We start from the raw sequence: 66403 nt of genomic DNA on the forward strand, positions 1-66403 counted from the left end.
ATTTTTTGTATTTTTAGTAGAGACGGGGTTTCACTGTGTTAGCCAGGATGGTCTTGATCTCCTGACCTCGTGATCCGCCCGCCTCGGCCTCCCAAAGTGCTGGGATTACAGGCGTGAGCCACGGCGCCCGGCCACTTTCCTCCTTCTTACCTCTTCCCCTTGGCTACTAGGGCTCCAGGTGGGGTCCTCTGGCCTAGATGGAAGAAAAGGCTTAGGGTTTGGGAGTTGGAGCTGAAGACTATTCCCTCCCTCTCTCTACCCAGCCTCTCTAGGTGTACCTAGGAGCCCATGTCCTCCAAAGCTCAGGCTGTGGTAGGGTGCCGAGCACAAGCTCCCTGTAGTAACTCCAAGAGGGGGACAGGTCTCTGGGGATGTCCTTCACAGGGCAGGCAAGAGCCCTGGCTGGCCACCCACAGCCGGGACCCCAGGAGATCCAGCAGGTACTGTAGCTGGAATACAGCAGTTCCCATAGATGGTCTCTCCTCAAACCCAATCACAGACAGCTCCAACCTGAAGCAGCCTAGAGTCTCAGCAGGACACACAGTAGGGACAAAGTGACCTGGTATCTATGGGTAAGGGCATGAGTCCAAGTCCCCACTCCCAAGGTTTCTTATCTGTGGCCTGGAACAAACCCCTTCAGTTCTCTGGGCCTCAGTTTCCTCATTTGTAAATAGGGCTCTGGATAATGCCAACCTTAAGGCCTGACACTATCCCATGCTGTACTTATGTACAAGTTAGAAAAATACACTCAGCTGGGCACAGTGGCTCATGCCTGTAATCCCAGCTCTTTGAGAGGCCAAGGCAGGAGGATCACTTGAGCCCAGGTGTCCAAGACCAGCCTGGGCAACATAGTGACACCCCATATCTACAAAAAAAAAAAGGTCGGGCCCAGTGGCTCACGCCTGTAATCCCAGCACTTTGGGAGGTTGAGGCAGGTGGATCACGAGGTCAAGAGATCGAGAACATCCTGACCAACATGGTGAAACCCTGTCTCTACTAAAAATACAAAAATTAGCTGGGCATGGTGGCACATGCCTGTAGTCCCAGCTACTCAGGAGGCTGAGGCAGAAGAATTGCTTGAACCCAGGTCGCGGAGGTTGCAGTGAGCAGAGATCGCGCCACTGCACTCCAGCTGGCGACAGAGCAACACTCTATCTCAAAAAAAAAAAAAAAAAAAAAAAATTAGCCATTAGCTATTTGTGGTGTCACGTGCATGTGGTCCCAGCTACTCTGGAGGCTGAGGTGGGAGGACTGCTTGAGCCTAAAAGGTCGAGACTGCAGTGAGCTGTGATTGTGCCACTGCACTCCAGCGTGGGGGACAGAGCAAGATCCTGTCTCAAAAAAAGAATATAAAAAGACCTTCCTTAAGTTCCTTCTACCTTCTGTCTTGATTTTATTAGAACAAGATACTTTACTGCCATCTGCCGGAAGTTGGCAAATATGCAAATCTACAATGTCCAGCCTGTGAATACAGTAGTCTTTGTAGATGTGGGATCCTTGTGCAGTGTACAACGTTCACATCCATACATGGCGGTCCTATCTATCTTTTAGGATTGGTGTAAAGAATAAATAAGCTAACATACTTAAAGCATTTAAACCAATACCTGGCACAGAGTAAGGACTATTTACACGTAGCTGTAGTCATCATCATTTGTCACTATATGCCTTCCTATTCTAGGTGTTGGAGACAGCAGTGAGCAAAATATATCTGTCAAGGCTAGGGGCTGGGTCAGGAGACAGTCCCACTACCTGCTCCCCGCAACATATTCATATGGTCACACAGCAACCCTCACACATGGAGACCACTGAATTCTCTCAAAACCTGCAACTGCAGAAAGAAGCGAATGCAAGACTCACTGCGAGATCATCTAGGGTGTAGAGGGTGTCATCATTTTTGTTTTCCTACAGTTCAGGGGTAAGGAGGAGAATCAGATCTTGGAGGGAAAGAGGCTGACCCTTCCTCAAACACACCCCCTACCACGCCCCATCAATTGGCCCACCGTGTCTGCTGGCTCTGCTCCCCACTCACTAGTATCTTCAGAGGGCCGCAAGGAAGTAAAAAGCCTCCCTCCAGCAGAGGGGCGTTCCTAGGCCCTCCCAGGGCTGTACAAGCAGGAGGATGATCCACAGAAGCAACATGGGCACCTTGCTCACTCCCAGGCCTTCTCTGGTGCTTGGCCTGGGGTTCTGGAAGAGAGAGGTATAGGAAGGGGGAGCAGAGTGGAAGGCTGAAGTGGGTGAGGGGAACTCCCCCTCCACCCCCCATCCCATCCCCTGCTTGCTCCACTCAAGCCACAGATAATTCAGGGAGTGTGCCCATAGAGGCTGGGGAAAGATGGTGACCCCAAAGTCGGGAGGGCTTAGGTCAGAGCACTCCCTGACTCCCAAGCTCAGGGACGATAGATACGAGACTTAGCAAATGTGTGAAGATCAATCTGGAGAGACTAGAGAACCTGAACTCCCCTGCCCAACAGGCCCTTAAGACAGTGCAGGCTAGGCCGTGGCTCACACATGTAATCCCAGAACCTTCGGAGGCCGAGGTGGGCGGATGACTTGAGGTAAGGAATTCAAGACCAGCCCGGCCAACACGATGAAACCCTGTCTCTACTAAAAAATACAAAAATTTGTGGCCAGACACAGTGGCTCACACTTGTAATCCCAGCACTTTCGGAGGCCGAGGCAAGTGGATCACTTGAGGTCAGGAGTTCAAGACTAGTCTGCCCAGCATAGTGAAACCCTGTCTCTACTAAAAAATACAGAAATTAGCTGGGCATGGTGGTGCATGCCTTTAATCCCAGCTACTCGGGAGGCTGACGCAGGAGAATTGCTTGAACCCAGGAAGCTGACGTTGCAGTGAGCTAAGATCAAGCCACTGCCCTCCAGTCTGGGCGACAGAGTGAGACTCCATCTCAAAAAACAAAAAAGAAAAATTATTAGTCAAGTGTAGTGGTGGAGGCCGTAATCTGGGCTACTTAGGAGTCTGAAGCAGGAGAATCTGTAATCTCAGCTACTCCAGAGTCTGAGGCAGGAGAATCGCTTGAACTGGGGAGGCGGAGGTTGCACTGAGCTCAGATTGCATCACTGCATTCCAGCCTGGGTGACACAGAGAGACTCTATCTCGATTAAAAAAAAAAAGACAGTACAGGTAGAATGTGTGCATCCTCTCATCTGCCTGCGTCTTCATTGGAAAACACCTGTGCTAGCCTTTATCTGTGTCTGCAAGTTAATATTTGAGGTCTCTGCTCTCCTATTTATTTTATTTTATTTATTTATTTATTTATTTATTTTTGAGACAGAGTTTATTTATTTATTTATTTATTTATTTTTGAGACAGAATCTTGCTCTGTCGCCCAGCCTGGGGTGCACTGGCGCCATTTCAGCTCATTGCAACCTCTGCCTCTCGGGTTCAAGCAGTTCTCCTGCCTCAGCCTCCCTTGTAGCTGGGATACAGGCACCTGCCACCATTCCCCGATGATTTTTATATTTTTAGTAGAGGCGGGGTTTCACCATGTTGGCCAGGCTGGTCTTGAATCCTGGGCTCAAGTGATCCTCCTGCCTTGGCCTCCCAAAGTGCTGGGATTATAGGTGTGAGCCACTGCACCTGGCCTCTGTCTCAAGTATTTTGGAAACATCATGCCTGCCTTTATCTTTTTTGTCCGAGGGTTGACCTCTCTGCCTCTAAATCTGTCACTGGGCTTGTTTTGAGGGTCCAACTCTTGACTGTCCTGGTTTCTCCCTTTTCTCCTCCTCTTCTCCCTTGGCCTTTCATCTTTCTCTCCTTCTCCACTTGTGCCTACGTTTCTTTGGGCTGTCTGTGTCCCTCCGGGTCAGCCTCTGGGTACTTCCTTCCTCCCTCCCCACAGCCCCTCTCCTCCACTCACCCTTTTAGAGCTGGACTCCGGGCTGGATTTTCCCTCTGGCCCCAGACCTGCCCTCCAGTGTCTCCCTGTCTCCACCCTCTTTGGCAAGGTGGGCCACCACGCCCTTTTGAACCTTGGATCCCAGACCCTGTACTGCCAGAGAAACTGAGGCAACTGTGGGCTCCCTCTAGCTCTGAGAGAGGAACCTCTTCGCTGGGGAGACTCTTGATGGGGTGAGAGGCAGGGACATCTGCCGGGGAACCAGAGGACAACTCAGTCCTGGGGTTCCTCAGGTGGGGTTGTGGGGCTGGGGATGGAGAATTCTGTGGGGAGGAGGCCTAAGTGGAGGGTGATTTGGGGGAGAGGAAAAAGATGACTGGGAGAATCTAGAGAAAGAGATTCTAGGGGCCAGGCATGGTGGCTCACGCCTGTAATCCCAGCACTTTGGGAGGCTGAGATGAGTGGATCATTTGAGGTCAGGAGTTCGAGACCAGTCTGGCCAATATGGTGAAACCCCGTCTCTACTAAAAATACAAAAATTAGCCGGGCGTGGTGGTGCATGCCTGTAATCTCAGCTACTCAAGAGGCTGAGGCAGAAGAATCGCTTTAACCCAGGAGGCAGAGGTTGCAGTGAGCAGAGATCACACCACTGCACTCCAGCCTGGTCAACAGAGCAGGACTCTGTCTCAAAAAAAGAAAAGAAAAAAAAAAAGAGAGATTCGGCCGGGCGCGGTGGCTCACGCCTGTAATCCCAGGATTCTGGGAGGCCGAGGCAGACCACATCACCTGAGCTTAGGAGTTCAAGACGAGCCTGGCCAAAATGGTGAAACCCCATTCTACTAAAAATACAAAAAATGACCAGGGCGTGGTGGTGGACGCCTGTAATTCCAGCTACTCCGGAGCCTAAGGCAGGAGAATCTCTTGAACCCGGGAGGCGGAGGTTGCAGTGAGACGAGATTGCGCCACTGCACTCCAGCCTGGGCAAGAAGAGGGAAACTCCGTCTCAAAAAAAAAAAAAAAAAAAAAAAAAGAGAGATTCTAGGGTGGGGACGCAGAAGAGGTGAATTCTTGGGGGAGGGTCTCTTAGGAGAGGGGGATTCCAAGGGAAGGAAAACTCCAGGGAAGACGCAGTTGCTGGGAAGAGGAGTCTCGGAAGGGAAATAAATTAGGAGAAAGGTAGATTTTGAGGGACGGGTCTCTGAGAGAGAAGTGTTTGTGGATTTGCGGGGCGGGGTGTTCTGGGAAAGGGGGATTTGCCGGGAAAGGGAGATTCTGGAGGAGGGAGATTCCAGGGGTAATGGGTCCTGACAAGAGAAAGATTCTGGGAAGGGTGACTGAGGGGACGAGGACCGAATGGAGGGAGATTCAGGGAAAAGGGGAGTCTAAGTTGAGCACTCTTAAGAGGGACATTCGGGGATGGCCTTCTGAGAGAAGGATGGGAAACATTCTGGAAACAGGAGACTGAAAGGAAGGACATTCTGGTGAAAGGGAGACTCTGAAGGGAGGGGGCTTTGAGGGGAAAAGGATTCCAAGGAGGGGGATTCTAGGGAGGATAGGATTCTGGAAGTACTGGATCTGAGAATCCAGCCGGATTTCTTGCAGTAGATTCCAAAGGGAAGATTCTGATGCGGGGGATTCGGGGAGGGAGTCCAGAGGGGAGAAAGATTACAGGTGGTGGGAGGGTGGGAACTAATTTAAAGAAAGGGCGAAGGGAGATTATTAAAGAGCCAGAATGCAAAGAAGAGCTCGGCAATCGACGACTACGGGGGACGCGACACACATTCCCGCAGCGTTCCCCTCGGTCCGCACATGACACTCCCAGGCCCCGCCCCTTCCGCCCACAGAGCCCGCCACTTCCGCCTCACAGGGCCCGCCCGCTCTGAGCTCCTAAGGGCCTTCCCGCCGCTGACCAGACGCCCCGCCCGTTAGCCGCAACAGAAGCCGTAAAGCTCTCTGCCGTCGCGACGCAGCGCTCAAGGCGCCTGCGCAGACCCTGAAAAGCGGCCAGGGTGGCCCCTAGCTTTCCTTTTCCGGTTGCGGCGCCGCGCGGTGAGGTTCTCTAGTGCGCGCTCGCAGCCATGCCGTCCAAGGGACCGCTGCAGTCGGTGCAGGTCTTCGGACGCAAGGTGAGCCAGACGCCGGATGGGAAGGAGAGGGGAAAGAGAAGGCCAGGGTCTGGGAGAGGCCGGTGGGCAGGAATCTAGAGGGCGGGCAACATGGGAGCTGGAGCCGGAGCTCACGGGGCCCCTGTTTCTCTTGTATCTTACAGAAGACAGCCACAGCTGTGGCGCACTGCAAACGCGGCAATGGTCTCATCAAGGTGAACGGGCGGCCCCTGGAGATGATTGAGCCGCGCACGCTACAGTACAAGGTGCTGGGATCGGGCACCGGCGTTGAGTGGATGGAGGACTCTTGGAGACAGAGATGTTGTAGCTCTTGAAAGCTGAGGGGGCTGATATCAGCATCGGGATGTTTAGAAGTTGTGTTGGGTATAGAAAAGTGGGGTATTTGGCAATAGAGCTGGGCTTGGGGTTCAGAAGATGTAAAAGCTGAGATGCGGGTGTTGAAGATTAAGGGGTTGCTTTGAAAACTGGGACGTTAGGAAGGTCACCTAACTGGGGCGGGGGGACCCAAAGGGTGAAGGGACACCGGCTTCATAGCTTTATTTTCACAGGGATCAATGTTTTGATCCTGATAAACCCCAAGCGTCTAAAGCAGCGTTTAGACATTGTAAGTGCTCAGTAAGTATTAAAATAGCTTGAATTTGAGTCTGTTTATTTTTTATTTTATTTATTTGTTTTGAGAGGGAGTCTCGCTCTGTCGCCCAGGCTGGGGTGCAGTGGCGCGATCTCGGGTCACTGCAACCTCCGCCCTCCGGGTTCAAGCAGTTCTCCTGCTTCAGCCTCCTGGGTGGCTGGGACTACAGGCGCACGCCACCACGCCTGGCTAATTTTTGTATTTTCAGCAGAGACGGGGTTTCACCGTGTTGGCCAAGCTGGTCTAGAACTCATTACCTCAGGTGATCCACCAGCCTCAGCCTCCCAAAGTGCTGGGATTACAGGAGTCAGCTGCCGTGTGCGGTCGAATTTGAGTCTGTTTAAATGGCTTGCGTGTAAAAGGCGTTCCTCTGTTCCCTTTTTGGACTCTCAATTTCTTTGGCTCAGAATGGAAAGAAACCAGTCTGATTTCTCCCCCTTCTGAACTCCACTACTTTTGAAAGAAATAATATCTATATTGCAGAATCAGTTAAAAAAATTTTTTTTGAGTTATAAGGTTCTTTTTTAAGAACAGTATCTTGCTGTCACCTACCCTGGAGTGCAGTAGCACAATCCTAATGAACTGCAGCCTTAAACTCCTGAGTTGGAGATCCTCCCACCTCACCCTTTTGGTTGCCAAGACTACAGGCACATCACCACGCCTGGCTCATTTGAGAAATATTTTTTTGTAGACATGGGGTCTCACTTTGTTGCCCAGGCTGGTCCTTGGTCTCAAGTGATCCTTCTGCCTGGACTGGGATTACAGGTGTGGTCACCATGCCTGGCCTAGAATTAATAAAAATTCTGAGGTTTCTTTTGTATAGCAGATGTTAAATGTTAACCGTTATTGGCTGTCACTGTATTTGAAAGATTTGTATGTATACCCTCTGTTGAGTTTTGGGGACATAGCAGTGATCCAAATGAGTTCAGGTCTTGCCTTCATGGACCTGCCAGCCTAATTGGGGAGAAGGACTGGGCCCAATACCAGAAGCTGATCCAAAGTGGTCAGAACTGGGGAAGGAGACCTGTGAGCTGAAAGCAGGTAGAGGAAGTATCCAGACAGAGGCACTGGTGAAAGACCTAGAGCTGGGAAGGGTCTAGGGACCAGGGACAGGTTGTATTGTAATTCTGGAAATCTGTGAGGCTCAAAGAAAGGGGAGAGAGCTCAGGTGGGAAATAGAAAAGGCACGTGAACAGTCCAGGGATGGCTTTCGACTGCTTGAAACAGCCTTGGGAGTTTCAGAAGCCATTGGAATGCTCCAGCTTTCTAAGAACCAGTCTTAAGAGATAGGGTGTCTGAGGTCCAGTGAAGGACACAAGTAGGAGGGAGCCCAGATCTTGTTCCCTTTACCTTGCCTCTATTTCTTACCACTTCAGCAGTCTCATATCTGGTTTTTTTGGCTTTCCTCTTCTCTGGGTCTGTAGAGGGGCTTGGAGTGACACCCTGACCCCCATCCACTAGTACTTGGAGGCCAGTGGTGGCAGAAGCCACAGAAACAAGGAGAAGCCCAGTGAGATGGCTAAGCTGCTCAGCATGTAACTTAAATCCCTGTTCATTCCCCATTCCTTTAGCTGCTGGAGCCAGTTCTGCTTCTCGGCAAGGAGCGATTTGCTGGTGTAGACATCCGTGTCCGTGTGAAGGGTGGTGGTCACGTGGCCCAGATTTATGGTGAGCCCCAGGAACTGGGCGCATGAGGGAGGTGGCTCTGGGAGGGAGGCCTTCACAGCGCTCCTTTATCCTTTAATCGTGTGTCTTCCTCACAGCTATCCGTCAGTCCATCTCCAAAGCCCTGGTGGCCTATTACCAGAAATGTGAGTGAGCATGGGTCCTTCCCATGAGGTAGGTGGGTGTGTGAGGATTGAGTCAAGGACTCTGTGTGATTATCTAAATCCTTGTCCCTACTCTTCTTGCCAGACGTGGATGAGGCTTCCAAGAAGGAGATCAAAGACATCCTCATCCAGTATGACCGGACCCTGCTAGTAGCTGATCCTCGTCGCTGCGAGTCCAAAAAGTTTGGAGGCCCCGGTGCCCGGGCTCGCTACCAGAAATCCTACCGATAAGCCCATCATGACTCAAAATTCACCTGTATAATAAACAGTTTTGAGGGATTTTAAAGTTTCAAGAACTGTGTGTGGCCTTATGTGTTGGTATTGGATGTTTAACCAGACAAATCAGTAAACATCCTGGACCTATTGCCAGTCTGGATTTTGACCGTCCCTGGGAGTGGTTGTGCTGGGCTTGGTGTGGGTGGGTGTAGGTAGAAGACCGGGGGGGGGGGGGTCTCTGTTTCTACACCTCCAGTAGAGTCCAGTGTGCAGGCAAAGCTGAGATGGCAGTCGTTTGGGGCCATTAGTGGCTGTTGCAGACCTTGGTGGATATATGGCTCATCCTTGTGGGTGTCCATTTTTTTCAATCCCAGCCTCCCAAATAGCTTGGATTACAGGTGCCCCCCACCGCGCCTGGCTAATTTTGTATTTTTAGTAGAGACGGGGTTTCACTTTGTTGGTCAGGCTGGTCTCAAACTCCTGACCTCAAGTGATCCACCTTCCTGGGCCTCCCAAAGTGCTGGGATTACAGGCGAGAGCCACCACCCCCAGCTGAATTTTTGTTTTTGTAGAGACAGTTCTCACTATGTTGCCCAGGCATGGTCTCTTGACCTCAGGCAATCCTCCTGCCTCAGCTTCCCAATGTGTCCAGGCTACAGGTGTGAGCTACCATGCCTAGCCAATAACCTTTAATACAAAGAAAACAAGGAGTGCCGGGCGCGGTGGCTCACAACTGTAATCCCATCACTCTGAGAGGCCAAGGCTGGTGGATTACAAGGTCAGGCGTTAAAGACCATCCTGGCCAAGATGGTGAAACCTTATCTCTATTAAAAATACAAAAATTAGGCATGGTGGCAGGCTCCTGTAATCCAGCTACTCGGGAGGCTGAGGGAGAGAATTGCTTGAACAGGCGCCTGCCACCATACCCAGGTAATTTTTTTTTTTTTTTTTTAAGTAGAGACAGGGTTTCACCATGTTGGCAACGTTGGTCTTGAACTCCTGACTTCAGGTATCACCCGCCTCGGCCTCCTAAAGTGCTGGGATTATAGGCGTGAGCTACCGCGCCCAGCCTAATTTTTGTATTTTTAGTAGAGATGGGGTTTCACCATGTTGGCAAGACTGGTCTTGAACTCCTAACCTCAAGTGATCCTCCTGCCACAGCCTCCCAAAGTGCTGGGATTACAAGCATGAGCCACCATGCTGGGCCCAAAGTGGCATTTTGGATAGGCAACTGGGCTGTGGAAGAGCCCAGGTTCTTTTTTTTTCTTTATTTTTATTTATTTTTCTTTTTTTTTGAGATGGAGTTTTGCCCTTGTAGCTGGAGTGCAATGGTGTGATCTCGGTTCACTGCAACCTCCGCCTCCCGGGTTCAAGCAATTCTGTCTCAGCCTCCCGAGTAGCTGGGATTACAGGCGCCTGCCACCTCACCCAGCTAATTTTTCTATTTTTAATAGAGACAGGGTTTCACCACGTTGGCCAGGCTGGTTTGGAACTCCTGACCTCAGGTAATCTACCCGCCTTGGCCTCCCAAAGTGCTGGGATTACAAGCGTGAGCCACCGTGCCTGGCTTTTTTTTTTTTTAGACAGTGTCGGTCTGTCACCCAAGCTGGAGTGTAGCTGCACGATCTCAGCTCACTGCAACCTCCGCCTTCCGGGTTCAAGCAATTCTGCCTCAGCCTCCTGAGTAGCCGGGACTACAGGCAGGTGCCACCACACCTGACTGATTTTTGTATTTTTAGTAGAGACATGGGTTTCACTATGTTGCCTAGGCTGATCTTGCACTCCTGACCTCAGGTGATCCCCCTGCCTTGGCCTCTCAAAGTGCTGGGATTAACAGGCGTGAGCCACCGCGCCCGACCTAGAGCCCAGGTTCTTGACTACTAGTTTAGGTTGTCGAAGATCTGCTCAAGAGGCCCCATCTCTACCCTGTGGCCCCTCAATATGAGGAGCCAAGGAGTCAGGGTGGCCGCTTGTTGGAAAAGCACAGGAGGCTGTGGGACTCAAGCGGTGCCTGATAGCCTGGAGGAGTCAGGTGGACTCCTTGGGGGAGAGGACATGGGAACCAGGGTCTGCTGGCCTGTAGGAAGATTAGCCAGGGAGACCACGTCTGTGATGAGTTGTTTTCGGGTGTCTATGGCCTCAACTTGCTCATTTGCTTCCCTTGAACACCTGTGCGGGGCCATGTGCTCGTCATAGGGCACTGAGTGACCACAGCCCTCTTCCCCCTCCCAAGGAGTCACAAATGATGCAGGGGTTGCTGCCGGTGCTGGAAGAGGAGTTGGGCTACAAAGCACAGTGCATCCTCAGCGTCTTGTATAGGTGCTTGGAAACGGACTTAACCAAAACAAGCAGATCCTGTAATAACAGTCCTTTAAACAAACTGGTTTCCTTATACGTCGTTTCGCTTAAGGTCACGGTTTCCCAGAACATATTGATGACGTTAAGTGAGGACTTGGTTGAGTGGCTAATGACTCATAGGAAGCGAGTGAACTTCATTGTTTGGGGAGCGCAGAGATCTCTACTTCCTAGTTCCAGCCTCTGCAGCCAATAGGGAAGTCCCGCACCTAAATTGCTCGGGGGAATGTTTTACAATTTGAGATTTTCTGTCCACTTGCCCATTTTCTATGTATCTGCCCTAGTCAATACAGTAGCCAGTGCTCAGAAGCCATGTATGGCTACCAGGCGGAGCTGCACAGATTAGAACATTTCCGTCATCAAGGAAGGTTATATGGGACAGCACTGACACAGGATAGATGTACGAGTGGGGGGCTGGGCCCCGTGGCTCACGCCTGTAATCCCAGCACTTTGGGAGGCCAAGGCAGGTGGATGGCTTGAGGTCAGGAGTTCGAGATCAGCCTTGCCAACATGGCGAACCCTGGTCTCTACTAAAAATACAAAAAAAAAAAAAAAAAGCCGGGTGTGGTGGCGGGTGCCTGTAGTCCCAGCTGTTTGGGAGGCTGAGGCAGGAGAATGGCTTGAACCCGAGAGGCGGAGGTTGCAGTGAGCTGAGATTGCACCACTGCACTCTGGCCTGGACAAGTGAGACTCCGCCTAAAAAAAAAAAAAAAAGCTGGGCATGGTGGCTCATGTCTGTAATTGCAGCACTTTGGGAGGTCGAGGTGGGTGGATCACCTGAGGTCAGGAGTTGGAGACCAGCCTGACCAATATGGTGAAACCCCATCTTTGGCCGGGCGCGGTGGCTCACGCTTGTAATCCCAGCACTTTGGGAGGCCGAGGCGGGCGGATCACGAGGTCAGGAGATCGAGACCACAGTGAAACCCCGTCTCTACTAAAAATACAAAAAAATTAGCCGGGCGTGGTGGCGGGCGCCTGTAGTCCCAGCTACTCGGAGAGGCTGAGGCAGGAGAATGGCGTGAACCCAGGAGGCAGAGCTTGCAGTGAGCCGAGATCGCGCCACTGCACTCCAGCCTGGGCGACAGAGTGAGACTCCGCCTCAAAAAAAATCATCCTGTAACCACACTTTAGGATCCGAGGCGGGGGATCATGAGGTAATTGAGACCACCTGGCCAAATGATGAAACCGTGTTTTTAGCTGGGCATGGTGGCGCTCACCCGCAATCCCAGCTACTTGGGAGGCTGAGGCAGGAGAATCGCTTGAACCCCAGAGGCAGAGGTTGTAGTGAGCCAAGGTCGCGCCACTGCACTCCAGCCTGGGCAACAGAGAGAGACTCCATCTCAAATAAATAAATAAATAAAATAAAAAGTAAAGGAGTCGGGGGGCTGGGCGCAGCGACTCATTCTTGTAATCCCAGCACTTTGGGAGGCAGAGGCAGGCAGATCACTTGAGGTCAGGAGTTTGAGACCAGCCTGGCCAACATGGTGAAACCCCGTCTCTACTAAAAGTACAAAATTAGCTGAACATGGTGGCATGTGCCTGTAGTCCCAGCTACTCTGGAGGCTGAGGCAGGAGAATCACTTGAACCCATGAGGTAGAGGTTGCAGTGAGCCGACATTGCGCCACTGCACTCCAGCTCTGGGTGACAGAGCAAGACTCCTCCTCAAAAAAAAAAAAAAAAAGAAAAAGAAAAGAAAAGTAAAGGAGTGGGGTTCATGGTGCATCAGGTAGGTGGTTGTTGGAGGTATCCACATCCCTGTTAGGTTGGTGACACAGGATGAGAAAACTACCCTAGTGGCAAAATGTTTTGCAGCTCGCCAAGTTTTGCATTGCAACCAGAGTTAACTTGGGTTAATTGGTTTAGCTGGCATTAACCTAAATGTCCCGGAGAGGAGAGCGGGCACCATCCTTATCCTTTCGGAGCATGGTTTAGCTGTATCTCTGAGGAGGACTGGGCTCAGAACCAAGGTAGGCCAGCAGGAAAGGTATAACTGAGGAGGCGACGGAGCTGGGGCTGGGAAGCAGCAGTAGGAGTTGGGCGGGAGGGAGGAATGGAATTCACAGACGCCAGGAGGAGGGGTGGAGGCAAGCCTGGTGCGCATGGTTTTCCCAGGGGGTCCAGAGACCTCCTTATTGAGGCTCCTGGCTCTTCCCAGAGGCACAGCTGGGACACATCTGGACTGGAAAGGGGCTTGCCTCTTCTTCCCAGCTCCAGGCCTTGGAGCTCCAGGCCCCTTCTCCCTCCCTGCCTCCTTGAATACCGGGAATTCCGACGCCGCTGGGAGCCCAGGCAGGCTGAGAACTTTCCTTCAGCCGGGAATGTGCAGCTGGGGCGGAGGAGGGGAGCGTCGGCCGCGGTCCTGACCTTGGAGAGGCTGCAGTGGAGTGGATCACTCCAGGCTGAGGAGTTCATCTCCGTCGCCACGGGGCCCCCGGGACACAGCCTCGGCCCTGGTGTCCAGTAGCCAGTCAATAAACAGTAAGTGAGCAGAAGCCAGCAGCTAATATTTATTGAGCCAGGCCCTGTGCTGGCAACTGTACTCAGCTAATTATCAGAATCCCCTGAGCTGTGCACAGCACCAGGCCACAAGCCTCATGTGGGCAAGGCAGTGTTCTCTCACGTATCCCCACTGGCAAGAACAGCACCTGGCACAGGACAGGCACATTTATTTATGTATTTTATTTTATTTTTTTGAGACGGAGTTTTGCTCATCTCCCAGGCTGGAGTCTAGTGGCGCAATCTCGGTTCACCGCAACCTCCACCTCCCAGGTTCAAGTGATTCCCCTGCCTCAGCCTCCTGAGTAGCTGGGATTACAGGCGCCCATCACCATGCCCGGCTAATTTTTTGTATTTTTAGTAGAGACGGGATTTCACCATGTTGGCCAGGTTGGTGTGGTCTCGAACTCCTCACCTCAAGTGATCCACCTGCCTCGGCCTCACAAAGTGTTGGGATTACAGGCGTGAGCCACTGCACCTGGCCAGGACAGGCAAATTTAATGGTAGACTTAAGCCAAGCTGTGTGGATTCGAGTCTCAGTGCTGCACCTTCCTAGCTGTGTGACTAGGCAAATCCCTTAGCCTCTCTGTGCCTGCCTCAGTTTCCTCACCTCTAGACTGAGGATTAAAAAACATGTTCACTTGTATATTAGGAATGTTATAAGGACAGTGAACGAGCTTATATAAAGTGGCTGTAATGTTCATAGGATGTGCTTAGTACCCAGTAAATCTCATCTTATTTGCTGTTAACTGATTGCTAAAAATTCAGATTCCTGGGCAGAGTATTGTAGCTCACGCCTGTAATCCCAACACTTTGGGAGGCTGAGGTGGGCAGATCACCTGAGATCAGGAATTTAAGACCACTATGGCCTGGCCAATATGGTGAAATCCCGTCTCTACTACAAAATACAAAAATTATCTGGGCGTGGTCGTGGGCGCCTGTAATCCCAGCTAGAGGCAGGACAATCACTTGAACCTGGGAGGCAGAGGTTGCAGTGAGCCGAGATCGCGCTATTGCACTCCAGCCTAGGCAAAAAGAGCGAAATTCCGTCTAAAAAAAAAAAAAATTCAGATTCCCAGCCAGGCATGATGGCTTACGCCTGTAATGCCAGCACTTTGGGAGGCCGAGGCGGGCGGATCACAAGGTCAGGAGATCGAGACCATCTTGGCTAACACAGTGAAACCCTGTCTCTACTAAAAATACCAAAAAAATTAGCCAGGTGTGGTGGCGGGTGCCTGTAGTCCCAGCTACTCGGGAGGCTGAGGCAGGAGAATGGCGTGAACCCGGGAGGCGGAGCTTGCAGTGGGCCAAGATCGCGCCACTGCACTCCAGCCTGGGCGACAGGGCGAGACTCCGCCTCAGAAACAAAACAAACAAACAAACAACAACAACAAAAAATTAGCCAGGCATGGTGGTGCACGCCTGTAATCCCAGCTATGTCGGGAGGCTGAGGCATGAGAATTGCTTGAACCCAGGAGGTGGAGGTTGCAATGAGCCAAGATTGCGCCACTGCACTCCAGCCTGGGTGACAGAGTGAGGCTTTATTTAAAAAAAAAAAAAAAAAAAAATCAGATTCCCAAGCTCCTCCTGCCCTGGGGGTCCTGATTCAATAGGTCGGGACTAGATCCTGTGGGATCTGTGATTTGAATGATGCTCCTAAGCAAGTCAGAGGTTCAAACATGTTTGGGAAGTGGAAGGATATGCTCCCTAAATCCTTCAGTGACCCCAGGAGGGAAGTACTGTTGTCTTCATTTTGTAGATGAGAAAACTGGCTCAGAGGGAGGACCCACATCAAATAAGTAAAGATGGGACTTGAATTCATAGCCAGGACACCAGAGTGCTTCAGAGAATCCCAGGGGAGCTTACATAAATAATGTGCTAAAGCACAAGAGGCTAAGTATTTGATGAAAGCAGCTAATAATCATCACCAAAGAAACTGCTTAAATTGTGCCTCTCACTGGGCATACCACTGCTGGAACAAGGGGGCAGACAGAACCTAAAATAAAAGCCTTTTGTCTCCACGACCTGAATTATTTTGCTGGGGGAGGGAGCATGTGGATGAATTGTAGAGGCTGCAAACTGCGGGGAGGAGTGAAGGGATCTGAGGTATGTGAGTGGGCACAAGAACTGGGATATTCATGAGGAACTGGCGGGAAGGATGCCAAGGGAAATAAGACAGATGTGGGACAGACTTATCCCAGAGCCCCAAAATTGATCTCCCCTGTATCAGCATGGAACTGTCTCTGAAGTATCATAGTACTAACACCCCGAAGAGTCCAGTGAGGGAGGGATGGGGTATGTTGATGGATTGGGAGATGGCTGGGTATGTGTGGATGGCAAAATGAGTGGATGAATGGACACAGATGGAAATATGGAGGGAGAGATGGACGGATGAATGGAGTGCTGGATGGAGAAGATGGGTAAGTGGGATGATGGATAAATGGATGGAAGGATGGAATGCCAGATGGGGGTAGAATGATAAAGGGACGGGTGGGTGAATAGGGCAGACAGTTGGATAAGCAAGGCAGATACGTGAGATGATGTATTGGACGATGGGCAGATGGAGAGGGAAAGCTAGATGGAGCAATAGCCGGATGGATAGGTGGAGAGATGGCAGGGTAGGTGAGATGAACGGATGGTGGGAGACGTGAATTGTATAAATTGCCAAGGGAATGGATTTCTAGGGTCTACTTGAAGCAAAGATTCTTAACTTGGCTTTCCTGGATGGGCATCAAGCAGTCCACAGACCTGCTGAAATCACACGCCAAGGTATAGTGGGTCCATTTTCCAATATTTCTCAAAGGAGTCTGAGATTCCCCAAGCGTTCAGAACCACTGATTTGTTCTGTGTCAGACCTTCCCGTTCATTGTCTTGTTCTCCCACAGCCTCCAGAATGGGAAAATACACATCATCGCATTAAAGAATCAGTATTAATTGACAAAACATTAATGACATTCCCTTCCCCATCCCTGTGATCAAGGCAAGAAGGGCCATTCGCCGATGCAGATACCAGGAGTTGGAAAGCCGCAGCAGTTTTGAGGCCCGTGTTCAGTGTCTGGACTTCCGGGTCAAGTTCTGAGGGTCTATAGCATCTGGCTGAAGTCCTTGCTTTGGGGAAGCTTCACGTCCTGGCTCACATGTGGAAGGGGGCATCAGGAGCCCCCTGGGCCCTGCGAAGGCCCACAAATTCCTGTGTGGAGGCCAAGAGAGCAGGGTGGTTCAACCGGACCTGGGCCTTGGCTGGCCGCAGCCGCCCACCCCCGCCCACGTGGATGTTAACCGTCGTGGCATAGCTGAGCCGCCTGGCTGGGGGAGGTGGTGGCTGGGGCTGGGGGGGCGGCGAAGATGCCCGTGACGTGGGAGCAGAGGACCAGGAGCCCCGGGAGGCTGCGGGGGCCCCTCCCCCAGGCCCCTGCCGCCGAGCCAGGCTCTGGCTGATATATGAGGCTGCCAGGTATCTGGAGAGGGCAGCTGCATTGGGGCCCAGGAGCTGACGGCTGGAAGGTGGGGGACTATGAGGTGGGGTCAAGTCTGAAGACTCCAACCTGGCAATATGAGAGGCTAAGGAGCCTCCTGGTTTGGACAAAACCATGGTGGTCTGAACTGGGGTGGGTAAGAGGCCCTGAATGTCTAGAGAGCCTCCTCTCTCAGGTAAAGGTGTGGCAGCTGGAACATGGGCATCTGTGAGGCTCTTCTGCTCCAACAAAGGTGTGAGTTTTTGGACCTGTGTATCTGTAAGGCTTGGCTCCGGAAGTGGAGGTGCAGCCGCTGGACCCTGGATGTCTGGGAGGCTTCCCTGCCTGGGTGAAGTTGGGAGGGCTTGGACCCAGATGTCTGTGAGGACTTGTGGCAGGGGCAAAGGTGTGGTAGCTGGAACCTGAGTGTCTGGGAGGCCCTGGGACAAAGACAGTGGGGCGTTGGCTGGGATCCGATGGTCCAGGTGGCTTCCATGTGCAGGCACAGGTGAGCTACCAGGAATCTGAAGGTCTGGGAGGTGACACGGCAACGGCGGTAGGGTGTCGCCTGGACTCTGGGGATCCAGGCTGCTTCCATGCAAAGACAAAGGCTGGATGGGTTGACTGCAGACAGGGTCTGGGCCCTGAACATCCCTGGAACCTCCTTGCTTTGTCAGTGGGATATTGGTTGGGCTCTCACTGTCTAGGTGACCTTCTTGCTTGGGCACAGGGGTGGTGACTGAAACTGTGAAATCAGAACAAATCTCCTTGGGCAAAGCTGGAGTGGTGGGAACGTGGATGTCCCCACAGTGTCCCTGCTCAGGACAAAAGGTGGTAGATGGAGCCGGTTTAGCCATGTGACTTCTATACTCAGGCAAAGGAGTGGTGGCTGGAACTTGGATTTCCGGGTGGCCTTGATCAGGGAGACTTGTAAGAGCCGGGACCTGGAGGTGTAGGGGGCCTTCCTGCTTGGGCAAAGGTGTGGCTGCTGGAGCCTGGACATGCCGGGAACCTCCTTGCTCAGGCAAAAGGGTAGCAGCTGAAACGTGGATGCCCGGATGGTCTTGCTTAGGCAAATTTGAAACATGTAGACCCTGGCCATCCGGGCTGCCTCCCTGCTTCGACAAAGGTATGGCAGCTTGAACCCAGGCAGCAGGACCCAGGGGGACAGACTCCTGGGCACATGTCAGTGGGAAGGCCAGCTCACATACCAGCACGTGTCCAAAGGCAGGCAGGAGCCCTGAATGCGAAAAGAGGATCGAGTCAGGACCACTACCCCAGCGGGGACAACCTCTGCCCACCCACGTACCCGGACCTCACCTGGCTCTGCCTGCTCCTGGGGCAGACAGGGGGATGGCTGGGGTTGGGCCAGAACCCGAGGCCGGCGGCGCGGGGCGTTGGCCGATGCCCGAGTCTCTGCCCGCTGCATCTGCTGGATCCGCTCGCTGTAAAGCCGGGCCAGCTCTCGCACTCGGGACGCTGTCCTTTCCGAACTTGGGGCTCCTGCCTTCCTGCTCCCGCTGTCTCCACCCAGATCCGAATCCTCCAGGATTAGCAGTGGCTCTGGGAAGCCTGGCCGGGCCAGCTGTCCCTGCTCCAATGCCTGCCAGGCGCTCCGGATTTCTGAGCAGGAGCGGAATGCCAGCTCATCTGGGAATCCCTGATGTTGGGTGACATCCTGGAGCTGGAAGTCTGCGAATGATACCCCTTCTTCATCCTCCTCTGGCCCTGCCTTGCCTCCTGAAGGCGGCTCTCCCAGTTTCCCAGGATTGCTTTCAGAGAACAGTTCTCTCCTGGTGGCCGGAGCCTCAGCTGGTTCCTGCAGAGGCCCTTGGAGCCAGGAGTCACAGGAGAGGGCGGGAGTGCTAGAAAGACTGGGGGTGTCGGGGACACTAGGTATGGCTGGAAGGCAGGGCATCTCAAAAACATCGGAAATGTCAGGGAGACTAGGAAGGCGGGAACCTTCGGGAATTTCACAGCGGCTGGGAATTTCAGGAAGGTTGGGCACGTCAGGAATTTTGGTAAGGCAGGGAATGCTGGGCATTTCAGCTGCAATGGAACTTTCGAGCCCTTCCAGGACGTGGAGTGGGGAAGGCCCCCGTTCATCCATCTCCAGCCCTTCCTCTTCCTCCTCCTCCTCTTCTGAAGAGTCCCGGCTGGGCAGGGCTTGGAATGTGAGGGTTTCGCTGTCTCGAGGCACCTGGGAGTCTCCGGGGAACTTGGGAATGTCATGGGTGGACGGCTATAGTGGGCACAGGAGAAGAAGCCAAAGATATCAGCATGGTGGCTGGGTGTGGTGGCTCACGCCTGTCATCCCAGCACTTAGGGAGGCTGAGGTGGGCAGGTCACTTGAGGTTAGGAGTTCGAGACCAGCCTGGCCAACATGGTGAAACCCTGTCTCTACTAAAAATACAACAACAACAACAAAAATTAGCCGGGTGTGGTGGCGGGTGCCTGTAGTCCCAGCTACTCAGGAGGCTGAGGCAGGAGAATCGCTTGAACCTGGGAGGCAGAGCTTGCAGTGAGCCAAGATGGCACCACTGCACTCCAGCCTGGGCAACAGAGCAAGACTCCATCTCAAATACAAAAAAAATAAAGGTATCAGCATGGGCTGGCCTACCTGGTCCCTGGTCTATGTGCCCACACCCAGAGGCCCAAGGACACCATGATGGGACAGCCACCTCACCCCTGGATCTCGAAGGCCTCGCTGATTCAGCAGTTCCAGGATTTCTTCAGTGATTGAGGGCCCAGAGGGGTCCAGTGTTGGGGGTCCAGCATCCTCCAGGTCCTCAGGGGGTCCAGAGCCTGAAACTGGTGGCTGAGATTCTGGGGGGTAGAGTTCCCCTTTGCTGCCAGCATGCTGTGAGGAGGGAAAGCAATGGAAGTCAAGAGCCAAGACTCCTCCCTCACATAGAGGACCCTAAGCCCCAATCCCCTTCTTTTGTGTTTGTTTGTTCTGAGATGGAGTCTTGCTCTGTCGCCCAGTGTGCAGTGCAACGGCGCTATCTCTGATCACTGCAATCTCCGTCTCCCGGGTTCAAGCAATTCTCCTGCCTCAGCCTCCTGAGTAGCTGATATTACAGGCACCTGCCACAATGTCTAGCTAATTTTTTTTTTTTTTTTTTTGAGACGGAGTCTTGCTCTATCCCCCAGGCTGGAGTGCAGTGGCGCGATCTCGGCTCACTGCACGCTCCGCCTCCCGGGTTCACGCCATTCTCCTGCCTCAGCCTCCCGAGTAGCTGGGACTACAGGCGCCTGCCAACACGCCCGGCTAATTTTTTGTATTTTTAGTAGAGACGGGGTTTCACCATGTTAGCCAGGATGGTCTCGATCTCCTGACCTCGTGATCCGCCTGCCTCGGCCTCCCAAAGTGCTGGGATTACAGGTGTGAGCCACCGTGCCTGGCTCAATTTTAAAATTTTTTTATTTTTCTTTTAAAATTTTTATTTATTTATTTGAGACAGGGTCTCACTGTCACCCAGGCTGGAGTGCAGTGGCGCGATCCCAGCTCATTTTGCAACCTCTGCCTCCCAGGCTCAAGCAATCCTCCCACCTTGGTCTCCTGAGTAGCTGGAACTATGGGCATGCACTAGTGTGCCCAGCTAATTTTTTTGTACTTTTTGTAGAGATGGGGTTTTGCCATGTTGCCCAGGCTGGTCTCAAACTCCTGGGCTCAAGCAATCCTCCTGCCTTGACCTCCCAAAGTATTAAGATTATAGGCATGAGCTACTCTGTCTGGCCCCAATCCCCTTCTCACTCAGACCCAGGATTTTGGAACTCAAGCTCCCTTCTCCATCAGACCCAGAAGTCAAGGTGCCCAGACCCTATCTCGAGATATCTCTTACCTTGAATCCAGGCTTAGCTAAGGATGGAGAGATGAGAGAGAGAAAAACATTAGTGAGATGTAAGGGGAAAAGAGTGATCCCCCACAACTGATGAGCTGAGGCGACCACCCCTCCCCAACCCGCCCCAGACATCCCACCGGGCGACAGACAGGGATGGACCAGGCTGAGCCGGGGCAGTCACTGACCGTTCTGTGGGAACATGACATAAGGGTCCTTCACCGGCTCTGCGGGGAGGACACAGCGATGTCAGGAGCCCAGTTCCCACCCCGATGCCTGGATCACCCTTAGGGGTGAGTGCTCACCAGACTGCCTGCGGCCTCGGCGGATCACAGAGGGCCCAGGAGATGGAGCTGTGGGAGGGAGGGCCAGAACCCTGTGTGAGCCCAGCTCCTGGGTCCTAGGGAAGTGGGGGCTGAGGTCCGGGACTCAGGGATCCACCGCCTTTACCTGTGTTCCTTCGCCCAGGGGTAAAACTTCTAGCATCTCGAGGTCGAGGAGACCCAAGTGGGGGTGTCAGGGGCTCTGGGACAGGCTTACTTTTGGGGGCACCTGTGGGGAGAGTTTTGGGACTAACAGCCAACTTTTTCTTGGAAGTAATTCCTCTACTTCCACACCCTCCCAGCCCAAGGCCCCAACTCACAATGCAGGCTGTTTTCAAGGAGAACTTGCTTTGCCTGAAAGACAGGAGGATGAGGGTTGAGGTGGGTCGATCTTGGAGTACCACAGGGAGGATGCTTTCAGCACCGCAGTCATGCCCATTAATGGATGCTGTTTTTGTTTTTAGATTTTGCTGTATCCACCAGGTTGGAGTACGGTGGTGCAATCACAGCTCACTCCAGCCTCTACTTCCTGGGATCAAGCGATCTTCCTACCTCACCCTCCTGAGTAGCTGGGATTTCATATGTGCACCATCACATCCAGCTAATTTTTTTTTTTTTTTTTTTTGAGACGGAGTTTTTGCTCTTGTTGCTGAGGTTGGAGTGCAAAGGCGCGATCTCGGCTCACTGCAACCTCTGCCTCCTGGGTTCAAGCGATTCTCAGCCTCTTGAGTTGCTGGGATTACAGGTGCCCGCTACCACGCCCTGTAATTTTTGTGTTTTTAGTAGAGACGGGGTTTCACCTTGTTGGCCAGGCTGGTCTCGAACTCCTAACCTCAAGTGATCCACCCGCCTTGGCCTCCCGAAGTGCTGGGATTACAGGCGTGAACCACCACGCCCAGCCCAGCTATTTTATTTTTATTTTTATTTTTTTGAGACAGAGTTTCGCTCTTCTTGCCCAGGCTGGAGTGCAATGGCATGATCTCGGCTCACCGCAACTTCCGCCTCCCAGGTACGAGTGATTCTCCTGCTTCAGCCTCCCTAGTAGCTGGGATTACAGGCATGCGCCACCATGCCTGGCTAATTTCTTTTTTCTTTTTTTTTTTTTTTTTTTGAGACAGAGTCTCACTCTGTCGCCCAGTCTGCAGAGTGCAGTGGCGCAACCTAGGCTCACTGCAAGCTCCGCCTCCCGGGTTCACGCCATTCTCCTGCCTTAGCCTCCCGAGTAGCTGGGACTACAGGCACCTGCCACCACGCCTGGCTAATTTTTTTTATTTTTGGTAGAGATGGGGTTTCAGCATGTTAGCCAGGATGGTCTCGATCTCCTGACCTCGCGATCCGCCCGCCTCAGCCTCCCAAAGGGCTGGGATTACAGGTGTGAGCCACCGCGCCCAGCCTAATTTTGTATTTTTTAGTAGAGATGGGGTTTCTCCATGTTGGTCAGGCTGGTCTTGAACTCCTGACTTCGGGTGATCCGCCCGCCTCGGCCTCCCAAAGTGTTGGGATTACAGGCGTGAGCCACCGTACCTGGCCAGCCCCAGCTAATTAAAAAATGTTTTTTAGAGACAGGGTCTCACTATGTTGCCCAAGCTGGTATCGAACTCCTGGGCTTAAATGATCCTCTCACATCACCCCCTCGAACTGCTGGGATTATAGGCATGAGCCACCACAGCCAGCTGATGGGTGCTTCTATTGGTCAAGCCCATGACGTGGCTGGTGACCATTAATCATCACCACAACCCTAGGATGAAGGTGCTATCATTCCTCTAGGTGAGGAAGTTAAGGCTCAGAGAGGTTAAGTTACTTGCCCAAGGTCACAAAGCAGGGACATGGTAGAGCTAAGATTCAAACCCAAGTAGTGGAATTCTGCACTTTTTTTTTTGAGACGGAGTCTCGCTCTGTCGCCCAGGCTGGAGTGCAGCAGCGTGATCTTCGCTCACTGCAAGCTCTGCCTCCTGGGTTCACGCCATTCTCCTGCCTCAGCCTCCTGAGTAGCTGGGACTACAGGCGCCCGCCACCACACCTGGTTAATTTTTTATATTTTTAGTAGAGACGGGGTTTCACCATGTTAGCCAGGATGGTCTCGATCTCCTGACCTCGTGATCCGCCCGCCTCGGCCTCCCAAAGTGCTGGGATGACAGGAGTGAGCCACCGTGCCCGGCTGGAATTCTGCACTTTTAGCAATCACATTATAACAGACTGCTCTAGCATTGGGCAGGGGCGTCTGTTAGTACTATTGGGGGAGGGTGTCTCCAGCACTCAGAGGGCCCCCGGCTGCGGCAGGAGCTGTACCTTGGCAGGGATGGAGGCGGGGTGGTTCTCAAAGAAGAGGCGCTGGAGACAGTGAATCCACAGCCTCTTCTCTTCTTGGTTCTTGGCCTAGGAGTGGATTGGAGTAGAGTCAGGGAGCCAGGTGTGAGGTTTCGAGGCTGGGGGATCCCTGCCAGCCTGATCCCACTACGTGCTCACCTGGAGCAGGTGTCTGTGCTTGGGAATGGTCAGATCAGACACCTTGAACCCTAGAGGGTCTCGGGGACTCTCACTCACGCTCAGGTTGCAGCACTGGAAGGAAAGAGAGGGGCAGCAAGCTCAGAGTCCTTGGGCTCAGTGATGCCCCTTGTACGGAGACACCCTTGGAGGTGTATCTTGGTCCTCCTCCCTAGGAAGGTGTTTCCCATAAGGCTGTATGGTGGGTTTCCTCTCCCCCCCCTTTTTTTTTTGAAATGGAGTCTTGCTCTGTTGCCCAGGCTGGAGTGCAGTGGCGCCATCTTGGCTCACTGCAACCTCCATCTCCTGGGTTCATGTGATTCTCCTGCCTCAGCCTCCCGAGTAGCTGGGATTACGGTCACACGCCACCATACTCGGCTAATTTTCATATTTTTAGTAGAGACGGAGTTTCACCATGTTGGTCAGGCTGGTCTTGAACTCCTGATCTCATGATCCACCCGCCTTGGCCTCCTAAAGTGCTGGGATTACAGGCGTGAGCCACTACGCCCAGCCTCCTCTCCCCCCCCCCTTTTTTTTTTGAGACAGAGTCTCGCTCTGTCACCCAGGCTGGAGTGCAGCGGCACAATCTTGGCTCATTGCAACCTCCGCCTCCTGGGTTCAAGTAATTCTCCTGCCTCAGCCTCCCCAGTAGCTGGGATTACAGGCACTCGCCACCACATCCAGCTAATTTTTGTATTTTTAGTAGAGACGGGGTTTCACCATGTTGGCTAGGCTGGTCTCGAACTCCTGACCTCAAGTGATCCACCCACCTTGACCTCCCAAAGTGCTCGGATTACAGGAATGAGCCACCACGCCCAGCCTTATCCCTTTTTTTCTTAAGTGGGGCAGCTCTCATTCTGTACACTAGAAAGAAAGCTTCCCTTGGCCTCCATTCTCTAACTCAAGAAAATGTGGCAGGGTCCCGTGGCCCACACTGTTGGGCACACAGATACAGGTATATGGGATATACTTTGTAGGTAGTATTCTAGCCCCACCCCATCCCCAAACTCACGAAGATGTGACCTTTGTAGGTATACTCCAGCCCCCTGCGCTTGGCCACCAGCAGCATCCGAGAGAACAGGAAGAGCAGCCGCTCACCCCCTCGTAGCCGGGGGCCACCCCCTCCACCTCCTCGGAACGCGCCCTCCAGCACCAGCTCCCCAAAAGCACTGAGCTCCGGTCCGGTCCAGCCACCCAGCCGCCGCTGCACTTCCTGCCAGGACCCCGCCAGGTGCGCCGGGCACAGAGACAAGCATAGGTAGGTGGCACACACATACACACCAAAACGGGGGTTAGCAACAGGGCCATGCTGTCCCAGCCAACCCTCCAAGGCTACCTCTGAGGCACTGATTTGCCCCCACCCGCCCCCAAGGCCCCCTCGCTCACTCCCTCATCCAGCAAGCCCCAGCCCACCCTGGGGCCACCTGGAGGCGCGCCGCATGCTCCTGCTTGCGCTTCATGTCATTGATGTACCAGGCAACTGCTGTCATGGACACAATAGCTTCCTCCACCATCTCGCGGCCCCCAGTGCCTGGGCCCTCTGCCCAGTGCTTCCCTAGTTCCTGTCAGGCAGCCACCAGGCGCGCAGAGATGGAGAGAGAAACAGAGAAGAAGAAAGAGAACAACAGGAGATGGAAAAATATAAAGATAGGGGCAGAGGCCAGGCGCAGTGGCTCACGTCTGTAATCCCAGCACTCTGGAGGCTAAAGTGGGCAAATCACCTGAGGCCAGGAGTTCGAGGCTAGCCTGGCCAACATAGGGAAACCCCATCCCTATTAAAAATACAAAAAGTAGCTGGGCATGGTGGTGTGCGCCTGTAATCCTAGCTACTCAGGAGGCTGAGCCAGGAAAAACACTTGAACCCAGGAGGTGGAGGTTGCAGTGAGCCAAGATGGCACCACTGCACTCCAGCCTGGTCCACAAGAGTGAAACTCCATCTCAAAGGGGAAAAAAAAAAGTAGGGCTGTGCGCGGTGGCTCACGCCTGTAATCCCAGCACTTTGGGAGGCCTCACCCAACTTGTGGGGAGTCCACCCTCCAGATGCACCAACAGGTGGTCAAGGGACAGGACCTCCCCTCCCCAGCCTGGCTCCAGGGGCCCCAGCTGACCTGCAGCAGCAGATGGTACTTGAGGATGCGCTGGACAGGTTTCAGCAGGAAGCTCTGCAGGGGCAGCGAGTGGTGAAGCTGGGCCTGGCGCTCCTGCAGCCACAGGGCTGCTGGCGGAGACAATGACAGCTCCCGGAGCAGGGCCAGGGAGCTGGGGGCACAGCACAGGTCAGTGGGGATTGTCAGTTCCAGTGGGCGGGGTCAAGAGGGGTTAGGGAGGGGCCAGGGTTTGGGAAGGGTCAGGGTCTGACAGGGGGCAGGGCAGTGAGGGAGAGGTCAGTTACTGTCACAGCTTGGCAGGGGTCGGTACTGGATGGGTCGGGGGTAGAGGGAGGGTGACGGGTGACTGGCACATCAGCTCGTGGGCACGGCCTGAGGCCCGGCAGGGGCTCCTGCCCCTCACCTCGGGTAGTTCATGCAGTACAATGTGTAGATGTCAAAATCCTCGCTCTGCGGGTGACATGGGAGTCAGGGAGACCCCAGGTCCTGGCTTCCCACGACCCCCCTTCCAGCCTAGCCCAAACCTGCTCTCCCCCCTCTACAAAGGTCCCATCCAGGATCGAGAGCCCCCCACCCCTCCACTCACCCTCTGCACGAAGCACTCGGCAATACCCCCGGCGCTGCTGCTGTTCTCCAAGTCCTCCAGGAGCTCGCTACGGGGGAGAGGGGAGGGTGAGGAACTGCCTGCCTCCACGAACCCCTCCATGGGAGGCCTCCAGGAGGCTGAGGCCCCAATGGTCTGCTGGGGCTGGGGGCTTGCTGACTGCCAGTATCTCCTAAGGGGATGCCACGTCCGGAGGAAGGGTCCTCTGAGGGCTACACGGGGCATGGTAACCTGCTTAGACTTTGTCCCTGCACAGCGTCTCATTCCTCAGCTTGAACTTGTGTCACTGCTGGCATGAGCCTAGGGGTGTCATGTCACGACCCAAAGAGCTAGGATGATCTTAAGTTCCTGCTGTAATCCCGAGACCTTGTCAAGGTACTTGGAAATGTCATGATCCTTGGACCCCAGAGTCCTCCTTACCACAGTGACCAACCATCCTTGTTTGTCTGGGACTGAGCCGTTTCCTAGGACGAGGGCTTTCAGTGCTAAAACTGGAAAAGTCCCAGGCAAATCAGGCTTAGGGGGTCACTCGCATGCTCACGCTGTCTCGGCCTTCAGGCCCCATGTGACTCTTGGATTCATTGTGAGCCCAGACCTGACACGGCCCCAAGGACTCGTCCTGATGCCGGGACCCTGTCCCAGTGTTTGGCCTTCATCCAGGTCCTCTGACTCCCATCCCCTATGCCCCTCCCTCACTCTGGGTTCTCACTCCCAGTTGTGATCCCTGATCCTTGCCCAATGTCACAACCCCACGTACCAGCCTGGACAGGACACTACGCAGCTCCGAGGTTTGGATTAGGAAATAGACCCTCCAACCAATCAATGCCCCCTGCCTGTCCCCCCTGCCCCTAACCTGCTGAACTCGTAGATGTCCTCAATGTTGGCAAACAGCGTGCCCACCTGCTCCACGCTCAGCCCCAGGACCCCGCCGTCCAGCAGAGGGCCCAGGTAGTCCTGTTGGGATGACTGGGGTTATGGGGGCAAGGGGCTGGCCTGGGTGCCCACTGCCCTCGGGTGTCTGCCCGCCTCACCTCCACGATGCTGCGGAGGTCCCTGACATAGGCCCGTTCTGTCTCCACGATCTCCCGGGCTACACGCTCCAGCCTTGAGGGTTTGGCTGAACCTGGGATCCCCACCGGAGAGAGATGTAGGCGGATGGGGGGCCCTGGCAGGGGCTCTGGCCTGGAGGCTGAGCAGGCTGGAGTGGGCCCGGGGGCTGGATCCCCCTCAGAGCCCACTGTGCTCAGGGATGTGGAGCTCCCAGAACCTCGGGGGGAGGCCATGGTGGGGGCTGCAGGAGCTGCTGGGGTGTGGAACAGAAGGTCAGAGAAATCTCCCCATGCACCGACTTCCACAGCCTTTCATGCGTTCAACCCACACCCTCACCCACACCTGTCCAACAGCTTTTCCACAGGCTCCTTTCTCGTCTCCCCACTGCCCTGTCTTGGTCCAGTCCCATCCTCTCCCATCAGGGTCCTCTCTGGACTTCTGGCCTCCATTTCTCTAATCCACCTCCATGAATCAGCTAGGTAGACTTTTATTAATTTGTCCATCTGACTGTGTTACTCCTGTGAGTATAACCCCTTCATGCCCCTGGGGATAAAGTCCAAACTCCTCAGATCCACAGGGCACTGGACAATGTGGTCGACACAGATCCCTCCAGCCAGTTTTCTTCCCACGGCCACCCCTCTTCTTACACTCTGGATGCCAGTGACACTCAACTTCTTTCAGTCACATGCAGCCTTTTCTCACCGCTGGGCCTTTGCACATGCTGTTCCTTGCATGTAGAATACTCTTCCTTGTCTTTGCCCAACTCCTTCCCCCAATCTTCAGCTTCCCAGTTGAGATGTTCCCATCTTCAGGAACCTTCCCCTGACCTTCCGAGCTCGGAGGATCCACGATCACAGCCCTGACCACTCTGCCCAGCGCTGCCCCCTCTGGCCTGTCATTGCCTGGGGATGGGCCCGCCTTCCCCACCAGACTCGGAGCTTTGTGCGAGTTGGCCTGGGGTTGTCTCCATCACCCTGCCTTGCCAGCAATGCCAAGGAATAAAAGCCCCACAGGCTCCGCCCCTGCCTCTGGGCTCACCTGTCCGAGTCTCACACACGGTGCCACAGTCACACACTTCACCTCTTCGGCCACACCCGAGGCTCAGGCTAGGTTTGGAGAGGCTCAGTCCTTGGGCTCCCTCAGGCATGGCTGAGCGGCCCAGCAGAATCCTGCAGAAAGAGCCCCTTCTTGGATATCAGGACCCCATGGGCCTCTCCACCGCCGACTCACAGATGGGGGCTGGGAATTAGGAGCTCGGTGTAAATCCAGGGAGGGGCCCCTAGGAGAAACTAATGGGGGAGGCACAAAGTGACAGAAAGAAGGGGACAAGGAGAGAGAACCTGGGGAAAAAGATGGAAAGGCTGAGACAAAGAAGAGTGAGCGGAGCAGGAGGCGCAGAAGCTGCGAGTCCCGTTTGTCTGGGGCCAGAGGCTTAGGGATCCTGGGAACGTTTGGGCTCCGGCTGGAACGGAGGGCGAGGGGCAGGGCTGGGAAAAGCCGTGGGCGGGAGGCCGCGGGGTCCCAGGGGAGGGCGGAGGCTGGGGGACCGGATGCCAGGGTCCTGCAGACGGCTCCCTCCCCCGCCGAGGGCTGCGCGCTGGGGCGCTGGCCCCGAGCCCTCGAACCCCCTCCGGCCGGTCTCTCCGAACCCGATCGCTGTCCCTACAGCCGCAGCCTCCCCAGCGCCTTCCCACACCCCTCCAGCCCCCAACTCCCGCCGGCGCCGCGGCTCGCCCCCCGCCGGCACGCCCCCTCATTGTTCAGCAGTGGCGCCGCCCCCTCCCCCAGTCCGCCTGGGCCCCTCGCCTCCCCCATCACCTCCCCGGGAGCCTCCAGCCTCGGCCCGAGGCAGCCTGGCTCCTGCGCGACCCCGACGCGGTCCCCGGGGAGGTGCGGAGCCCAGACTCAGGGGCGTGAACTTCGGGCTGTCAGGCTCCAGGAATAGAATCTGGGGTCTCTCGGAGATTGGGGTCCCGCAGTCGGGATTTCTCAGTGTTCTACGTAGGGGATGCTAGGAGCCTCGACTCTGGAGTCTCAGATGGCGGCGCTGGGGACCCACATTCCTAAGTCTTCTAGGTAGGGCCGTGGGGTGGGGGATGGATTTCTGAGTTCCCCTAATTCTAGGGGCAGGAATGAAACTCCCTCCAGGTGGGAGCACAGGGGGGTCCCAAAGTCCTGGGTCCCCTTGAAGTGATGGCCGCTGCAGCCCGAAACTGGTTGGGGCGCTTAGAAGTCCAGATCTCAAGTTCCTCCAACGCGGGGTCTTGGGATCGGAGCCCTGGAGGGAGTCTGCGGTCCTGGATCCTGAGTTCTTGAAACGGGGATACGGGGCGCTCGGCTTCCAGGGTCCCGCGGGGTGACGTCCGGGCTCCCGGCTGCTCCAAGAGGGGGCGCTGCGCTCCTGGATGGCTTAAGTCCTCCAGCCTGGGCGCCGGGGCCTGGACCTCGGTGTCTCTCAGGATGCGGTGCAGAAATTCCGGACGCCCGGGTCCGAGCCTCTGGACCCCTCGGGCTCCCAGCTGGGTGTCACGGGGCTCGTGTGACGGCGGCGGCGCCACATCTGGGGCGGGAGAGTCCGGTCCCAGCTGTGAGGCGGGGGGCGGTCGCTCGGGGCTTCCCCTCCCCCGCTGTCGCCGGGGCTCACATCCTGTTCCCGCCTGCGGGGGGGGAGGGGCTGCCTTCCGGCCGGCCCGCCAGCGAAGGGTTAAGATCCCACCCCTTGTTTTGAATATTCATGAGGAGGCGTGTCCTTCTGGTAGGCGACACTCCTACATTCCAAACGCCTCGCGGACTTTTCCCTTTTACAGCAAGGGCCGCGAGGCGTGAGAATCCGGAACTGGCAATGCACTGTTTCCTATTGGTCAATCCAAAATTTTTAATTTGCATATGCAATACAAGGCGGGGTCCTCTGGTGAAGTCACGTGGCTATGAACCACTGAAGAATTCCCCGGCGCAGGGGTGCGGCCGAAGCTCCAGTGGCGCAATCGGTTAGCGCGCGGTACTTATATGACAGTGCGGGCGGAGCAATGCCGAGGTTGTGAGTTCGATCCTCACCTGGAGCACTCCTTTTTTTTTCTTATCAGTTTTTATAAACTTATACATCTTATAAGCCAACCAAAACATCTACATCACTTAGATGAATGAACATTTCTATCTTTTGAATTATTGGGCTCAAAAGACTCCTAGGGCTTTGGCGACGGTCCTTTGGGTGTTCTGTATTGTAGGAAGGTGCCGTTTCCGTCCCAGCCACCAGGTGGGGGTATCGTCTCTTATTAGATGCTCTGGGCATGGAATTGAGTGCAAATAGTTTGACTTCTGTAGAGATGTGGGTCCTCCGCAAACTGTATATGACTCTGCCTCCTCCGTATTTCTCTGTCTTTTTAATGCCTCCTTTTACAGATGAACATATTTATCTGTCTTGGAGTTTTCAACCTCTGCTGAAAAGGAAAACTATGTTTTTGAGTCGACTTGTTTTTTCAACAAGTATTGAACATTCACTATGTGCCTGGCTTCCTTTAGCTGTGTGTAATACAGCAGTGAACAAGTAGTCCCTGCCCCTGAGGACGCGACATTCTAGCGGGGAGGCAGATTGCTGTCAACATAAGAATTAAGTACATTTTAATGTTAGGTGGTGATGATAAATGTCATGGAAAAAGTCGAGCAAGGTAGGGAGGATGGGGTAGTTGGAGGTGGGGTGTGGATTGCAACAGCAGTGGTCAGGGAGGATCTCACAGAGAAGGCAACTTTTGAGCAGAGACCTGAAGGAGGGGAGTGAGCCATGGGGACACCAGGGGAGTGTTCAGGCAGAGGGAACAGCTAGTGCAAAGCTCCTATGGATGAAGCAGACCAGACTTGGTAGAGCACCTAGGAGGCCAGTGTGGCTGGAGCAGAGTGGCCAAGGGGGAGGGTAAGCGATGGGTGCCAGACTGTGTGGGCTGTGGGGAGGACTTAGGAATTTGACTTTTATGTGATCTGACTCAGGTGTCATAACAGGCTTCCTTTGGTTGTCTCTTGGGGGAGTGGGGAAAGTAGAGACTGAAGGCGGGGGCTAGAGCAGAGACTGGGGCTGGGGCTGCTATGAAGATGCAAATGGCAGACGATGTTGGCTAGGACCAGGTTGGGGGTCATGGTGGGGGCAGGTGGATTGTGGATCTATTTTGCAGGTGGATCAGACAGGATTGCTGTTGGCCTGGGGTGTGGATTTGAGAGCAAGGTGTCAAGGGATACTCCTGGGTGTCTGGCTTAAACCCTGGTAGATGGTGGGAGGTGCCGTTTTCTTACATGGGGGATTTTTTGGGAAAGGGGCAGAGAATCTGATCTGGCTAAAAGAAGGACCAGGGGGCCGGGCGCGGTGGCTCACGCTCGTAATCCCAGCACTTTGGGAGGCCGAGGCGGGCGGATCACGAGGTCAGGAGATCGAGACCACGGTGAAACCCCGTCTCTACTAAAAATACAAAAAATTAGCCTGGCGTGGTGGCGGGCGCCTGTAGTCCCAGCTACTCGGAGAGGCTGAGGCAGGAGAATGGTGTGAACCCGGGAGGCGGAGCTTGCAGTGAGCCGAGATCGCGCCACTGCACTCCAGCCTGGGCGACAGAGCGAGACTCCGACTCAAAAAAAAAAAAAAAAAAAAAAGAAAAAGAAAAAAAAGAAGGACCAGGGATGTTGTTCTTTCAGTCTCCAAGGCTGTTTCTGCAAATGTCTCTTCACTCCTTGCTCTTGGTCTCTGCCCCTCTGCTGCCTTTGCATCTCAGGGGTTCTGACTCCCTCTCGCCTGATCCTCTTCTACTTATTAGGGCCTGAGCCCTTTCCCACAAGGGAAGTAGTTTCCTGGAAGAGGAGACCAAAGGTCAGTAAGCAAGGGGAGAGGGCCAAGGAGGCCTGAGAGCAGGAGGGAGGCTTGAGGAGGGTGGAGAGAAGAGAGAGGAGGGAAAGGGGCTGGAGAGGGAGAGAGAAGAGGAGGAAAAGTAAGGCTGGGGGGAGGAAGGGAAGAGGACAATGGGGAGTGGGAGGGCAAGGAAAGGGTGGAGAGGGAAGGAAGGACGGAAAAAGGGAGAGAAGGGAGACGGGAAGGAGGAGAAAGGGGTAAGAGACGGCAGGATGGGGAGGCTGGAAGTAGGGGGAGAGGAGTAATGAGGGAGGGGACAAATTGGAGGGGTGAGAGAAGAACAGAAGGCAAAGGGTGTAGGGCGGGGCAGGAGGGTGCAGAGGAGGAAGTGAAAAAGAGGAGGAAGGGTGAGGGTAGGGAAAGGAGAGAAGAGGGAAGTGAGAGGGAGGAGGAAGGAGTGCGGGGCAAGGAGAAAGAAGAGGGGTCGCAGGGGGCGAAGGCTGGGCGGCAGGGCCGAGCCGCAGGCGCTGACGCAGGGCGGCTTCCGGGCGCGGGGCCCCGGGGTTGGTCCCGACGCCGCTGGCCTTGTATGGTCTGAAGACGCGGCTCCCCCGGGGCCCCTCCTAGACGCGCGGCCCCTACCCACACGCCCTGGCCTCGCGGGGCCGACCCTGGTTGGTGTCCGAGGCCTCGGGCTTCCAAGGTTCGGAAATGCCAAGACCCGGTAATTCCCGGGCTCCAGGGTCCCGGGTGGCCAGAAATCTGCAACTTCGAGCCACCAGGGGTCTAGAGTCTAAAGCGCTAGGGGACGCAACCTGAGACTCCCAAATGTTGAGATCCTAGACTCTTGAGACCCTAAAACCCGCTTCCCCAACATCCAGAAGGTGTCGAAGCCTCCCTGGAACCCCTAGTCCCGAAACGGGCTCCGCTACCCCAGGCTGCCCCGCCCCGCGCCCGCCCCCGCTCGCTCTGGGCGCGCGCCCCAGCACATTCCGTCCTCCCCACCCGGCCCCTCCCGCCTCCCGCGGCCCCGTGGGGACGGAAACATCCCGTCCCCGACCGCACCCGCCCGAGAGCTGGGTCAAGGAGCCCGGCAGGACAGGAGCGCGGCGCCCCCGACGCCCGGGAACTCGCTCCCCCGGTTCCCATCTGGTGACCTCACCTGGTCCCACCCTTTCAGGTGAACGGCCAGGCCCGGTGACGTCACTTCCTGCCAGGTAAGTGCCGCTGGGCTCGGAGAAGCCGAGTTGACTGCACCCAGCTTCCAAAGTCACCCCCTCCCTCCCCATTCCTGTCCCTAGACCGCGAAGAAGCCAGGATCCCAGCTTACACTCAGATTGTTTATTTAAAAATGCTCAAAAACACAAAAATAGACTTTTAAGGTAACAATATATATTACTAAATATATTATAGTCTACTTATAATTATACCGTCGTTTGCAATTATTACAAAAAAAGAGGAAGAAAAATACAAGGGAAGCAGACGACCCAATATATATAAATACTATAAAATCATATTAGAATAAATAAAGTCGTCATAAATAAAGGGCCCATTGATTTATGGGTGGGGTTTGGCAACGGCTTTGGCTACTTGCTTTTGGAGGGTAATTTGAGCACCAGGATTCCCCTTCAGGAGAGGTTCCAGTTACCAGGAGACACTGGAACCTCAGGTCTATAAAAACTGGAGGGGCAGTGAAGGCCTATTATTCACAGCACATAAGATTCTAGGAGACAGACTTGGGCAGGGAAGGGGTGGGGGAGAGGGTTCATTGCCTCCCTTAAATATGCTACATTTTTTTTTTTCCCAAGAACCTCAGAAGACACTCCATCCCCCACCATCATGAATACTGAGCTTGCACACTTGGGGACCTGCCCCAGTGTGAGGTCAGGGGAGTGGGTTAATGCATTCTGGAAAAGGGGGTTACTTGATTACTGTCCCCCAAGTCCCCACAGCCCTGGGGTCCATGCAGAGACCACAGTGCAAGAGACGTGGCTCCCCGCTGAGATCCAGCTGATCTGACCGGGCAGTCACTTTGTCACTCAGAAACAGAGATGCGATTGAAGATGGGCAGTCGCCGGGGGGCTGCCACGGGCTGGGGTGGTGCAAAAACTCCTGCCTCGAAGACGGGGGAGTCAGAGCCCCCCAGGCTGCTGCCACTGCTGGCATATTCATCAGGGTCGGATCCCAGGGACTGTACAGAGGGGGTCCGAACCAGGCCACCCAAGGGCCCCCAGACGCTGATAGGAGTGGCCCTTCGGCAGGAGGGGCAACAGACTGGGGTGGGGTCTCTTCGAGCCACCGGGGTACCAGGGGCAGCAGAGAAGGCAGAGGGTGACAGTGGAAGGTCCCCAGGTGGTGGTGGGGAGCTGGAGGGCGAGAAGGAGCTGGAGGACAGGGAAGGGCCGGCCAGGCCTGGTGGTGGTGGTGAGGTCCGGCGGCCAGAGGGCAGGCCGGAGAAGCTGATGCTCTGGCGAAGCACAGGAGGGTGGCCCGGGGCCGCCAGGTCTTCGCTGGGGTTGTGGATGAAGTGGCAGCGAGAGCCGTAGGGGCAGCGGCCCTGGAGGTAGAACTTGTGGCAGAGTTCCGTCTTGTACTTGGGGTGACGATTGGCCTGGCGCAGCTCGCCCAGGCCATGGGCAAACTGGCACTTGGCCCCGTAGCGGCAGCGCCCACTCTCTGAGAAGGTCCGACATAGCTCAGTCTTGTAGCGCGAGGGGGTGGTGGAGGTCGCAGTGGGCGAAGTGGGTGAGGGTGACAGCTCGGGGCCCAGGCGGGGAGCCAGCGGTGCGAAGCCAGGGGGTGGGGGCACCCAGCCACAGCTGCGGCCCTCCACTAGGCTGGTGGAGCGGCCAGGCAGGCGGGAGGTGACCCCAGACGGGCTGGAGTCGGAGGGGCTCAGGCTCCAGAGTCCGGAGGAGCCCCAGCCTGGGCTGGACTGAGTCCCTCCGTGGTCGGATGGCACGGGCACGTCAGGGCTCAGCGACAGGAGGCTCTGCGGAAATGGGTCGGTTAAGGTACCTGAAAATGCAGGGCGACGCCCCACCCCAGCTGCAGGGAACTAGAGCTTGCCAGGCCAGTTTGTGGGCTCCCCGCCTGAGCCCCACCCGCCCGCAGAAACCCCTGGGTTCCGGATGCCAGGAAGCCACATTTGGAGGTTCTGAGTTTACCCACGACCAAGGCTTTATCCCGAGGGACCCAGGAATCCCGGCTTCCCCGGCTGGACCAAGAGGGGGCCCCCGAAGTGAGGGCGCACCACTCTTTCCCAATTTTGGGTCTCTTGTCCTCCCCGGATATGACCCACGCGTCGGGATCTCCAGTTTCACAACTGGAGGAACCGGGCAAAGTTGACCCGGGAGTCCGGATTGCTTCGGTTTTAGGGTTCTCAGAGAACTACGGTCAGGGACTGGAGAGCCAGAAGTCGGATCCTCCCACCCTGAGACTTCAACCCCACAGACGCCTCCGCGCAAAACCACGCCCTCAGCAACGACTAGGGGTGAGCCAGGTATGGGGGCCACTTCCGCCTCCAGGCAGCCTAGGTCTGAGAAAAGTTCTCCGACTTTCCACTTGCACGGGCCGCCCCACCCATGTTTGAGCGAAGAGCCGGGTGTCGCGGGCTCCATTTTCACCTCCAAATCACCAAGCTGGTCTGAGCGGGAGGCAGGGGCCCCAGGCTGGAGGGCGCGGCGCTAGGGAGCCCTAGTTGGAGAAGGGAGGCAAGCGTCCCTGGCTGGAGTTTGCGGCGCTAGAGAGCTGGGAAGTCAGGCATGCAGGTACCGGGGATGCCGTGCGGCGGGGACTCACCTCGTAGATGGCAGTGAGATCCATGGTGTAGCGGTTGGCCATAAGGGGGATCGGCCGAGAGTGGGAGCGCTGAAGTCAGGCTGAGGCTGGCACCGAGAGCCGGCTACTTATAGGGAAAGCAAGCACGGGGCGGGGCCGGGGCCGGGGGCGGGGCAGGAGGGGCGCTTCCCGGACGCGCGCCCCCGGCGCAGCCCGGCTGGCCCTGGACTGGTTCCCTTCCGCCCGGCCCTGGGCCAGGACGCGCCTGAGCTTGGCCGGTGGACAGCCGCGACCGGGCGGGGAGTGCGTGGGGAAGGGGTGGGGGTGCGGATGGGGGGACGCCTGCCCAGTTTTCAAAGCTGGAGACTGAGGCTTGTAGAAGGAAACTGGGGCAGAGGTGGGGGCAGGGCCCCAGGGGCAATTGACAAGAGCAGAAGCCCGATGGGGGTGCGCGTGCGACACAGACGGACGGGGGCGGGGAGAGACGCAGAGGGGTACAGACAGACAGGCAGACAGGCCGAGGGAAAAATATCGAGAGAGACACACACACCGAGAGACATACAGAGAGAGATAGGGTGAGGAGGGGAGGGAAGATGGGGAGACAGAGACAGTCCCAGAGACAGATGCAGAGGGAGAAGAGAGTTGGGAGGATCACAAAAAGAAACAGAAAGGGGTTGAGCGCAGTGGCTCACGCCTGTGATCCCAGCACTTTTTGTGTTTTTCTTTCTTTTCTTTTTCTTTCTTCTTTCTTTTCTTTTTTTTTTTTTTTTTGAAAGACGGGGGTTTCCCTATGTTGCCCAGGCTAATCTCCAGCTCTGGGGCTCAAGCGATCCTCCCACCTCCGCCTCCCAAAGAGCTGGAATTACAGGTGTGAGCCACCAAGCCCGGCCAATCCCAGTACTTTCAGAGGGTGAGGCAGGTGGATTACCTGAGATCAGGAGTTCAAGATCAGCCTGGGCAACAGTGAGATCCCATCTCTACAAAAAATACTATTTAAAAACATTAAAAATAAAAAGAAACTGGACAAAAAGGAGAAAGACTGTGAGAAACAAGCACTTACGGAAAGAAATCTGCAGAGCAAAGGCCAAGAAAGAGCCAGCAGGCCTTGGAGGGGAATTCTCTGAGAACTGCTTCTCTTGTGTGGTCTCACTCCTGAACAGCCCAGACAGATAAGGAGACCTGGACTGCTCTCCCTCTCCCCACTTGCTGGGGTTGGGTGGGTGAGTGAGTGAGTTGGGGTCCAGGATACCTGGCAAGGCTGAAAAGGGGCCTCCTTTCCCAATTCACAGGGCGGCTCTAGCCCCCTCACCCTCAGGCAGATCTCTTCTAGGCTGAGTTAAGGAGAACTCACCTGGGCTGAGTTCTAAGTACTTTACGCACATTAATCCTAATGCCAGGTGGTATGCCCATTTAAGGCAGGAGGAAACCAAAGTGAAGTTACTCTCCTGCCCGGCTCACACCTGTAATCCTGGCACTTTGGGCGCCCAAGGCAGGTGGATCACTAGAGCTTGGAGTTTGAGACTAGCCTGGGCAACGTGGAGAATCCCCGTTTCTACAAAAAATACAAAAATTAGCTGGGTGTGGTGGCGCACACCCTGTGGTCCCGCTACTGGGGGGCGGGGAGGGAGCAGGCTGGGGTGGGAGACTCTCTTGAACCCAGGAGGCAGAGGTTGCAATGACCGAGATCGGGCCGCTGCACTCCAGCCTGGGCCACAGAGTGAGACTCCCTCTCAGGGGGAAAAATAAAGTTACTCTTCTAGTTCGAGCTAGCAAATGGCAGAGGCCTCATACTAGGGTCTGAAATTATGTCTAGGTTTGCCCTCTGGGAAAACTCAAGATTGGCAAGGTGGAGGTCTTTCACTATAATGGATGGTTGCATTGATTGAAAGCTGTTTTAAGCTTTCAAAAAAAAAAAAAAGGTCATCCTCAGTTGATGGCTGGATGGGTCTCTTATAGTGGGGTGTGCCTTCAGACTACATTTTCCTTTTTTTTTTTTTTTGAGACGGAGTCTCGCTTTGTTGCCCAGGCTGGAGTGCAAAGGTGCGGTCTCAGCTTACTGCAACCTCTGCCTCCCGGGTTCACGTGATTCTCCAGCCTCAGCCTCCCGAGTAGCTGGGATTACAGGTGCCCACCACCATGCCCAGCTAATTTTTGTATTTTTAGTAGAGACGGGGGTTTCACCATGTTAGTCAGGCTAGTCGCGAACTCCTGACCTCAGGTGATCCACCTGCCTCGGCCTCTTAAAGTGCTGGGACTACAGGTGTGAGCCACCGCACCCGGTCCAGACTACGTTTTCAAGGATCATTCCCCACACAGGCACATCTTTTGTTATCAAAGGGTCGCCCTAAGTGAAAACCCTCTTAAGATCTGGGAAGACTCTTTATTTTGTAAGGGGTGCTGGAGAGCTGGATGCCCTGAGTGAAAATGTGGGGGTAGAAATCATTGCCACAGTGCATAGTTATAATGGTGGAAAGTTCATTCTTGCAGGCTGCGGGCTTGTATTAAGGTGGGGAGATTCTGCCAGGCTCCACGTCGACCTGCTTCGTCCGAGAGCGGCGTGGGGGAATCCCTGGTGCGGCGCTTGCTGAGGGGCCTTCCCGGGCCGGTCTCGTGAGCTGGGCGGGCCGCGGGCGGCTCTGGCACGGTTGTGGCCTCCTGCTCGCCCGTGACTCACTCGCAAGGGGCGGGGGAGTTGGGGCTTCCTGGAAGCCGTGACGAGGAGGTTCAGCCCGGACACTCGGGTTCCTCTCCTGTAACCAGGGCTCCCGTCTCCTGTAAACAGAGCCTTGAGGACAACGGGGGAAAAAGGGGGGAGGAGGGGGACCTGGGACCCGCCTCTAGGCCGAGCTCCAAATCCTTACGCACCTTATAGGATTGAGGCGGGGAAAGGGGGGTGGGGGGCATCCTTGGGTTCTCGGAGCCCGGCTCAACTCGGGCTGCGATCAATCCTGGAGGAGGGATTCCAGTTTCTACTCCCTGGAGACCGGGAGCATTTCCCATCCCTGAGTCAGGCTGTCCCCCTCCTCTCTCCCATCTGCTGAGTCATCGGCCCTAAGAGTCAGGACTTTTGGGATAGGGCCACTGTCAAAGGAGGGGGATGCTTTGCTCGCAGAAGGACTGGTCCTCCACTTCCCCAAACCCACAGACGTGGGGGACCCAGGAGCCAAGGCCTCAGTCCCTCCTCCCTCACAGTAACCCAGGGGCCTGGGTCCCCAGCCCCTCCTCCCTCAGACCCAGGAGTCCAGGCCCCCAGCACCCTCTCCCTCGGATCCAGGGGTCCAGGCCTCCAGCCCCTCCTCCCTCGGAACCAGGGGTCTAGGCCCCCAGCTCCTCCTCCCTCAGATCCAGGGAACCAGGCCCCTAACTCCGCCTCCTTCAGACCTGGGAGACTCCCAACCCCTCCTCCCTCAGACCCAGGGGTCCAGGCCTCCGGCCCCTCCTCCCTCAGATCCTCAGGTCCCCCGAGACCCCAGCCCCTCCTCCCTCAGACCCAGGGGTCCAGGCCCCCAGCTCCTCCTCCCTCAGATCCAGCGGTTCAGGCCCCAACCCCTCCTCCCCCAGACCCGGGAGACCCCCAGCCCGTCCTCCCTCAGATCCAGGAGACCAGGCCCTCAGCCCTCCCCTCAGGTCTCAGGCGTCCCAGGCCAGGAGGAAGTTCACGGCAGGACTCCTCCCTGCTCCCCACGTAGCCAGCGGGAAAATCCGCGGCCCCAGCGGCGGCCGGGAATCCCCTCTGGAATGACGGTGGGGAAGGGGATGGCCGGGGTCCCCCCGCGGGGCGCTGGGGCCAGTCCTGGGCGGGCGAGGAGAGAAGGAAAGGGGCGGAAACCAGAGAGGCTAAAAATACAGCCAACACTTCCGGCCTAGGGGGAGGGGAGCGGAGAGCAGAGTTTCCAGAAAAACAAGCCGGGACGGGAAACGCGGGGGTGTGAGAGCCGGCCGAGTGCGCGGGCGAGCTGAGGACCGTGTACCCGCGGCACGTGTGCTTGCGCCGTGTGTGCGCCTGGCGTGATTGCCGGGGCCTGAGCGGGCGTGGCCAAGGGCGGGCTGGCCGTGTGTACCCTGGCCTGCGACTGCGTGGGCGGCGGGCCTGGGCTAGCCGGCATGTGTACCCAGTTGTGTGAACAGTATGTGTGCTTGCGGGTGCAAAGGTGTGCGCCTTGGCATCTGGGGTTGCGAGATCCTGTGTGCCTGGGTATGCAGTGGGGGAAGGTGAGGGACACGAGTGTGCCCAGTTTCCTGTGAGAAGGCTGTATGCATACAATCCCACATGACTTGGCTGTGTGAATCAGTGTGTGAAGCCGCCTGTGTGATCGACTGTATCGTGTGTACTTTGGCCATCTCTGGGTGTGGGGTGGATGCTCTGTTGTAACTGTACTGCAATTTGTCTTTGAGGCGGCATTTTTAAGAACATGAGATTTTCATCCCCACCTGCATATCTGTGCGTAGCTCTGAGCCACTGTGGGATCTGCAGTGACTAAGTGTGTGTAACTCCGGGCAGGTGCCTGGGTGAGGGAATGACTCTGCCCTCCCCTGTGACTGAGGCTCTGTGCACACACAACTTTGTGTTTGTTGCTTTGAGACAGGGTCTCGCTCCGTTGCCCAGGCTGGAGTGCAGCGGCACGATCTCGGCTCACTGCAGCCTCGACCTCCCGGGCTGAATCGATCCTTCCACTTCAGCCTCCCAGGTAGCTGGGACTACAGGCACGTGCCACCACACCCAGCACACACATTTGAAGCTGTGTCAGCATCTGTGACTGCAGCTGTGGCCGTGTGCAAGGCCTTTGTGGCTCAGTGTGTGTAGTCCCTGGGTGTGCGAATAGTGTTCACATATGTCCACGTCCTTTGTCGTGGGTGTCTAAGACTGCATGTGCAGATCACAGTAGGCTGGCGTCTGAATGCGGTTCCTGTGGCCCGAGTCACAAGGCAGTGAAACCGATGAACTTTGGTTTCTGACGTCTACAGCCCGCGTGATGGGGAGAGTAGCTGGCAAGCTCCCCCCGCCATGTCACTGTTCTTGTGTCGGCCTCTGTGGGCAGAGCAGACGTGCAGACATGAGCACCTGAGAAGCTGAGGCAGCGCCAATGAGGCTGCTTCTGATAGTGCTGGGCTAAGGACAGGGCTGAGTCAGCCTGTGATGGGCAAAGTCTGCGATGGGGTGAGAGATAGCTTATCGGGTTAAGTGGTGGTTAAAGGGTTGTTTGTGTATTCACGTGGCTGGGTTGCTCTCTGAAAGTATCTGTTTGTGGGACTGTCAATGGGATGGGGTCCCTGGAGGCACCATGATTGTAGGATGGTGGGTTAGCTCTGCAGTGGGGCAGGCATGCTGTGTGCTGGAGTCCCCACGGTCTGTTTTGTGGTGGCTGTGCGCCTCACGTACACCCCCTCCCTGGAGCATGCAGTGTGCACCAGACTGTGTAATCTCCCTCTGGGTTTCGTTATCTAGCAAAGCCAAGTCCTCACCAAGGCCCTCTGTGACCTGTCTGGATTTTCTCTCCTATCCCTGCTCCCTCATTGTGCCCAAGCCTCCTTTTTATGTGTTCCATAAACCCCAGCACATTCCTATCCCAGGTCCCTGGCACTTGCAGTTCCCTCTGTCTGGAGCACTCTTGCCTGGATGTGTGGATGTCCCCAAGCTTATTCCCTCTCCTTCAGGGCTGCTCTAATATCACCTTCTCAGTGAGGTCTTCCTTGACCTCTGTCAAGGATTAAAAAAAAAATTAAACAAAAGGCCCACTGCGGTGGCTCGTACCTGTGCCTGTAATCCCAGCACTTTGGGAGACCGAGGCGGGCAGATCACTTGAGGTCAGAAGCTCAAGACCAGCCTGGCCAACATGGTGAAACCCCGTCTCTACTAAAAATACAAAGATTAGCCGGGTGTGGTGATGCACGCCTGTAATCCCAGCTAGTTGGGAGGCTGAGGCAGGAGAATCACGTGAGCCCAAGAGGCGGAGGTTGCAGTGAGCTGAGATGGCGTCACTGCACTCCAGCCTGGGCGACAGAGTGAGACTGGTCTCAAACATATATAAACAAGAATAAGAAAACCCTTGTCATCTATTTAATAATAAATACATGGAACATATCTAAACCATAATGAATGCTCACGAAACCACAATCCAATTTTTCTCAAACTTTTAATGTTTTTCAATAAAGTAACACAATTCTCCATATGCAGATATTACATTTCATGTGTTAGATTTGCTCCTAAGTGTGATTTTTTTAATTATACATTTCCATTTTTTGATCTTCAACTTAATTACACTTAAAAAAATGAGTATTTTGCTTGTGTAAACACCTCCACTTCTTTTTTAAAAAAAACAGGGTCTCCGTCAACCAAGCTGGAGTGCAGTGGTGCGATCACAGCTCACTGCAGCTTCGACCTCTCAAGCTCAAGGCATCCTCCCACCTCTTAGCCTCTGAGTACTTGGGAACCTGGGCACGCACCACCACACTTGGCTAATTTTTGAATTTTTTGCAGATAAGGGCTTTTGCTATGTTGCCCGGACTGGTCTTGAATTCCTGGGCTCAAGCCATCCGCCTGCCTGCACCTCCCAAAGTGATGGGATTACGGGTCTGGGCCACTGTGCCTGGCCCCAACATCTCCACTTCTGATCTCATTTTTCTGTTTTCTCACCATCTATTTTACTTTTGTCACATTTACTGTCTCTCACTAGAATATCAGCTCCACAAATACAGGCCTTGGGCACCAGATACCCAATGTGTTTGCTGAGTGCAACTTCGTGGTGCCCACCTCCACCCTGTGCCTGGTAAATGTGCATCCATTACCCTGCCACCCACTGAGTGCCTCTGTGGCCTCCCTGGGTGTGGTTTTAAGCATTGGTAGGCCCTGTATCATGGGTTCTGGGCTATCAGCCCCCCCAACCTGTGTGTGATGTTGACACCACCTGGGAGGGCCGGCAGTCCCTCAATCTTGGGTGCGTGCTCATGGACCGAAATCTCCACCACTGCTGGTGGGCTCTGTTGGGGAAAGGGTTAGTTTTCAGTTGTATGCAAGATTAATTGCATCATGCTGGGTGGGACTATGACTATGTTATCGTACTCATTTGGAGATTAAGTGTGGTTAAGGAGATGGTGAGGGTGCCCAGATGACAAGTAGATGGTCAGTTTATTTTTTTGAGACAGAGTCTTGCCCTGTCGCCCAGGCTGGAGTGCAATGGTGCGATCTTGGCTCAGTGCAACCTCTACCTCCCAGGTTCAAATGATTCTCCTGCCTCAGCCTCCCGAGTAGCTGGGACTACAGGCTCGTGCCACCACACCCGGCTAATTTTTTGTATTTTTATTAGAGTCGGGATTTCACCATGTTGGCCAGGCTGGTCTTGAACTCCTGACCTTGTAATCCGCCTGCCTCGGGCTCCCAAAGTGTTGGGATTACAGGCAAGAGCCACTGCCCCCGGCCCCGATGGTCAGTTTTATGTGTCAACTTGGACGGGCTACAGTCCCAGTTATTCAAACACTCATCTAGCTGTTGCCATGGAAGTGTTTTGTAGATGTGATTAAAGTCCATAATCAGTTGACTTTAGATAAGGGAGATTATCCTACAAAATCGGGGGATTGGGTAGAAAACTGATTCAATTAGATAAATGGGCAAAACTGAGGCTTCCCTGAAGGAGAAATTCCTCCTAAGGACAGCGCTTCAGCCTTCCTTCTTGCCCTACATGCTCGGGCACTTCAAGGAAGAAAAAGGGGAGGAATTTCCTGGGACACACAGCTGGCCATTTCCCAGTTTTCCAGTGTGGGGACTTGGGCTCAGTGTGAATCACAGAGGCATCCATGGTCCTAGGGTTTCCTTGCAGACATGGGGTCCAGGACAGGAGGCCACTGAGTGGGAATGTGGGAACCATGGCACAGAAGATACTGGGTGGGGCAGTTCTCCAACTAGGTTGAGTCACTTGAGGCTCTCACACCCCAACATCTGAGCCTGGGCTAGTAGCTCCGCCCTGCACTTGCTCAGGCCTGAAGGCCGAGGCTGAGCTTCCTGAAGCTCCCAGAGAAGCAGGGAGTCTGAGGGGGCACTCCTTCCTTGAAGCCCCCTCCCCAGCGCCTGCTTCCCGGAGCTGGGGCTTAGGCGCCTGGGTTCTTCCCCAGGACTGATGATTCACCCCAGCTGGGGCCTTTTCACTTCTCCTTTGGGGCTAAAAATACTGGGACCCAGGCATCCAGCTGGGCCAGCCTTGCCACAGATTGCACAACGCCCCTCACTCAAGTTCCGCTGACGCAGGCTTGGGTGGGGGCCTGAGTTGCTCCCTGCTCAGACCTGTGGAGCTCAGAGCCTGGGCCCTTCCACTGCTCCTCTCCTAGGCCAAGGACCCTGGGGTCTGGGCTGACATGCGAGCCGCTGGGGGACTCTGGACTTGGCTGTGCCCCTGGAAATGAAGTCCCTTCCCTTAGCCCCAGATAACCTAGGGGTGCTGGCCCCCTGCATAGACACAGAGTCCCATTTAGGAGCTGGGGATAGAAGACAGCTAAAGGGGACTAAGAGAGAGAGGTCAGAGTGAGAGACATAGGACCACGGGGAGAAACACATTAACAGGAACAGAGAAACAAGGACAAAAAGAGACAGGATGAGAGAGACACAACTGTAATAGAGACACAGAGGAGTGGCGCACAGAGACCACCTCCCAGCTGGAGACAGGAAGGACTGAGGGAGAGGGGACAGCCAGGGCTCCACACCCAGGCCAAGATGGGGGAGGGCCTGTGGAACAGAGAGGTCATCAACACACACAGTCCAAAGTCTACCCTAGACTAGGAGGGGGAGCAGGAAGAAGGGGCAGGGATGCAGGGGCCTGGCCTGCGAGCTCCCTGTTGGCCTCTGCTGCCCCCTGCTGGCTCCTGCTGCGGTGCTCAGGCAGGAAAAGAGGAGAGGCTGCTGTGTTTAGGCCCAGGAAGCTCTTCATTCCCTTTGCACACCACCCACCAACCACTGCCTGCCCCACTCCCTGTCCCCCACTTCACAGGGTGCCCCCAGGGCCAGCAGGTGGTGCGGGCGTCTTGCCCGTGACCTTGTTGGCACAGTCCAGCAGGGCGGTGTGAATGTCCTTGGCACAGGAAATCTGGGCTTTGATGACCGCCAGGTACTGTGGGTAGGGGAGGCTGTCAGGCTGCACTGCGTCGGGCTTGGTGGCTGTGGGCACCAGCGTTGGAGAGTGCTTGGCACTGTCACAACTCTGTGACAGGCACTCATGCGCCAGGCGCTGTGGACAGGCAGGCAAGGGGACAGCATCAGCTCCACCCCAGGTCATTCTACCCCACCCCAAGGGCCAGCTGGGGGTTGTCGCCTTGGCCTCTGGATTTCCCAGGTCTTGGAGTCAGAGGTTGGCCCTGCCAATCACTTGCTGGGGAACCTGGGGGCATGGCGGCTACTCTTCTCTGAGCCTCAGTTTCCTCCTTTGGAAAACGGGTTTAATAACCACCTCTTCCTACCTCATAAGGTGAGAACAGTGAGAGCAGGTGTGTGAGACACAGGCACAGGTGCTGGCACACCGTTTAAAGTGCCAAGAAATGTTAGCTACTATCATTGTTACTGCCCTGGCTCCAGGCCTGGTGTTGGCAGTGGCATCTCGCCCCTGGTTTTCTGCCTGCGTCTCTGGCTGCTCTAGGTACTACTTTCTTTCTTTTTTTTTTTTTTTTTTTTTTGAGATGGAGTTTTGGTTTTGTTGCCCAGGCTGGAGTGCAATGGCACGATCTCAGCTCACTGCAACCTCCGCCTCCCGGGTTCAAGTGATTCTCCTGCCTCAGCCTCCCGAGTAGCTGGGATTACAGGCGCCCGCTACCACGCCCGGCTAATTTTTTTGTATTTTTAGCAGAGAAGTTTTCACCACATTGGTCATGCTGGTCTCAAACTCATGACCTCAGGTGACCCACCCGCCTCAGCCTCCCAAAGTGCTGGAATTACAGGCGTGAGCCACTGCGCCCAGCCTTTTTTTTTTTCTTTTGAGATGGAATCTCGCTGTCGCCCAGGCTGGAGTGCAGTAGCACGATCTTGGCTCACTGCAACCTCTGCCTCCTGGGTTCAAGTGATTCTTCTGCCTCAGCCTCCAGAGGAGCTGGCACTTCAGCTGCATGCCACCAAGCCCAGCTAAATTTTGTATTTTTAGTAGAGACAGGATTTCACCATATTGGCCAGGCTGGTCCTGAACTCCTGACCTCATGATCTACCCGCCTTGGCCTCCCGAAGTGTTGGGATTACAGGCATGAGCCACTGCGCTCGGCCCCCTTTTTTTTTTGGAGACAGAGTCTCGCTCTGTTACCCAGGCTGGAGTGCAGTGGTGCCATCTTGGTTCACTGCAACCTCCACCTCCCGGGTTCAACAGATTCAACAAATTTTTGTATTTTTAGTAGAGACGGGGTTTCATCGTGTTAGCCACGATGGTCTCCATCTCCTGACCTCGTGATCCACCCGCCTCGGCCTCCCAAAGTGCTGGGATTACAGGAGTGAACCACCGGGCCCAGTGACAGTCCTCCATTCTAAACCAGAGTCCTGGGCCTCATCCTAGAAACTTTATCTCCTTCCAGCACACCAGTCTTGTGGCCCGCATGCAAAGCCCTGTACACGAAGCCTCTCAAGTTCCCCCAGTCTTCCCCATTTCCTCATGGCCCCGCCCTGGTGGAGCCCAGTCCAGGCGTCCTTGGATCCTGCCATGGCTGCGCCCTTGGGCTCCTGCCTCCAGTCTCGGCCCCTTGAACCCTCCCCTCATTTGCCAGCCAGAGGCATATTCCTAAAAAGCAGATAGGTCCATGTTCTTCCCTGCTTGAAACCCTCCATGCCTCCCCAGTGCCCTTAGGATTATATTCAAAATCCAACAAGCTCCTATGCCTACCACACTTCAGCCAGAATGAATTACTTGATGTTCCTAAAACAAACTTAAAGCAAATGTTATTCCCTCTGGTTGGAACACGGTTCTGACACTACCAAGCTTCTCAACCTCTCACTTTTCCTTCGAAACCCAGGCCAGGCCAGGCACAGTGGTCTGTAATCCCAGCACTTGGGAGGCTGAGGTGGGTCAATTGCTTGACCCCAGGAGTTCAAGACTGGCCTGGGCAACATGGCAAAACCCCATCTCTACAAAAAATACAAAAATTAGCCAGGCATGGCGGTGCATGCCTGTAGTCCCAGCTACTTGGGAGGCTGAGGTGGGAGGATCACTTCAGCCCAGGAAGTAGAGGCTGCAGTGAGCCGAGACTGTGCCACTGCAGTCCAGCCCGGGGGATAGAGTGAGACTCTGACTTAGAAAAAAAAAAAAAAAAGCCGGGTGTGGTAGCTCACTCCTGTAATCCCAGCACTTTGGGAGGCTGAGGTGGGTGGATCACAAGGTCAAGAGATCAAGACCATCCTGGCCAACACGGTGAAACCCTGTCTCTACTAAAAATACAAAAATTTGCTGGGCTTGGTGGTGCGTGCCTGTAGTCTCAGCTACTCAGGAGGCTGAGGCAAGAGAATCACTTGAACCTGGGAGGCCGAGGTTGCAGTGAGCTGAAAAAAAAAAAAAAAAAAAAAAAAAGGCCAGGTGCAGTGGCTCATGCCTGTAATCCCAGCATTTTAGGAGACTGAGGCGGGTGGATCACTTGGGGCCAGGAGTTCAAGACCAGCCTGGCCAAAATGGTGAAACCCATCTCTACTAAAAATACAAAAATTAGCCAGGCGTGGTAGTGTGCGCCTATAGTCCCAGTTACTTGGGAGGCTGAGGCACCAGAATCGCTTGAAACCGGGAGGAGGAGACTGCAGTGAGCCTAGATCGTGCCACTGCACTCCAGCCTGGGTGACGGTGAGACTGTCCTTCCCCCCGCACCGCCCCCCGCCAAAAAAACCAGTCCAAAATAATGATGATACTACAGTACACATTTGCCATATGCCTGGTATCATGTTAAGTAGTTTACATGCATAATCTAAGTTTTCCTGGAAACTCCATTTTCCTAAGGAGGAACCCAGAGGTCAGAGGTAGAGATTGATGGTGCATCTGACTCCAGAGGCTGTATTCTTAGTCACTTACCCTCCTCTCAACTCCTGCCCCTCTTCTCTTCTTTGTTTCAGACTTGGTCAGACGTGCTCTCTAGCAGTAGCCTTCCCTAAGCCACTCTCTGCCTATCCCCACCCTGGGCTTCCACACTGAGATTTCTCCATCCCAGCCCTGATCCCTCTGCCTGTGCCTCCTCAATCATAACTCTGACCACTCTGGCTTAGGCTTCTCCCATCACAGCACTGACCACTCTGAGCTGTCACTGTTTAGGGGTGTGCTTATTATTCCACTCAACTGAAAGCTCTGTGAGGGCAAGGATCAGAGCAACCGTGTGTCCTCAGTGTTGGTGGAAGCGCAGGTCTGGCCCACAGGAGGTCCCCAGTTGAGTGTGAGTTGACTGACTGACTGACTGAGGGTTTCTGAAGACCCCGGAGACTGGGACACGGCTGTCGTTACCCTGTGTCCAGAAGGCTTCTTACCAGGCAGAGCTCCAACTGGTCACAGAGTGCGTAGAACTCTTCCAGGCACTTGTCAAAGCGCTGTATGGGTCCATCACTGCTCTTTCTACAGACAAGGAAAAAAGGATGTCTGAAGAACTGATTTCTAATCTCTGGGACACCAGTATCTACCCAACCAAGTGTCCATCAGGAAACCAGGTACGGGCCTAGGAGATCTGAAGTAGTGGCTGAAAACCGGAGGGGTTCAAAAAAAAAAGAAAAGGAGGCTGGGCACGGTGGCTCACGCCTGTAATCCCAGCACTTTGGGAGTCCGAGGCGAGCAGATCACCTGAGGTCAGGAGTTCGAGACCAGCCTGGACAACATGGTGAAACTCCATCTCTACTAAAAATACAAAAATTAGCCAGATGTGCTGGCACACGCCTGTAGTCCCAGCTACTTGGGAGGCTGAGGTAGGAGAATCGTTTGAACACGGGAGGCAGAGGTTGCAGTGAGCCGAGACTGCACCACTGCACTCCAGCCTGGGCGACAGAGCGAGACTCTGTCTCAAAAAAAAAATAAGAAAAGGAAAAGGCTGGGTGTGATGGTTCATGCCTGTCATCCCAGCACTTTGGGAGGCCAAGGTGGAAGGACTGTTTGAACCCAGGAGTTTGAGACCAGCCTGGACAACATGGCAAGACCTTGTCTCTAAAAAATAACAACAAAAATAAAATAGGAGGAGTGATTCGTGAGGCTGAGGGGATGGCTAGAGGCCAGGAGTTTGAGACCAGCCTGGGCAACATAGCAAGACTCCGTCTCTATAAAAAATCTTACAAATTAGCCAGGCATCTGTAGTCTGTAGCCATGTCTGTAGTCCTGGCTACTTGGGAGGCTGAGGCAAGAGGATCCCCTAACTCAGGTGTTCAAGGCTGCAATGAGCCAAGATCGTGCCACTGTAGTCCAGCCTGGGTGACACAGGGAGACCCTGTCTCAAAAAAAAAAAAAAATAAATAAATAAATGTAGGAGGTGAGGTGGGCGGGGAGCAGGAGAAGGAAAGATGAATTTCAAAGACTGGGGAGGCAATAGAATATCTTGGGAAAGCGGGCTGCACTCACTGTCCATTGTCGATGTTAGTGTTCTGAATCAAGTTTTGGGCTGCAACCTTCATCAAGGTCTAGTCAAAACAAAAACAAAACACGTGGGAAATGGAAAAACAAAAGGGAATACCTCTGACAGATCTACACTCTTCCTTAAGATCAATCTCAGGTTTTCTTTTCAACTGACACCTTCCCTCCTGACTTTCCAAAGTAATATTCGTTTCCATTCCTATAGCTGTCACCACTCCATCCTCCCAGAGGCCCGCTCTCACCTGAGCTTCTCGCCAATAACCTAAGCGTCCTCCCTCACCTATCAATCAAGGGCAGAATCTCCGTATAAGCCAGTCCTCTCCTCAGGCTTTAACGACCAGAGCCCAGTTTCTCCTTTAAACAACCCCTCACTCAGGCTCCGGCCAGTGCCAGCCTCAACATCAGCGCTGATCCCATCTCTGCCGAGCTTCGCTTGGGTCTCGCAGAAAACAAGATTTTTTTTTTTTTTTTTTTTTGATGGAGTCTCGCTCTGTTGCCCAGGCTGGAGTGCAATGGCACGATGTCGGCTCACTGCAATCTCCGCCTCCTGGGTTCAAGCGATTCTCCTGCCTCAGCCTCCCAAGTAGCTGTAATTACAGGCGCGCGCCACCATGCCCGGCTAATTTTTGTATTTTTAGTAGAGACGGGGTTTCACCAGGCTGGTCTTGAACTCCTGACCTCAACTGATCCGCCCGCCTCGGCCTCCCAAAGTGCTGGCAACACAGGCGTGCGCCAGCCAGGCCAAAACAGCAGGTTCTACTCCTCTTTCTGCTTAGCGCTCTCTCCTACTAACCTGGCCCTCGGCCTGCCCCTCTAGACTACCAAATCCAGTTTGCTTCTCGCTGCTTAAGGCCAATCACCTGTAGACTCTCCTTCAGCTGCGGGATGAGCATCTTATAACGCTGCACAGGATCGAAGTCCTGTTGTTGTTGCTGCAGGAGGCCGCTCTGGGCAGGGCCCACCAGTTGTGCTGGCGGTTGCGGCTGCTGCTGGGGACCCGGGCCGCCAGCCGAACTAGGACCCGAAACACCAGCAGCTGAGGAAGCCGCTGAAGCTTGCTGCTGGGATGCAGCCATCTTCCTCGCGTAGACCTCCGGAAATGCGTCACAACTGCGTCTCTCCCCGTTGCTTTTCAGCATCCCTATTTCTAGTCCCCGTTTGCTACTTAGTCCCGCCTCCGGGCAATTAAGCCAATGGAGGGGAAGGAGGTGTGGTTACGTCACTCTCAAATCCGAGGTCCAGACTGAGGTATCTTTTCACCAATCACAGAAGCATCTCTCTCCCTCGCTCCGCCCTTCACCCAGACGCTCGCCAATCCGTGTGTGGTTCCGATCCGGACTTCATTTCCCCGAAGGCGTCGCGGCCTGAGGAGACCCATTGGGTCCTCAGCGTCTTGGCGGCAGTTGGTGGAACCGGAGCTTCGAGTCCGTCCCCGGTGCTGCCTGCGCGTTCACCTGAGTCTCGCTGGAGATCTTCTCGCCCGCCCACCTCATCTCAACCCACTTTCCGCGGGGAGCGGCGCCAACCTGGGACTTCCTTGGATCAGGCGTCCCCTGAAGTCGGCACGCCCCTCCGCGTCCCCCTTCGGCCCCGCTAGGACCCCGTCCGGGCTGCCGTTGCCTCGTCGCCATGGCGCCCACCATCCAGACCCAGGCCCAGCGGGAGGATGGCCACAGGTAGGCGCCACGCTTTTCTGTTGCAGCAAGGCGGGGGATCGGGAGAGGGTTTCTGCTGAACAACGTCACCAGCCCCCAGGTCTGCCCGTGACGTCATGAAGCGCTCACCTTTGACGAAGGGGGCGGGTTCCTTCTGAGATTCAGGTGTTCCCCTCCTCCTCGCCGTGCAGTTCAGGGATTAAGCTTTTGGAGACTCCCTCCAGAAGGGATCCCTCCAGTCAAGCGTTTGGAGACCACTCTTCCAAAGACGATTGAGTACATGGTTCTTTATTAAAGTACTTGAAGCCATCCCCTGCAAAAGGGATTGAGCACTTGGCCTTATTCATTACGGCTTTTGGGGGCACTTCTTCCTAAATAAATTGAACATTTGTCTCCCTCCATTAAAGCATTTAGACACTCCCCCCCCACCAAAAGAAACCAGCATTTGTGACCCCTTCTCCTACCTTTTTCATTCTCCTGTCAATCCCGTCCTTTCCACCTATCACTGTTTCTTTCTTCTCCACTAGGCCCAATTCCCACCGGACTCTGCCTGAGAGGTGAGCCCCACTGTGCTTTCCCAGGAGCGGTGGGGCAGTGGGGCTGGGAGCAGAGGTGGGGCAGCGGGGGCCCACTTTTGAGCCACTAATGTTCCTAGGTCTGGAGTGGTCTGCCGAGTCAAGTACTGCAATAGCCTCCCTGATATCCCCTTCGACCCCAAGTTCATCACCTACCCCTTCGACCAGAACAGGTGAGACTAAGGAATAGGAAAACTACTCAGGTATGAGTTCCTTGAAGGCAGGGACTGCTTGTCTCGTTGGCTGCTGTCTGCTCAGGGCCTAGCACAGTACCTACCCTAGCACATAGTAGTAGCTGCTCAATTGTTTGTTAATGAATGGAGCAAGCAGTGTCCAAGTCCCTTCCCACTGGGGAGCCAGCTTTCAGACTCCGCCATGGGGGACACTTCATTCTAAGTTCCTCCCCAGAGAAGCTCCGCCTCTGGGAAGCAGGGCTGTGAGGGGTGAAGCTGGAATCCAGACACCACAATAGGTGTTTCCCCACCCAGGTTTGTCCAGTACAAAGCCACTTCCTTGGAGAAACAGCACAAACATGACCTCCTGACTGAGCCAGACCTGGGGGTCACCATCGATCTCATCAATCCTGACACCTACCGCATCGACCCCAATGGTGTGTGGGGAGACAGGGAGGGTCTGCTCTAGGTCAGCAAAGGCCCAGGCCTGGGCCTCCCTCATGGTCCTCCTGCCCCCTGCTCTCCTCTAGTTCTTCTAGATCCAGCTGATGAGAAGCTTTTGGAAGAGGAGATTCAGGCCCCCACCAGCTCCAAGAGGTGAGCGGGTAGCAAATGGGTACTGGAGACTGGCTCAGGTGGGCCCTACAAGCAGGAGGGCGGTGGGGTCCTGAGGTACCTGATTTCCTACCCCAGATCCCAGCAGCACGCGAAGGTGGTGCCATGGATGCGAAAGACAGAGTACATCTCCACTGAGTTCAACCGTTACGGCATCTCCAATGAGAAGCCTGAGGTCAAGTAAGTTGCTAACAGGAAGAGAGGGAAGGTGGAGATATCAGGTGTGTCCAGTGGCCCCTAAGGGCCTTTTTCTTCATTCCTAGGATTGGGGTTTCTGTGAAACAGCAGTTTACCGAGGAAGAAATATACAAAGACAGGGATAGCCAGATCACAGCCATTGAGAAGACTTTTGAGGATGCCCAGAAATCAGTAATTGAGGGACTGGGATGGGGAGAGGCAAGGGTGCGGCTGCAGAGCTCCTCCTCACCCTGTTTTTGTCCCACCAGATCTCCCAGCATTACAGCAAACCCCGAGTCACACCGGTGGAGGTCATGCCTGTCTTCCCAGACTTTAAGGTCAGGCCCAAGGTGGGAGGTAGAAAGGGACAGCCTATTTGTGCCTGTTCCCATCTAACCCCAGTGCCTCCATCTCCCTAGATGTGGATCAATCCATGTGCTCAGGTGATCTTTGACTCAGACCCAGCCCCCAAGGACACGAGTGGCGCAGCTGCGTTGGAGATGATGTCTCAGGCCATGATTAGGTAGGTGGTCCTGCTGTCCACCTTGGCCTGCTCCTTGCTGCCTCTTGTCCTCACACCTCATTGCTACTCCTTTTCCCCCAACCAGGGGCATGATGGATGAGGAAGGGAACCAGTTTGTGGCCTATTTCCTGCCTGTAGAAGAGACGCTGAAGAAACGAAAGCGGGACCAGGAGGAGGAGATGGACTATGCACCAGATGATGTGTGCGTAGGTTGGGGTTAAGTTTTGGGGATTGGGATAGGGAGGAAATGGGGCTGAACCTATGCCCTCATCCTCAGGTATGACTACAAAATTGCTCGGGAGTACAACTGGAACGTGAAGAACAAAGCTAGCAAGGGCTATGAGGAAAACTACTTCTTCATCTTCCGAGAGGGTGACGGGGTTTACTACAATGAGTTGGAAACCAGGTACTCAGCACACTCCTATCTGATTAGCCTGGATATTTGCTTCTTAAGACCCTGGGGCATGCAAGAGCCACCTTGGAGGTCATTTGTACCTAAAAATTTGTCATATACATTGGTAAACAAGAGCAGCAGATGTCTGGTCACGCACATGAGCTGGACTTGGTTCTAACAGGAGGAGCCAGAAAAAAATCTTTTTTTTTTTTGAGATGGAGTCTCGCTCTGTTGCCCAGGCCAGAGTGCAGTGGTGTGATCTCAGCTCACTGCAACCTCTGCCTCCTGAGTTCAAGTGATTCTCCTGCTTCAGCCCCCTGAGTAGCTGGGATCACAGGTGTGTGCCAGCATGGCCAGCTAATTTTTTTTGTATTTTTAGTAGAGATGGGGTTTCACCATGTTGGCCAGGCTGGTCTTGAACTTCTGACCTCAGGTGATCTGCCTGCCTTGGCCCCCCAAAGTGCTGGGATTACAGGTGTGAGCCACCGCGCCCAGCCAGAAAGAAAATCTTAATGCAGGAGACATTTAGAGCTTTTGTGCAGGGTGGAGGGCCAAGTTTCCCAGTATTAGTAACAGACTTCATGTGAAAGTAAACATTGCCGAAGTATGGAGTAATATATAAAATTAGCATGAATGTTTTAAATGAAATGCTTAATACCCACGTTCAAAAATGTGACTCCAAAACTCTTCCCTTATGGCTCAAAGTTTACTGCTACGCCAGCACCTCTGGTGTAGAGTTGGGAAGTCTTGAGTTTCTGTTTAAAGCAGAGATGACAAGAACTGACCCCATAGGCCAGGCAGAAAATGTAAAAGAGCAGTGGCTGGTAGCATCTGAGTGACCTGGAGTTCTGGGCAACCATGGAGGGCACTATTAACTTCCAGCCCACTGTTGCTATGCTGCGGGGCCAGAAATTCCTATCTTCCAAAAGCCCCAAATCCACATGATTTGACACCTCCTGGTTTCTCAAAGTGTTGGTAACTAATTCACATATACAGTAATGCACTGCATGTTTCAGTCAACAATGGACTGCTTATGGTGGTCCCTTAAGATAGAATACTGTATCTTTACTGTACCTTTTCTGTTTAGATACACAAATACTTACTATTGTGTTACAATTGCCTGCAGTATTCAGTACAGTCACATGCTGTACAACTTTGTAGCCTAGCAGCAATAGGCTACACCATTACAGCCTAGGTATGTAGTAGGCTATACTATGTACGTTTGTATAAGTGTACTGTATGATGTTCACATGATGTATATCTCAGAATGTGTCCCTGTTAAATGGCCCATGCCCGTATTTATGTAAATACGCCATATAACACACACACACACACACACACACACACACACACACACACACACACACACACACACACACACACACACACACACACACACACACACACACACACAGTGTAGGGCAACCAAACTGGTGCCATGGGAGCCATCCTTCCTTTCCCCTGCCCTCAATACCTTGAGCTTAGCTGCCCTTATTCAATCTGTATTTATTCCCATTTACTCTAAGTATTGATGGGGAACCAAGTCAGACCAGACCCCTCACTGGGGGGCGTGGGAGTGGGAGGTGTGTCTTTAACTGCATCTTCCACTTCTCTCCCCCAAATTCACCCCCTGCAGGGTCCGCCTTAGTAAGCGCCGGGCCAAGGCTGGGGTTCAGTCAGGCACCAACGCCCTGCTTGTGGTCAAACATCGGGACATGAATGAGAAGGAACTGGAAGCTCAGGTGACAAGCACCACTGGCCCAGGGCACCCATGGCAGGGAGGGTGGTGGTTGTAGGTGAGGAGGGGGACAAAAACTCAACAGAACACCCTCCTTCCCCTCATTCCAATCTTGCTGCTTCCAGGAGGCACGGAAGGCCCAGCTAGAAAACCACGAACCGGAGGAGGAAGAGGAAGAGGAGATGGAGACAGAAGAGAAAGAAGCTGGGGGCTCAGGTAAATCTGGACAGGCCAGACTCAGGGAACCCTGGGAGGGTGGAAAAGTGGGTCTCATCTCTCTCCACTCCCTTCCAGATGAGGAGCAGGAGAAGGGCAGCAGCAGTGAGAAGGAGGGCAGTGAAGATGAGCGCTCGGGCAGCGAGAGTGAACGGGAGGAAGGTGACAGGGACGAGGCCAGTGACAAGAGTGGCAGTGGTGAGGACGAGAGCAGCGAGGATGAGGCCCGGGCTGCCCGTGACAAAGAGGAGATCTTTGGCAGTGATGCTGATTCTGAGGACGATGCCGACTCTGATGATGAGGACAGAGGACAGGCCCAAGGTGGCAGTGACAATGATTCGGACAGTGGCAGCAATGGGGGTGGCCAGCGGAGCCGAAGCCACAGCCGCAGCCGCAGCGCCAGTCCCTTCCCCAGTGGCAGCGAGCACTCGGCCCAGGAGGATGGTAGTGAAGCTGCAGCTTCTGATTCCAGTGAAGCTGATAGTGACAGTGACTGAGTCCCAGGGCATTCAGGGCTGGTTCAGACATCAGACATCATTATTGTGAGCAGGAAGGCACTTTTCTAGTGGTCTGTTTGTGAGTCTTTCACTTGTTTGTTCCCCACCCCCAAACCTTTGCTGTTAATAAAGTCAACTTCTCTACTTCCCCTCCCAGCCCCTATGATGTCATTCAGCCCAGCACATACCTCCCCCACCCCCAGGTGCTCAGGGATCTTGGCTTGAGGCTTAGAAACACAGGCCAGGGGCAGGGCCAATGGTTTCCCACAAAATGTAGCACAACGAAGGTCAGAATTCTTTTTTTTTTTTTTTTTTTTTTTTCCAAAATAAGCCCAGACCATTAAACAAGTGAAACTCCAACAAATAAAGTCTTCTCCAACAGCGAGAAAAACTGTACAGTTACTCAAAGCTGATTCTGCCAGTGGGGCCGGGGACAGAAGTGGGTAGGGAGGGCGAAATCATAGAGGAGGGCCTGGGGAGGGGGCTGGAGCAGGAGAGGGTCAGGGACCTGCCCATCAGAGTGGGGCCGCCTGCGTCCTGCACACTCTGCTGTCAGGTGGGGTGGGGGGCAGCTCTTGCCTCCCTATGTGTGTGAGACGGTGTCCCTCACCACCTCCCAGTGCCAGGCACAGTCAGCTCACCCTGATGGAGAGTGAACAAGACAGGACAGGCTGGGGAGAGGGGAGGGTCCCATGAGAGGGACACCCTGCTGATTCCAAATGAGGTGGCCCGTCCATCCCACTTCCTGCAGCTAGTGGGAGGGGGACTGGAGAAGCCCTGGGAGATTGAGGGGATGAGCAAAGGCACAGAAACATGGAGGGCCGGGGTGGGGGACTTGCATAGGTTGATGAGTGTGCAAGAGGTACATAAATAAACCTGACACCCCACCCAGCCCGGCACTGGGAGAGGAAGTGGGGACCCAGAGCCAGGTTCCCAGGGCCACCCTACCCCCTGGCTTCTTCCCCCTCCCTGGGCTCAGAGCAGAGGGAGGTCCACAGACCAGGAGGGTGGGGGTAAGAAGGTCTGGGGAATGGGGTGATAGTGCAGGGAGGGTGGTGGTTTTAAAATTTTTTTTTTTTTTGGTTTTTTTGTTTTTTTCCCAACATTTTGTATCTTTAATAACATACACAATGGTTACCAGCCATATTCATAACAAAAGTTATTCATAAAATGTATCTAAAAATAACATTTTTTTTCCTTTTCGGTGTGAAAAGCTTGAGAATGTCCCAGTGGGGAAGGTGGGTTGAGGGGGAGGAGGGCGTTGAAGAGGGAGACCCTGGCTTCCCCGCAGTCTGAACCCCCAAATCCCTTCCCTCCACCTGGGCCCCAACACAACCCCTCATTAGGAATAGGGACCAGACAGTCTGTCAGACTCTGGGGCTGGGACGAATCTCCGAGTTATGATATAGTGTTCCACTTAAGTGAGGTCATGACATAACGGGGGGAGGAGAAAGGCTGAAAGAAAAGGGAGGGGCTTAGGGAAAACCCAAAAACCAAACAATCCCCTTTCCCTTATTCCTGACTCCCAAGTCTCACCAACCAGACCTGGAAGCGGAGAAGGGTGTGTGTTCGTGGGGAAGGGGACGTTAAGGCAACAGACTTCCTGACCTCACTGGCCACCCTGGCTGCCCACCTCCAACCTCTTCATCTGGGGAGCCAGGGCTGGAGGAAAATGGGTTAGAGCTTGGGGGTCTGGAGGAGGGGGCTCTGCCCTCTCCCCTCATAAAGTTCAGGCTCCCCCTGCCACTGTCTTGGCTGAGAGAGAGACCTGGGGATTCTAAAAACGAGAGGAAATGATCAGAGAAAAACCGTTAAGAACTATATAAATATGTATCTTAAATAGGCCTAAGAAATTAATCATAGAGAACCTCTGGTGAACAGGGCCAGGGGAGGTGAGAGAGAGGAAGGTGGCTCCTGTCCTTGGAGAATGTGGGGAACGGTGAAGGGGAAGCAGGGAGAGGAGAGAGAGCTTCCTCTCCTTGCTCTCCTTCCTTCTCCCCAGCTCCTCTCAGTAACATTCTGGAGGGCAGGTTCTCTGCCCTTTGCGTCACCCCAAATGTCAAATGTTTCTGAGCAGGCTCCACAAGGTAGCGGTCAGTTTGTCTCTGGGGAGTCTGCTCCCTTGGGGAGAGGCAGGTGGTCAGCGGTCTGGAGGAGGCAGGGGAGGGATGGGACCAGGTGGGGATGAGGAAGGAAAGGAGAGAGGCAGGCAGTCTGGCCAGTCCCTGCCTCCTTTATCCTGGCTGCCCCCAACTCCCCAGGCCTCAGCAGAGATCCCTCGACGGGCCTGGGAGTGAGCAAGGCATGTGCCAATGTTAAACAAAAGTTAAGAGGGTGAGAGAGTATAAAAATATTAGAATATATAGCTGAGCCAGCCCACCCTCTCGCTGTTGCGGAGAAGCCCGTTGGGGGTTGGCCCCCGCCCGCCGCCCAGGGAGCCTATGGGTGCGCTGGGCTGTGGGTCCCGTCAGATGGTGGAGGTTTTGTCTGTCCCATCTGTGGTAAGAAAGGGAGGAAGGGAGGAAGATCAGGAGCTGGAGGGAGGCCCAAGAAAAGGCACTCAGGTAGCCTGTCATCCCGGTCAGGCCCTCCCTGGAGTCTGGCCTCCCCTGGGGACCCCTCAGGATGACTCTGAGTTGCTCAGATCAGAGGCAGAGACGCTGGGTAGGTGGGAGCTGGGTCAGGGAAAGAGGAAATGCTCACCACCCAAGGCGTGTTCTGTCATGCTCAGACACAGAGACTCCAGAGTGGGATTGATCTCCAGGTCAGGCCCAGGAACTGGGCAGTCTGGGTGGGAGAGAGGAGAATGGGGGTGGTAAGGACCGACTGGACTCGGGTGAAGAGAGCTGGAATGACAAAGGATGCTGGTATAAGAAGGGAGCAAAAGAGATGGAGGGGGAGAGGGAGGAAGGGAAGGAGGTGGACAGGGAGAGAGGCGAGCGTGTCACACCACAGGCAGAGGAGACAATGGCAATGGCAGAGGCTTGGCGATACAGAAAAAGCCTGACTTGCAGACAGTGGAATTGAAACTGAAGGAGCTCCTGGAGGCCACACACAGCCTGCTGTGACTACTCTGGACACAGACTGCCTACTGTCTTGAGCACAGTCTGGGCATCTGTCCTGGACATTGGGCAGCCCCCAAGGCTCCCTGATTGAAGACCTGCTCTGTACTTGGTGCAAAAGCTAAATCAAAACCCTTCCTGTCCCCACTTGGACCTGCTCCTCTAGGCAGGATTCAATCCAGGCAGGCCGGGCAGGTGGGGGCAAAGTAGGACAACCACCATGGGACCTGTCCTCAAACCACACTTCTCAAAAGGGCCTCCTATTCAGGCATCTGGGAAACCACCGACCTCCCTGGGCAGAACTGACCTCCCCCACTACACTGCTTAAACCCTTCCCTGACTCCTCACTGCCATCAGGACAAAGTCCGAGCTGTTTACCTGGGTTTAGTCGACCCAGCTCCCATCTCCACCCTCACCTCTCATCACTGTTCCCTCCGAACCCTGAGCTCATGTTGTATCAGATCACCCAATTGTCTCTCCTTAAAAAAAAAAAAAATTTTTTTTTTGAACTTGGGCAAGACCTTTCTGTCTCAGATTGCTGACTGATGAATAACATCAGCATCCTTACACATACAGTTGAGAGGAGTCAATCAGTGCAGGAGAGCTGTCTAACAAAGCCTGGGACACAGGATACTAGTAAAGAGAATGGTTCTTGTTCATTCCTGCAGTTCATCCACCTGCTTGTTCAACATCATTTATAGATGCCTACTGTGTGTCAAGCCCTGTGCTAGGGTGAACATGATGGATGGGTTCCCCTGGCCTCAACAGATGGCTGTCCACACAACCTCATCAAGTAAGACTCCTGACTGACTTGGAAGTTTATGACATGAATTCTGCAAATCCATGCTCTCTCTCGAGTCAGCCCATTCCAGACGAGCCTTATCTGTCTCTGCAGCCCCGGTGCCCAGCACCATGTGGAGGAGTCAACCCCTCACTTGTTGAGCAGGGCAGGGACCTGTGGTTAGCAAATCTCTAATCTTCCTTTTGCCCACTTGGCCCAACGTCTTTTTGAGATGGGGTCTCACTGTCACCTTGGCTGCAGTGCAGTGGGCACGATCTCTGTTCACTACAGCATTGACCTCCTGGGCTCAAGCGATCCTCCTGCCCCAGCCTCCCGAGTAGCTGGGACTACAGGTGTGTGCCACCACGCCCAGATAATTTCTGTGTTTTTTTTTTGTAGAGATGGGGTTTTGCCATGTTGTCCAGGCTGGTCTCAAACTGATCTACTTGCCTCAGCTTCCCAAAAGTGCTGAAATTACAGGGGTAAGTTACTGTGCCCGCATTTGGCCCAACTTCTGCTCTCCCATCTCCAGGATGGTCTGTAAGCAGAGGTCAAAACAGCCCTCTCACTTCAAACACCTGTTCTAAGAGATGAAGTCCACTGGTTCCTGTGTGGTCACCTGGCGTCTGAAAGAATGCCAGTAGGCTGATGGGCAGGACTCCCCTCCACAGAAATCTCACACTTTAACTGTCCCATCCCCTCAACCCCTTCTAAATCGAGTATTCAATGATCCTGTAAAGAAAGAGATGATGACGGAGACCAACACAGACACTAAGATTATGACATAGGGTGGGAAACATGAGATGGGGTGGGAGTAAGGGGTGAGAGATGACGATTCAGAGGGGTGGGGGCAAGACCTGAGAGATAAAATTGAAGCAGAGGAGGAAAACAACCCCCTACAATTAGGGGAGATGGGTGCAGAGTGGTGTGAGGTATGGGGAGAGGTGCCCAGGCAGTCTGGAAGAACAGTAGACATGAGACCCAGGAGAAAAGAGAAAGGTCAGCTGAGGATGTTGGCCAGGCAGAGTCCCAAGGGTGGGGCACCTCACCTGGAGGGAACATGAGAATGGCCTGGGGTGACGAGTGGACCGGGAGCGAGTGGGTGCGCTGCACAGAGCTGCGGCTCTGACTGGGCATGCTGTTGCTGCCTCCAGGGTTGGCAAACCACAGGTTCTACACAGGTCCCAGAAGAGAGAAAGCAGTGAGTGCGGAAGAGGCCGAGACCCAAGAGTGGTGGAGGTGGTACAGGCCTTCTCCCACTCCCACCCCCGCCACCTCTAAGCTGGGTCCAGACACAGAGTATACAGACATAGACATCCCAGGTACTGCCACCCCAACCCCAGGAGGCCGGGCCCCTGCTTCCAGCCAGCTTACCTGTCGGCCCTGGCCTCCAAGGCTGGGGCTGGTGAGGGCATGTCGAGGGGAGACACCCCCAATGCCCGAGGGGCTCAGGAGGCCCATCCGGCCGGGTGGGAGGGCCCGGGGAGGCATTGGGAACTGCCGCTGGGTACGCCGGGCCACTCCCATCCCCACAGAGCCAGCTATGGGGAGCGAGTTGGAGCCGAATGCCCAGCTGTGAGAGAGCAGAAGGCAGGGTGTTAATTTACATAGATGGGGCCTATCTGTCCACCCCTTCCTCACCTTCCCCAACAACCCCAAGTGGTAGGAGAGAACATAAACCTCCATCACACATTCTGTCCCCATCTGCCCCAAGGGTACCCTCTGGAAGGAGATGGGACATATACAAGGGTTTCCTCACTGTCCACTCAAAACAGTTCTCCAAACTTCAGTTCTCAAGGGAGACATTTCTGTCTCCTCACCTCTGCATACAGGTGAGGAGCAAGGTACATACGAGGGGCCTGCTCATGGGACATGTGTTGTTTTTCAGCTCAGCATCCTATTCTAGTGGGAAATTTTCTTCTGGGAAAGTCACCCAGTGACTGAGTAAAACTAGATTCTCAGCCCAGAACACAATCGCCCCTCTAAGCACGATCTGCTAACCAGCAAAGGCCTATGGAGGGCAGGTCCCTGTAACCTGGCCACCCGCCTACCCTTTCTGCTGCCGGTAGTTCTGCATCTCTAGTGCGGCTTTGCGCGGGAATGTCCGGAGGAGCTTCAGCACTTGCTGTTTCCAGGATAGCAGCCGTTTCTTCTGCGTTTCCGTGAAAGCCTAGAATTGGCAGGGCACGGGTGAAGTAGAGAGGGTGATGTTTCCTTCAGACCTCCCTTCCAGTCTTCCATTCATTTGTTCAAATATTTATTGCCTGGCTGGGCATGGTGGCTCATGCTGTAATCCCAGCACTTTGGGAGGCTGAGGCGGGTGGATCACTTGAGGTCAGGAGTTCGAGACCAGCCTGGACAACATGGTGAAACCCCACCTCTACTAAAAGTACAAAAATTAGCCAGGCATGGTAGTGCGTGCCTGTAATCCTAGCTACTTGGGAGGCTGAGGCAGGAGAATCACTTGAACCTGGTAGGCAGAGGTTGCAGTGAGCCGAGACTGCGCCATTGCACTCCAGCCTGGGCAACAGAGCGAGACTCTGTTTCCAAAAAAAAGATTCATTGCTCATCTACTCTGTGCCTGTGCCAGGCAATTCTGGGATGCAGAGATGACCATGCCCAGAGAGCTTATAGTCTGGTTGTGAGGGAAAGATACATACATAATGATAACTGTGACAAATTATCCCTCCCTGAGGGAGAAGAACAGGAAGCAAAAGAAACTTAAATAAAAATGAGGGGTTGGTAAAGGTGTCCCTGAGGTATAAATGTTTGAACTGAGAGCTGAGGGGTGAGGAGGAGGAAGGGGTACTGTTCCTGATAAAGAGTATGTACGGGCTGGGCGTGGTTGCTCATGCCTATAATCCCAGTACTTTGGGAGGCCAGGGCAGGGGGATCACTTGAGGCCAGGAGTTCGAGATCAGCCTAGGCAATAAAGCAATGCTCCATCTCTAAAAAAGAAAATCGTCACGCCTGTAATCTCAGCACTTTGGGAGGCTGAGGTGGGAGGATCACTTGAGGTCAGTTCAAAACCAGCCAGGGCAACAGTGTGAGACCTCGTCTCTATTTAAAAAAAAAAAAAAAAAAGAGAGAGAGAGGAAGAGTGTGTACAAGGGTTCTGAGAAGAAGCCTCTAAAGCCAACACTGGTAAGATACAAGACTGGAAGGGCTGGCATGTGCCACGTCAGGTAAGGCCCTGTGGGCCACATACAACACAATGGTCTTGAGAATGATGGGGCAGCCTTTCCCTCACTCTGTCGCCCAGACTGGAGTGCAGTGGCACGATCTCGGCTCACTGCAAGCTCCACCTCCTGGGTTCACGCCATTCTCCTGCCTCAGCCTCCCGCGTAGCTGGGACTGCAGGCACCTGCCACCATGCTCGGCTAATGTTTTGTATTTTTAGTAAAGACTGGGTTTCACTGTGTTAGCCAGGATGGTCTCGATCTCCTGACCTCATGATCCGCCCACCTCGGCGGCCAAAGTGCTGGGACTACAGGCGTGAGCCACCACACCTGGCCATCTTTCCCTTTTTGAGTATGCTAGGGAAGGTCTTACCTCATGAGTCAGGCACTTTTCGATGAGCTGGAGGTAACTGGTGATGTTCTCCTCGTCTGGTCGGGACACCAGCAGTTGGGTGCACACTGGGGGACATGAGAAAGGGCAGGAGGTTAGCCCCTAGTATGCCCTCTGCCATGTTCCAGCCTCCAGCTGGCTCGTACACAAGAACAGGAGACTCAGGCTGGATGAGTATCAACTATTAAGTGCTAGCCATGGTATTTAGGTTATCATGAGGATATACAACATAGTGCCTGACACAATCTTGTCACTACACACATTTTTAGCCTTAGAAACCTAAAGCTCAGAGTTGAGTCACTTGCCCCAGGTCCAGATCCAGATCTAGACTGATCTGGATCCAAGTGTAAAGTCTGCTGTATCATGCTGCTTTAGGAAACGCTGAAGCTGTGATAAATTTCACCATCCCCATCCCCTGGACTTCGGTCCCCTCTGAGAGAAATCAATGGACTCCCCTCAATTGCTCACCCTTTACTACATGGAATTTCTTCTGACACACTGCCCCATTTCTGCTCAGCCTGGAGATGCTTTGAGGGGAAGGACTATTATCCACCATCAGCTCAGACATGCCCAAGGGCAAGGGGCCTTGTCACCCTGTCTCGGCTACTCTCCGTACTGTTCCAGTCTCCAGTAGGCTTTACAAAGCCCTGCTCCCACCATCTAACTTGGATTTGATCCCTGGTGCTTGGGTTCACTTGGCTTTCTGCCTCAGGATTTTCTGCTAGGCTGTGGCTGGTCTCACCTTTGCCCATCACCCGTGTAAACTGGCTGGGGATGTCTCCGTCGGCGACGGGAGCCGGGGCAGGCTCACTGCCATCAGCGGGAGCTGGAGCTGGTGGAGGTGGGTAGTTCTCCACAGCTGGAGGGTCCTTGGCCTCGGTGCCCTTGTCTGTGCCAGGGTGGGCTAGGGGAGGCTCAGCACCTGACAGCGGTGGTTCCCCCGGGGCCCCATCCTTGGCAGTAGGGGTGGTGGCGGCGGCAGCCACGGTGGCCTGGAGGACACTGTAGGCCTTGATGGGAGTGATGATGATCTGCTGCAGCTCCTGCAGAGCGTTTCGTAGGTTCCCGCCTTCCAGCACATCCTGGATGGGAGGACACAGCCTGGGGTCACATGCAGACCCTACAACGAGGGACGCAATATCTACACAGAGAGTCAGACAGGGCTTGCAGAAGGCTGGGTAGGACCCTGGGTTCCAACACATAGAGAAGGCATGTGAGGGTACTGCAAGCCCACAAACATACAGGTACACATTTCCTCTTTCCCATTAAGGTGAAGTCCCACAGAACTCACGAAAAGCCAGTCTAATGTTGGAGTCTCAAGGACCCAACAAGGATAGAATCAGAGATTCAGACCTAGACACTGAGCAGGGAAAAATACAAACAGAAGGCAGCGGCAAGGAAATGGAATCAGATGTGGAAGGAAAATGAGTTTAGAAACAATCAAATGGAAAGAGAGATTGTACAGACAGAGACACTCTGCTCTACCAGAAAGACCAGTAAGAAATGGAAAAGCAAAAGGGGAGAGAAGGTGTAGAGTCAAAAGACAGAGATCCTGGAACCACAAAGCAGGAAAGACAGGGAGGGGAGCCTCTTAGCCACCAGCAAGTGAGCCTTTTGATGCCAGCTTGCATGTGGTCCCTGAAATCTGGGTCCCTAGGGCTGGGGCTTTTGGAGGCCAGATCCGAGGAGTCTGGAGGCCAACTCAGGGCCTTTGGTCTACTGGTACCACCAAGTGGCTGGCTGGCCTTGAAGATGCAGAAACCAGGTCCTCACCTTCTCTAGGGACTTGAGGACGCTCTGTCTCTCACGCAGCTTCTGGATGCTCAGGGCTATCTTGTGGCGGGCACCTTTGGTGACATTCTGTGATAAGGGCAGAAGGGGACAGGAAGCTAGAGATGCGAGGCTGAGATATTTGGGGGCACCCAAATAGAGATCAAGGAGACAGAGGAGGCTTGGGCTGCAAGGATGCCAAACTAGCGCTGCCCCCAGCACCTCCCTGATGGTCCCTTTGGCTTCACCTGAGACTCCAGGTGCTGCTCAGTCAGTGTCATCATCTCCTCGTAGCTCATCTGTGAGAAGAGGGCTGCATACTTGTGCAAGCGGAGGCTCTTGAGCCATGAGGGCACATCTTTGGCAAAGGAGGGAGAGTGAAAGGTCAGGAGTTTGGCCTAGATTACCAGGGTAAAGGAAAAGTTGTGGGGATAAACCCACAGGAAGCCTCAAAAGATGCAAAAAATTGGGAGGGGGTTAGGGGGAGCTAAGGTTCCATCAGCTCCTTCTTCATCTGCCTAGCCAGACCCTCTCAGGTAGCCTTCCCTGGGAAGGCCATCTGACCCTTCTAAGCTACTCGGCTGGATGTGTACCAGAATGACCTCACTGATTGCTCCAAAACTCTTGCTGGAACCTCTGTTCCATCAGTTAGCTGTGTCCCGGCTTCCTTGTCAGACTGGGGTGTGTGAAGACTGGGGGCTCCTCCCCAGTCAGACCAGAACTTGTTAGGGTAGATGTGGGGTCTCTCTGCTTAGTCTTGAGCCCTAAAAGCAGGGACTACCTACTCCCCTCAGACATGTCCCCTCCTCAGAGGGGTAAGCAGGTGTCAGCTACAAGCTCCTTTCTGTCCTCTAAGCTCTGCAGAAGCCCCTGGAAAAGGGTCCTGGTGCTGCTGTCCCCAATGTACCTTTCATGCCACTGCCATCCTCCTGGAAAGTGTTCCGGCTGGAGCCCTGCTCCTCTGTCTGCTCACTGCCAGAGGAGGCCACGCTGCTCTGGGGCGAGAGAGGTGCGTGATCGGGCGTGGTAAAAGCAGCCCGGGCCCCAAGCTCCTCTGGACTCGGCCACTCACCAGGGACCTGGGGGCTTGTAGGGATGAGCGACATGGAGCGCTTCAGTGGGCTAGGGTGGATT

General features: G+C 54.4%; 6 protein-coding genes, 1 non-coding gene and 1 pseudogene across 22 annotated transcripts in view; 3 read left to right on the forward strand and 5 right to left on the reverse strand.

The window, feature by feature from the left end:
• Positions 1-2266, reverse strand: part of LOC131380928 (uncharacterized) — an 18942-nt pseudogene extending 16676 nt beyond the window's left edge.
• A 3603-nt stretch (positions 2267-5869) lies between these two features.
• Positions 5870-8811, forward strand: RPS16 (ribosomal protein S16). The gene is made up of 5 exons (XM_032172960.2): positions 5870-5986; positions 6130-6231; positions 8189-8285; positions 8381-8428; positions 8532-8811. Exons 1-5 carry the CDS (start codon positions 5939-5941, stop codon positions 8675-8677), a joined length of 441 nt encoding a protein of 146 aa, XP_032028851.1. The 5' UTR covers positions 5870-5938; the 3' UTR covers positions 8678-8811.
• A 4690-nt stretch (positions 8812-13501) lies between these two features.
• On the reverse strand, positions 13502-30007 carry PLEKHG2 (pleckstrin homology and RhoGEF domain containing G2). Of its 5 annotated transcripts, none has more exons than XM_058426817.1 (20): positions 29199-30007; positions 28419-28549; positions 27362-27633; positions 27184-27284; positions 26313-26379; positions 26130-26176; positions 25727-25877; positions 25043-25180; positions 24631-24831; positions 23601-23693; positions 23424-23510; positions 21455-21488; positions 21262-21363; positions 21117-21164; positions 21000-21038; positions 20815-20831; positions 19656-19829; positions 18290-19211; positions 18181-18209; positions 15105-16704 (listed from the first exon to the last, which is right to left on the reverse strand). In XM_058426817.1, exons 2-20 carry the CDS (start codon positions 28525-28527, stop codon positions 16648-16650), a joined length of 2688 nt encoding a protein of 895 aa, XP_058282800.1. In that variant the 5' UTR covers positions 28528-28549; positions 29199-30007; the 3' UTR covers positions 15105-16647. The 5 variants fall into 5 exon arrangements, with proteins under 5 accessions (XP_032028853.1, XP_058282800.1, XP_058282799.1 ...); XM_058426816.1 differs by having other exon boundaries at positions 17392-18209; XM_032172962.2 differs by having other exon boundaries at positions 13502-18209; positions 27362-27630.
• Positions 30008-30349: 342 nt separating this feature from the next.
• On the forward strand, positions 30350-30442 carry TRNAI-UAU (transfer RNA isoleucine (anticodon UAU)). Its single transcript is given in 2 exon segments — positions 30350-30387; positions 30407-30442. It is a non-coding gene; the product is annotated as a tRNA-Ile (tRNA).
• A 3089-nt stretch (positions 30443-33531) lies between these two features.
• ZFP36 (ZFP36 ring finger protein) lies at positions 33532-36146 on the reverse strand. Its single transcript, XM_032172974.2, has 2 exons — positions 36007-36146; positions 33532-35197 (listed from the first exon to the last, which is right to left on the reverse strand). The coding sequence occupies exons 1-2, from the start codon at positions 36046-36048 to the stop codon at positions 34241-34243; spliced, it is 999 nt and encodes a 332-aa protein (XP_032028865.1). The 5' UTR covers positions 36049-36146; the 3' UTR covers positions 33532-34240.
• A 5954-nt stretch (positions 36147-42100) lies between these two features.
• On the reverse strand, positions 42101-50680 carry MED29 (mediator complex subunit 29). 2 transcript variants are annotated; one of them, XM_032172976.2, is made up of 4 exons: positions 50384-50680; positions 49512-49570; positions 48440-48524; positions 42101-45127 (listed from the first exon to the last, which is right to left on the reverse strand). In XM_032172976.2, exons 1-4 carry the CDS (start codon positions 50660-50662, stop codon positions 44897-44899), a joined length of 654 nt encoding a protein of 217 aa, XP_032028867.1. In that variant the 5' UTR covers positions 50663-50680; the 3' UTR covers positions 42101-44896. The 2 variants fall into 2 exon arrangements, with proteins under 2 accessions (XP_032028867.1, XP_032028866.1); XM_032172975.2 differs by having other exon boundaries at positions 42101-45197.
• The window catches only part of SAMD4B (sterile alpha motif domain containing 4B), a 51796-nt gene continuing 33898 nt past the window's right edge, over positions 48506-66403 (reverse strand). For 4 of the 11 annotated variants that reach the window (XM_032172967.2, XM_032172966.2, XM_058426145.1 and 1 more), the window contains 10 exons: positions 66177-66403; positions 65518-65627; positions 65273-65359; positions 64242-64581; positions 63482-63567; positions 61981-62099; positions 61304-61502; positions 60979-61102; positions 58790-58873; positions 57903-58582 (listed from right to left, as the gene is read on the reverse strand). The exon at positions 66177-66403 is cut by the window's right edge and continues 13 nt beyond it. In XM_032172967.2, coding sequence (XP_032028858.1) covers positions 58554-58582; positions 58790-58873; positions 60979-61102; positions 61304-61502; positions 61981-62099; positions 63482-63567; positions 64242-64581; positions 65273-65359; positions 65518-65627; positions 66177-66403 — 1405 coding nt within the window. In that variant the 3' untranslated portion in view covers positions 57903-58553. Of the gene's footprint in view, positions 48525-49511; positions 49571-50762; positions 50888-51307; positions 51492-57902; positions 58583-58789; positions 58874-60978; positions 61103-61303; positions 61503-61980; positions 62100-63481; positions 63568-64241; positions 64582-65272; positions 65360-65517; positions 65628-66176 lie in introns of those variants that run through there. The other 7 variants (XR_009209210.1, XR_009209208.1, XR_009209209.1 and 4 more) reach the window with 3 other exon arrangements.
• PAF1 (PAF1 homolog, Paf1/RNA polymerase II complex component) lies at positions 50910-56230 on the forward strand. The gene is made up of 14 exons (XM_032172970.2): positions 50910-51199; positions 51706-51735; positions 51834-51926; positions 52242-52363; positions 52457-52523; positions 52620-52721; positions 52805-52910; positions 52988-53056; positions 53138-53241; positions 53327-53443; positions 53519-53647; positions 55272-55377; positions 55499-55589; positions 55668-56230. Exons 1-14 carry the CDS (start codon positions 51153-51155, stop codon positions 56084-56086), a joined length of 1602 nt encoding a protein of 533 aa, XP_032028861.1. The 5' UTR covers positions 50910-51152; the 3' UTR covers positions 56087-56230.

The sequence above is a fragment of the Hylobates moloch genome, unplaced genomic scaffold (genome assembly GCF_009828535.3).
Source record: "Hylobates moloch isolate HMO894 unplaced genomic scaffold, HMol_V3 SCAFFOLD_13, whole genome shotgun sequence".
NCBI classification, from domain to species: Eukaryota; Metazoa; Chordata; class Mammalia; order Primates; family Hylobatidae; genus Hylobates; species Hylobates moloch.

Coding starts and splice junctions, on each gene's coding strand:
- PAF1 (XM_032172970.2), top strand. CDS start 51,153: ATGGCGCCCACCATCCAGACCCAGGCCCAGCGGGAGGATGGCCACAG. Junction 51,200..51,705: donor CAGCGGGAGGATGGCCACAG/GTAGGCGCCACG, acceptor CTTCTCCACTAG/GCCCAATTCCCACCGGACTC. Junction 52,722..52,804: donor AATGAGAAGCCTGAGGTCAA/GTAAGTTGCTAA, acceptor CTTCATTCCTAG/GATTGGGGTTTCTGTGAAAC.
- PLEKHG2 (XM_032172961.2), bottom strand. CDS start 28,527: ATGCCTGAGGGAGCCCAAGGACTGAGCCTCTCCAAACCTAGCCTGAGC. Junction 23,694..24,630: donor CCTACAAAGGTCACATCTTC/GTGAGTTTGGGG, acceptor CTTTCCTTCCAG/TGCTGCAACCTGAGCGTGAG. Junction 18,210..18,289: donor CCAGGAGCAGGCAGAGCCAG/GTGAGGTCCGGG, acceptor TTTCGCATTCAG/GGCTCCTGCCTGCCTTTGGA.
- ZFP36 (XM_032172974.2), bottom strand. CDS start 36,048: ATGGCCAACCGCTACACCATGGATCTCACTGCCATCTACGAG. Junction 35,198..36,006: donor ATCTCACTGCCATCTACGAG/GTGAGTCCCCGC, acceptor CCATTTCCGCAG/AGCCTCCTGTCGCTGAGCCC.
- RPS16 (XM_032172960.2), top strand. CDS start 5,939: ATGCCGTCCAAGGGACCGCTGCAGTCGGTGCAGGTCTTCGGACGCAAG. Junction 5,987..6,129: donor TGCAGGTCTTCGGACGCAAG/GTGAGCCAGACG, acceptor TGTATCTTACAG/AAGACAGCCACAGCTGTGGC. Junction 6,232..8,188: donor CGCGCACGCTACAGTACAAG/GTGCTGGGATCG, acceptor CCATTCCTTTAG/CTGCTGGAGCCAGTTCTGCT.
- MED29 (XM_032172975.2), bottom strand. CDS start 50,662: ATGCTGAAAAGCAACGGGGAGAGACGCAGTTGTGACGCATTTCCGGAG. Junction 48,525..49,511: donor ACTAACATCGACAATGGACA/GTGAGTGCAGCC, acceptor CCTTGTCTGTAG/AAAGAGCAGTGATGGACCCA. Junction 45,198..48,439: donor ACCAGTTGGAGCTCTGCCTG/GTAAGAAGCCTT, acceptor GCCTGTCCACAG/CGCCTGGCGCATGAGTGCCT.